We start from the raw sequence: 72,089 nt of genomic DNA on the forward strand, positions 1-72,089 counted from the left end.
GACCCAACAGGGCTTCTCTTATGTTCTTATGTGACTCAGAGTGTTGGATTGGATGGGCCATTGGCCTGATCCAACATGGCTTCTCTTATGTTCTTATGTGACACAGAGTGTTGGACTGGATGGGCCATTGGTCTGATCCAACATGGCTTCTCTTATGTTCTTATGTGACACAGAGTGTTGGATTGGATGGGCTACTGGCCTGATCCAACATGGCTTCTCTTATCTTCTTATATTAGAAAGATATTAGGAAAAATTATTAGAAAGTTTGTCAAATCTTAGAATTCAGCCAAATTCTCACAGTGGGTTTGAACCGTGGAGCCCAGAAGCAAGTTTTTTTTTTGTGGGGAGGGGGTCAAGAAAGAAAGAGCACAATAAAATTTAGGGGTTCCGGAGCGCCACTCCTGTGAGCTCCTGCCCAAAATGAGGCCTGCAGCTGGTTTCTTAGAGATTCTTTTCAAATTGATCTTCTGTGGACTTTGATGAGAAATGCTTTCCAGATGTTCTCTGCGAGCTCAGATATTTATTTGCCGCATATTCCGATTTTTGCAAGACTGTCACCTCGTTAAAAAAATTGCATTGGTCTTAGGAGCTTTCATGAATTCAGTGTGTCTCAGTCTGCACATTTTAAAAATTATAATATTTTGTTTTTAAATGATGCGTCGTATCATCTTTGAAAAGGGCAGGGGTGGAATCCTAGCCAGAAACAGGAAGTGACGTCACTTCCGGTGATGTCACTTCCGGTGATGTCATGCCACCACCGGAAACAGGAAGTGGCATCACTTCCTGTGACATCATTTCCCCCGCGTCACCTGCCGGAAACAGGAAGTGACTTCACAGCACTTCCTGTGACGTCCCCAAAAATCCCCCAAATATCACCGCCGGAAACAATTTTGTTCTCAAATCCTGTATATACTTCATCAGTATATGGGATAAGGCACTTTCTCAACTGTGCTGCATAATGCAGCCTATTTATTTTGTCCTGTTGGCTCTGTTGGCTCTATCTGCGCCACCTTCATCACTTTCGGGGTGTGGATCCCCCAGTGGGGTGGTCTCCCGACTCCCTCCGCTGACTGTTTCTGATAGCCCTGCGCCCCCTCTTTCATTTGATATGTGTCCCGTGCGGGTGCCACCCTCCCGCCGGGAGATGCCACAAAATGAGCCCCCTTGAGGCTTATGGCGGCAGGGCTCGGGGGAAGCGAGCTAGACTGCTGTTCTTTTGAGGGGTTATAGAGTGTTTCGAGCCCGTCCCTGTGGCATCGGTCCCATCGTTGTGGGACCAAGGGGGCCGGCGCAGCGGCACGCCGAAGCAGCCTGTCACTAATAACACCGGTCAAGATGCAGGACAGGAACCTGGAAGTGACCGACAGGCTGCTTCAGCGTGCCGCTGCGCCGGCCCCCTGGGCCCCACAATGATGGGACCGATGCCACAGGGACGGGCTCGAAACACTCTATAACCCCTCAAAAAAACAGCAGTCTAGCTCGCTTCCCCGAGCCCTGCCGCCATAAGCCTCAAGGGGGCTCATTTTGCGGGCATCTCCCGGCGGGAGGGTGGCACCCGCACGGGACACATATCAAATGAAAGAGGGGGCGCAGGGCTATCAGAAACAGCCGGCGGAGGGAGTCAGGAGACCACTCCACTGGGGATCTACACCCCGAAAGTGATGAAGGTGGCGCAGATAGAGCCAACAGAGCCAACAGGACAAAATAAATAGGCTGCATTATGCAGCACAGTTGAGAAAGTGCCTTATCCCATATACTGATGAAGTAAATACAGGATCTGAGAACAAAATTGCACTAGAAGACACAAACACAAAGCTCCCTTACACTGAATCAGTGCTTGGGTCCACCAAAGTCAGTATTGTCACATAAGAGAAGCCCTGTTGGATCAGGCCAGTGGCCCCTCCAGTCCAACACTCTGCGTCACATAATAACATAAGAGAAGCCCTGTTGGATCAGGCCAAGTGGCCATCCAGTCCAACACTCTGCATCACATAACAACATAAGAGAAGCCCTGTTGGATCAGGCCAGTGGCCCATCCAGTCCAACACTCTGCATCACATAACAACATAAGAGAAGCCCTGTTGGATCAGGCCAGTGCCCATCCAGTCCAACACTCTGCGTCACATAACAACATAAGAGAAGCCCTGTTGGATCAGGCCAGTGGCCCATCCAGTCCAACACTCTGCATCACATAACAACATAAGAGAAGCCCTGTTGGATCAGGCCAGTGGCCCATCCAGTCCAACACTCTGCGTCACATAAGAACATAAGAGAAGCCCTGTGGATCAGGCCAGTGGCCCATCCAGTCCAACACTCTGCGTCACATAAGAACATAAGAGAAGCCCTGTTGGATCAGGCCAGTGGCCCATCCAGTCCAACACTCTGCATCACATAACAACATAAGAGAAGCCCTGTTGGATCAGGCCAGTGGCCCATCCAGTCCAACACTCTGCGTCACATAACAACATAAGAGAAGCCCTGTTGGATCAGGCCAGTGGCCCATCCAGTCCAACACTCTGCATCACATAACAACATAAGGAGGGAGGGAGGGAAGGAAGGAAGGAAGGGAGAAAGGGAGGAAGGGAAGAAGGGAAGAAAGGAAGAAGGGAGGGAGGGAAGGAAGGAAGGGAGGGAAGGGAGGGAGGAAGGAAGGAAGGGAGGGAAGGAAGGAAGGAAGGAAGGAAGGAAGGAAGGAAGGAAGGAAGGAAGGAAGGAAGGAAGGAAGGAAGGAAGGAAGGAAGGAAGGAAGGAAGGAAGGAAGGAAGGAAGGAGGGAAGGAAGGAAGGAAGGGGGATGGAGGGAGGGAAGGAAGGAAGGGGGAGGGAGGGAGGGAGGGAGGGAAGGAAGGAAGGAAGGGGGGAGGGAGGGAAGGAAGGAAGGAAGAAAGGAAGGGAGGAGGGAGGGAAGGAAGGAAGGCAAGGGAGGGAGGAAGGAAGGAAGAAAGGAAGGGAGGGAGGAAGGGAGGGAAGGAAGGAAGGGAAGGGAGTGAGGGAAGGAAGGAAGAAAGGAAGAAAGGGAGGAGGGAGGGGGGGGGAGGGAGGGAGGGAGGGAAGGAAGGAAGGAAGGGAAGGGAGTGAGGGAAGGAAGGAAGGAAGGAAGGAAGGAAGAAAGGAAGGAAGGAAGGAAGGGAGGGAGGGAGGAGGGAGGGAAGAAAGGAAGGCCGCCCCCCGCCCCCCCCCCCCGCTTTCGGCCCCCTTACCTTATTCCAGGGCGGCGGATCCAGCGGCGGCGGGGAGTCCTCCGGCGGCGGCCTCGCGGCGAGGGAGGGAGGGAGCTGCCGGGGCTGGCCTCTGGAGGCCTCCAGGGACCAGCGCCGGGCCTCTCCGCTACCGGCGCTGGCCTCTGGAAGGCCTTCCGGGACCAGCGCCGGGTGCCCCGCGGCTTCCCCGCGGCCTCCGCTGGTCCCTGGAGGCCCTCCAGAGACTCTGGAGGGCCTCCAGGGACCAGCGGAGGCCGCGGGGAAGCCTTCGCTGGCCGGCGCTGGTCCCGGAAGGCCTTCCAGAGGCTCTGGAAGGCCTTCCGGGACCAGCGCCGGGTGCCCCGCGGCTTCCCCGCGGCCTCCGCTGGTCCCTGGAGGCCCTCCAGAGACTCTGGAGGGCCTCCAGGGACCAGCGGAGGCCGCGGGGAAGCCTTCGCTGGCCGGCGCTGGTCCCCGAAGGCCTTCCAGAGCCTCTGGAAGGCCTTCCGGGACCAGCGCCGGGTGCCCCGCGGCTTCCCCGCGGCCTCCGCTGGTCCCTGGAGGCCCTCCAGAGACTCTGGAGGGCCTCCAGGGACCAGCGGAGGCCTCGGGGAAGCCTTCGCTGGCCGGCGCTGGTCCCGGAAGGCCTTCCAGAGGCTCTGGAAGGCCTTCCGGGACCAGCGCCGGGTGCCCCGCGGCTTCCCCGCGGCCTCCGCTGGTCCCTGGAGGCCCTCCAGAGACTCTGGAGGGCCTCCAGGGACCAGCGGAGGCCGCGGGGAAGCCTTCGCTGGCCGGCGCTGGTCCCCGAAGGCCTTCCAGAGGCTCTGGAAGGCCTTCCGGGACCAGCGCCGGGTGCCCCGCGGCCTCTCCGCGGCCCTCCGCTGGTCGCTGGAGGCCCTCCAGAGTCTCTGGAGGGCTTCCAGCGACCAGCGGAGGCCACGGAGAGGCCTCCACCACTGCCGCCGGGCCCCGCGCGCGGGCGGGGAAGGCGGGGAGTGAGGGTGGGAGCGTCCCTGCGCGTGCGCAGGGGCCCTGCGCAGGCGCAGGGACGCTCCCTCCCTCACTCCCCGCCTTCCCCGCCCGCGGCCCACCGGCTCCGGGGCTGCCTAAACCGGGACCTTTAATGGTCCCGGTATAGGCAGCCCGGGATCCGGGATTGGGTGGCCAGATCCGGGAATGTCCCGGGAGACCGGGACGGTCTGGCCACCCTACCAGAGCCCCAGATACCCACGGATCAATTCCCCATGATTTTCTATGGGAATAAATCTCCATAGGGAATAACAGAGTTTCCAGCAGACGTTTCCCTCCCCTCCCCCCGCTTTCTGACGACCCTGAAGCGGGGGGAGGGCCTCCGAACCCGGGGATCCCCTGCCCCCACCTGGGGATTGGCAACCCTAGGTCAAGTGGATCGTTTTGTGTAGAGGATTGATTGGGATCCCACAAGAGAAGAGGAGTGGTATTGGCTTCAGTCAGCTTCCTCTTCTTGATACTGTTTTCATTGGCTTGACGCTCTTCACTTGAAAGCCTTGCGTTTGTTTTTCTTCTGCTTTACTGTCATCCTGGGCAATTTGGATGTGACGGAATTGTTCCTTCAGGTTAAACTTCTGGCAAACGTTTCTCTCTGCAACCGCACCAGATCTTTCATGTGATATGTGTACGTCTGAGCAGGAGTCCGGTTGTTCCCCTTCACAAAGGTCGCAAGTTCACACAAATCATATTTTCTCTACAATACGCCCGTGTTGGGGCCCTGCCTTCTGTTACATTAGGGCTGTGGTTTTGGGGCATGGGCACAGTGGCCGCTTTCCCAAGCACCCCTCTAGGGTTGCCAAGTCCATTCCCAGAAATATCTGGGGACTTTGGGGGTGGAGCCAGGAGACTTTGGGGGTGGAGCCAAGAGACACTGGGGTGGAGCTAGGGGGAGGGGGGGAAACGGCGCCAAGAAGCACGGTGAGCCGCCCCACCCTCGAGCGGGCGCCGCTGCCCGGCCACACCCACTGCAGCCGCTCCTCCGAGACGGGCCCAGGCTGAGCCCATCCCGGAGGGGCAGCGACGGCGAAGCGCAGCCGCGCAGCGGAGCCGCCTGCCCCGCCCCCAGGCAAAACCAGAGGAGGGGAGGGGAAGGCGGAGGCAGGCCAGGAGCGCGGCAAGCCGCGAGTCCGGGCCCTAGAAGGACCCAGACTCGCGGCCCGCCACGCCCCCCGTCCCGTCCCCACCCCCCCACCCCAGAAGCGGAGTGGGCGACGCTGCCGCGCCACCGCCGCCCCCCCCCGCCCCACCCCAGCTGCTCCTCCGAGATGGGCCCAGCCTGAGCCCATCTCGGAGGAGCAGCCACGGTGAGACGAGAAGAGGCGGCAGCTGCGCAGCGGCGCCGCCTGCCCCGAGATGGGGCGGACGGCGCCGCCTCCCCCCTCCCCCTGCTTCCGTTTTTTTGGGGAGCGGGGGAAGAGGGTGGAAATCCTGGGGTCCCCCGCCAGGGCGGGAGGGTTGGGAAGCCTAGACCCCTCACAAAAATTTGATCATTGGTAAGCAACAGAAAGCTCAATGAATCACTACTTCCAAATGCCTTTCTTAGGTTCCTGCAGAGCTGTGGACATCTGTATCTTTTTGGCTGCTGAATGTGTCTGTGTCCTTTATACAGTTTATATCTCTGCTACCTAATCTTAAATAGATACACACGCGGTCCGGCCTGACAAGGTCTTGTTTATGTCAGGTCCGGCCCTCATAACAAATGAGTTTGACACCTCTGAAGCCCCCCCCCCCAATATGGCAGCCCCATTGAGCAAGGAAAAGTGGCTGTGATCTCGATAATCCTGATATTGCAAAGTGGGAGAGGAAAGAGCCATTTCGCAAGTTCATGGATGAAAAGGGATTTGGGTTCGGAAAGTCTGCCTCGTAAATCATACGCCCAGCCGCTCCGCTACAGCAGATGAACCGATGGCCATGACTACTCAGTACACGGGGCAAGGCTTGGGATGAATCTGCTTCCTGACATGTTGCCTTGGGAGGAGAGGGGGAAGATATTGGATTTATATCCCACACTCATCTCCGAATCTTAGAGCCTCAGAGCGGTCACAATCTCCTTTACCTCCCCTCTCCCCCACAACAGACACCCTGTGAGATGGGTGGGGTTGAGAGAGCTCTCCTGGAAGCTGCCCTTTCAAGGACAGAGTCTCAGAGTGACCTACAATCTCCTTTCCCTTCCTCCCCCACAACAGACACCCTGTGAGGTGGGTGGGGCTGAGAGAGCTCTCCCGGAAGCTGCCCTTTCAAGGACAGAGTCTCAGAGTGACCTACAATCTCCTTTCCCTTCCTCCCCCACAACAGACACCCTGTGAGATGGGTGGGGCTGAGAGAGCTCTCCCAGAAGCTGCCCTTTCAAGGACAGAGTCTCAGAGCGGCCTACAATCTCCTTTCCCTTCCTCCCCACAACAGACACCATGTGAGGCAGGAGGGGCTGAGAGAGCTCTCCCAGAAGCTGCCCTTTCAAGGACAGAGTCTCAGAGCAGCCTACAATCTCCTTTCCCTTCCTCCCCCACAACAGGCACCCTGTGAGGTAGGTGGGGCTGAGAGAGCTCTCCCATAAACTGCCCTTTCAAGGACAGAGTCTCAGAGTGGCTCACAAACTCCTTTCCCTTCCTCCCCCACAACAGACACCCTGTGAGGCGGGTGGGGCTGAGAGAGCTCTCCCAGAAGCTGCCCTTTCAAGGACAACTCTGCAAGAGCTATGGGTGACCTAAGGCCATTCCAGCGGCTGCAAGGGGAGGAGTGGGGAATCAAACCCGGTTCTCCCAGATAAGAGTCCGCGCACTTAACCACTGCACCAAACTGGCTCTCTGAGAGGTATAAATGGGCCTTGCATTAATCTCTCACCGTATCCTGAAGCTCTCATGGGAAGAAGTGCAAAGAAAACAAAGAAGAGCTTAGTGCTGATGGGGAAGGATCTGACGTTGGTCCACTAAATGTCAAGCTGTGGGTTGGACTCAGTACCAGGAAGACGAGAAGCAACATTTCCCAAGCAGGCTGATCATACTGTGAGCCCCTGGGAACTAATGGTGCTGCAGTCTTCACAAAGAACACGTAGAAAATTGCACCTTCCCAGATAACAGTGTTTGTTTCTCTAGAGTCGAGCATCCTATATGTTGTCATGGATTGACTGCAGAACCACTGAACAAAACTTCAAGGATATTTTGCCTGTGCCTATCCCTTTGTTGCTTTGCTTTATTCGCCTCCATTTTATTCTAAAAATAACCCTGCGTGGTAGATTAATTGAAATTGCTGAGCAGTCGGGTTAGAACGGATAAAAGGAAGTACTTCTTCATCCAAAGGGTGATTCACACATGGAATTCACTGCCACAGGAGGTGGGGGCGGCTGCAAGCATAGACAGCTTCAAGAGGGAACTGGAGCAGAGGTCCATCAGCGGCTATTAGCCACAGGGTATTGTTGGAACTCTCTGTCTGGGGCAGTGATGCTCTGCATTCTTGTGCTTGGGAGGCAACAGTTCTAGTGTCCTGGCCCCACTGATGGACCTCTTGGTGGCACTTGGGTTTTTTGGCCACTGTGTGACACAGAATGTTGGACTGGATGGGCCATTGGCCTGATCCAACATGGCTTCTCTTATGTTCTTATGTGACACGGAGTGTTGGACTGGATGGGCCATTGGCCTGATCCAACATGGCTTCTCTTATGTTCTTATGTGACACAGAGTGTTGGACTGGATGGGCCATTGGCCTGATCCAACATGGCTTCTCTTATGTTCTTATGTGACACAGAGTGTTGGACTGGATGGGCCACTGGCATGATCCAACAGGGCTTCTCTTATGTTCTTATGTGACACAGAGTGTTGGACTGGATGGGCCACTGGCCTGATCCAACAGGGCTTCTCTTATGTTCTTATGTGACACAGAGTGTTGGACTGGATGGGCCACTGGCCTGATCCAACGTGGCTTCTCTTATGTTCTTATGTGACACAGAGTGTTGGACTGGATGGGCCACTGGCCTGATCCAACGTGGCTTCTCTTATGTTCTTATGTGACACAGAGTGTTGGACTGGATGGGCCATTGGCCTGATCCAACATGGCTTCTCTTATGTTTAGGGCAGTGATACTCTGTATTCTTGGTGCTTGTGGGGGGTGCACAATGGGAGGGCTTCTAGTGTCCTGGCCCCACTGGTGGACCTCCTGAGGGCACTTGGTTTTTTTTGGCCACTGTGTTCGACTGGATGGGCCATTGGGCTGATCTAACCTGGCTTCTCTTATATTAAGCCCAAGGTGATCATGTGAGCTTCCATGGCAGAATGGAGATACGCTACCCACAGTATCACACTGCCTCTCCTAATCAAATAAGCCCCATTCATTATCAGCATATGCCTATAACTTACTGAGGAACTGATGGAAATTAAGGTTTGTAAAGCAACACAGAGCTATGATTTCTGTCAGTGCTGGCAGGAAGTCATGCTATATGCCCGGACTGACAGGCACCTGTCAAAAGCTAGTCTATGTTCCTAGAGGCATCCCCTGTGGCAGGTGACTTTCCCCCACCCTAGAAAACAATATTTGTGGCTTAGGGAGGGAACAGGCGTGGGTACAGGCACCTGTGTGTGCTCAACACATGTGAATATTTTGTGACCTTCCTGTTGAAAACTTGCAAATGACTTGGGGAGAGCTGTGGCTCAGTAGTAGAGCCTTAGTTTGGTATACAGATAGGGTTGCCAGGTCCGACTCAAGAAATATCTGGAGACCTTGGGGGTGGAGCCAGGAGCAAGGGTGTGACAAGCACGACTGGGCAGTTCTGGGCAGCACATTTAAAGAGTTCTGGGCAGCACATTTAAAGAGACCCCATGCATGGCTGGCGGGTGGGAATAACCCTAGATGCTGGGGAAAGTGGGATTGAAATGTGTTATAAATAAATGCAGGTATTCCTATCTGGTGCAAAGAACATATAGAATCATAGAGTTGGAAGGGACCTCCAGGGTCATTTAGTTCAACCCCCTGCACAATGCAGAAAACCCACAAATACCTCCCCCAAAATTCACAGGATCCTCATTGCTGTCAGATGGCCATCTAGCCTCTGTTTCAAAACCTCCAAGGAAGGAGAGCCCACCACCTCCCAAGGAAGCCTGTTCCACTGAGAAATCGCTCTAACGGTCAGGAAGTTCTTCCTCATGTTGAGCCAGAAGCTCTTTTGATTTAATTTCAACCCATTGGTTCTGTTCCTACCTTCCGGGGCCACAGAAAACAATCCCACGCCATCCTCAATATGACAGCCCTTCAAGTACTTGAATACGGTGATCAGATCACCTCTCAGCCGCCTCCTCTCCAGGCTAAACATCCCCAGCTCCTTCAACCTTTCCTCATAGGACTTGGTCTCCAGACCCCTCACCATCTTCGTCGCCCTCCTCTGGACCCGTTCCAGCTTGTCTAGATCCTTCTTAAAATGTGGTGCCCAAAACTGAACACAAGATTCCAGGTGAGGTCTTCACAGAGCAGAGCAAAGCAATACCATCACATCACATGATCTGGACACTATACTTCTGTTGATACAGCCCAATATTACATTTGCCTTTTTAGCCACCACATCACACTGTTAACTCATGTTCAGCATATGATCCTAGAGCCTAGATCCTTTTCGCACATACTACTGCTAAGACAAGTCTCCCCCATCCTATAACTATGCATGGGATTTTTCCTTCAGAAATGCAGAACATTACATTTATCCCTGTTAAAATTCATTTTATTGGTTTTAGCCCAGTTTTCCAGCCTGTCAAGGTCATCCTGGATCCTGTTTCTGTCTTATTCTGTGTTTGCAACCCCTCCCAATTTAGTATCATCTGCAAATTTAATAAGCATTCCCTCTATTCCTTCATCCAAATCATTGATAAAGATGTTGAATTAAACAGGTCCCAGGACACATCCTTGAGGCACTCCACTTGTCACTCCTCTCCAAGAGGATGAGGAACCATTCACAAGCACTCTTTGGGTGCGATCTGTAAACCAGTTATAGATCCACCTAATGGTAACAGGATCCAAACCACATTTTACCCTGTAAGAGATTGTGCACCAATTTTTTCCTGCCTGCATTTACTTTTGACATACTTAAAAACACTACAAAATAGCATTTACATCTGCTTGGAATTTTGGGTGCATCCACAGATAAAACACAGTCAAAAAGCATGCAGCGGCTTATCTTTCTCTGTAATGTTTTGGTACCATATCGTCTCCCCACTCTCTTTTGTTTCCATCTCTGTCAGAACAGCAATACAACCCCAAATGAGCAAGGACATTTTTACTGTGTCTATTACACTTTAAAAAATTGTACACACTGAGGCATTACACACTGAGCAGGAACACACAGGAACACAGTTCCGGCTGGCTTGGTGCCAGGGGGTGTGGCCTAATATGTAAATGAAGTCCTGCTGAGCTCTTTCTACAAAATGTCCTATGTGAAACAATGGTGATGTCAGGGGTGTGTGGCCTAATATGCAAATGAGTTCCTGCTGGGCTTTTGCTGCAAAGAAAGCCTTGATTACACATATAACAAAAGAAGTAATAAAATATAGTAAGTTCATAGCACTCAAATGCATGCGACCTCTAATGCCAGATCTTTTCCATAGCTGCATAATATGGTATTTATATATTTGTACACCGCTGACTTATGGTGACCCTATGGGAGAGATGCTTGCCATTCCCTGCCGCTGCCTCACAATCCATGTATTCCTTGGTGGTCTCACATCCAAGAAGGGCCAGCCAGTTTGGTGTAGTGGTTAAGTGCACAGACTCTTATCTGGGAGAACTGGGTTTGATTCCCCACTCCTCCACTTACAGCTGCTGGAATGGCCTTGGGTCAGCCATAGCTCTGGCAGAGGTTGTCCTTGAAAGGGCAGCTGCTGTGAGAGCCCTCTCCAGCCCCACCCATCTCACAGGGTGTCTGTTGTGGGGGAGGAAGGTAAAAGAGATTGTAGGCTCCTCTGAGACTCTGTCCTTGAAAGGGCAGCTTCTGGGAGAGCTCTCTCAGCCCCACCCGCCTCACAGGGTGTCTCTTGTTGGGGAGGAAGATAAAGGAGATTGTAGGCTGCTCTGATATTCTGTCCTTGAAAGGGCAGCTTCTGGGAGAGCTGTCTCAGTCCCACCTGCCTCACAGGGTGTCTGTTGTGGGAGGAAGAAGGATATTTTGACTGCTCTCAGACTCACATGCAGAGTATAGGGCGGGATTTAAATCCAATATAATCTTCTTCTGAGATTGGGCTGGCCTAAACTATCCAGGTAAGGACATTGTACGATTAGGATAACATAAAATGTGCAATATCAAAAACAGAACGCATTGAAATGAAAAGCAATGTAAGTGTAATTACCAGAATAGTGATGTTCTGCTAAGGATTCCATTCTCTAAAAGTAGCATGAAGTAAAAAAAAAAACCTATGACATTGATCATAAATCATGAAAGTAATGGAAAATATTTTCCTTTCAGTGGGAAGCACAGTTATGTTATCAACTGAAACAACAACTGCATCCACCTCTGTCCCAACTTCAACATCCTCTTCAGAACCACCAACCTCTACAGTGGAGACATCCACTTCTGTCCCACCTTCTGCATCCCCTTCAAAACCAGCAACCACTACAGTGGAGACATCCACCACCAACTTACCTTCTATATCGCTTTCAGAACCAGCAACCACTGCAGTAGATACATCCACCACTACCTTACTTTCTACATACCCTTCAGAGCCAGCAACCACTGCAGTGGAAACATCCACCACTACCTTACCTTCTACATCAACTTCAGAACCAGCAACCACTGCAGTGGAGACATCCACCACTGTCCAAACTTCTACATCCCCTTCAGAGCCTGCAACCACTACGGTGGAGACATCCACCACTGTCCCACCTTCTACATCCCCTTCAGAGCCTGAAACCACTACAGTGGAGACAACCACCACTGTCCCACCTTCTACATCCCCTTCAGAGCCTGCAACCACTACAGTGGAGACAACCACCACTGTCCCACCTTCTACATCCCCTTCAGAGCCTGAAACCACTACAGTGGAGACAACCACCACTGTCCCACCTTCTACATCCCCTTCAGAGCCTGAAACCACTACAGTGGAGACAACCACCACTGACCAACCTTCTACATCCCCTTCAGAACCTGAAACCACTACAATGGAGACATCCACCACACTCCCACCTTCTACATCCCCTTCAGAGCCTGAAACCACTACAGTGGAGACAACCACCACTGTCCCACCTTCTACAGCCCCTTCAGAGCCTGAAACCACTACAGTGGAGACAACCACCACTGTCCAACCTTCTACATCCCCTTCAGAGCCTGCAACCACTACGGTGGAGGCAGTCCCACATTCTACATCCCCTTCAGAACCTGAAACCACTACAATGGAGACATCCACCACAGTCCCACCTTCTAAATCCCCTTCAGAGCCTGAAACCACTACAGTGGAGACAACCACCACTGTCCCACCTTCTACATCCTCTTCAGAACCTGCAACCACTACAGTGGAGACAAGCACCACTGTCCCACCTTCTACATCCCCTTCAGAGCCTGAAACCACTACAGTGGAGACAACCACCACGTTCCAACCTTCTACATCCCCTTCAGAACCTGAAACCACTACAATGGAGACAACCACCACTGTCCCACCTTCTACATCCCCTTCAGAGCCTGCAACCACTACAGTGGAGACAACCACCACTGTCCCACCTTCTACATCCCCTTCAGAGCTTGAAACCACTACGGTGGAGACAACCACCACTGTCCAACCTTCTACATCCCCTTCAGAGCCTGCAACCACTACGGTGGAGGGTGTCCCACATTCTACATCCACTTCAGAGCCTGAAACCACTACAGTGGAGACAACCACCACCGTCCCACCTTCTACATCCCCTTCAGAGCCTGAAACCACTACAGTGGAGACAACCACCACTGTCCCACCTTCTACATCCCCTTCAGAGCCTGAAACCACTACAGTGGAGACAACCACCACTGTCCAACCTTCTACATCCCCTTCAGAACCTGAAAACACTACACTGGAGACAACCACCACTGTCCCACCTTCTACAACCCCTTTAGAGCCTGAAACCACTACAGTGGAGACAACCACCACTGTCCCACCTTCTACATCCCCTTCAGAGCCTGAAACCACTACAGTGGAGATAAACGCCACTGTCCCACCTTCTACATCCCCTTCAGAGCCTGAAACCACTACAGTGGAGACAACCACCACTGTCCCACCTTCTACATCCCCTTCAGAGCCTGCACCCACTACGGTGGAGGGAGTCCCACATTCTACATCCCCTTCAGAGCCTGAAACCACTACAGTGGAGACAACCACCACTGTCCCACCTTCTACATCCCCTTCAGAGCCTGAAACCACTACAGTGGAGACAACCACCACTGTCCCACCTTCTACATCCCCTTCAGAGCTTGCAACCACTACAGTGGAGACAGCCACCACTGTCCCACCTTCTACATCCCCTTCAGAGCTTGCAACCACTACAGTGGAGACAACCACCACTGTCCCACCTTCTACATCCCCTTCAGAGCCTGAAACCACTACAGTGGACACAACCACCACTGTCCAACCTTCTACATCCCCTTCAGAACCTGAAACCACTACAATGGAGACAACCACCACTGTCCCACCTTCTACATCCCCTTCAGAGCCTGAAACCACTACAGTGGAGACAACCACCACTGTCCCACCTTCTACATCCCCTTCAGAGCCTGAAACCACTACAGTGGAGACAACCACCACTGTCCCACCTTCTACATCCCCATCAGAGCCTGAAACCACTACAGTGGAGATAAACACCACTGTCCCACCTTCTACATCCCCTTCAGAGCCTGAAACCACTACAGTGGAGACAACCACCACTGTCCCACCTTCTACATCCCCTTCAGAGCCTGCACCCACTACGGTGGAGGGAGTCCCACATTCTTCATCCCCTTCAGAGCCTGAAACCACTACAGTGGAGACAACCACCACTGTCCCACCTTCTACATCCCCTTCAGAGCCTGAAACCACTACAGTGGAGACAACCACCACTGTCCCACCTTCTACATCCCCTTCAGAGCTTGCAACCACTACAGTGGAGACAGCCACCACCGTCCCACCTTCTACATCCCCTTCAGAGCTTGCAACCACTACAGTGGAGACAACCACCACTGTCCCACCTTCTACATCCCCTTCAGAGCCTGAAACCACTACAGTGGAGACAACCACCACTGTCCAACCTTCTACATCCCCTTCAGAACCTGAAACCACTACAATGGAGACAACCACCACTGCCCCACCTTCTACATCCCCTTCAGAGCCTGAAACCACTACAGTGGAGACAACCACCACTGTCCCACCTTCTACATCCCCTTCAGAGTCTGAAACCACTACAGTGGAGACATCCACCACTGTCCCACCTTCTACATCCCCTTCAGAGCCTGAAACCACTACAGTGGAGACAACCACCACTGTCCCACCTTCTACATCCCCTTCAGAGCCTGCACCCACTACGGTGGAGGCAGTCCCACATTCTACATCTACTTCAGAGCCTGAAACCACTACAGTGGAGACAACCACCACTGTCCCACCTTCTACATCCCCTTCAGAGCTTGCAACCACTACAGTGGAGACAACCACCACTGTCCCACCTTCTACATCCCCTTCAGAGCCTGAAACCACTACAGTGGACACAACCACCACTGTCCAACCTTCTACATCCCCTTCAGAAGCTGAAACCACTACAATGGAGACAACCACCACTGTCCCACCTTCTACATCCCCTTCAGAGCCTGAAACCACTACAGTGGAGACAACCACCACTGTCCCACCTTCTACATCCCCTTCAGAGCCTGAAACCACTACAGTGGAGACATCCACCACTGTCCCACCTTCTACATCCCCTTCAGAGCCTGAAACCACTACTTTGGAGACAACCACCTCTGTACCACCTTCTACATCCCCTTCAGAGCCAGCAACCACTACAGTGGAGACATCCACCACTGTCCAACCTTCAATATCCCCTTCAGAGCCTGCAACCACTATGGTGGAGACAACCACTACGGTGGAGGCAGTCCCACCTTCTACATCCCCTTCAGAGCCTGAAACCACTACAGTGGAGACAACCACCACTGTCCCACCTTCTACATCCCCTTCAGAGCCTGCACCCACTACGGTGGAGGCAGTCCCACATTCTACATCCCCTTCAGAGCCTGAAACCACTACAGTGGAGACAACCACCACTCTCCCACCTTCTACATCCCCTTCAGAGCCTGAAACCACTACAGTGGAGACAACCACCACTGTCCCACCTTCTACATCCCCTTCAGAGCTTGCAACCACTACAGTGGAGACAGCCACCACTGTCCCACCTTCTACATCCCCTTCAGAGCTTGCAACCACTACAGTGGAGACAACCACCACTGTCCCACCTTCTACATCCCTTTCAGAGCCTGAAACCACTACAGTGGAGACAACCACCACTGTCCAACCTTCTACATCCCCTTCAGAGCCTGAAACCACTACAGTGGAGACAACCACCACTGTCCCACCTTCTACATCCCCTTCAGAGCCTGAAACCACTACAGTGGAGACATCCACCACTGTCCCACCTTCTACATCCCCTTCAGAGCCTGAAACCACTACAGTGGAGACAACCACCTCTGTCCCACCTTCTACATCCCCTTCAGAGCGTAAAACCACTACAGTGGAGACAACCACCACTGTCCAACCTTCTACATCCCCTTCAGAACCTGAAACCACTACAGTGGAGACAACCACCACTGTCCCACCTTCTACATCCCCTTCAGAGCCTGAAACCACTACAGTGGAGGCAACCACCACTGTCCCACCTTCTACATCCCCTTCAGAGCCAGCAACCACTACAGTGGAGACATCCAACACTATCCAACCTTCAACATCCCCTTCAGAGCCTGCAACCACTATGGTGGAGAAAACCACTACGGTGGAGGCAGTCCTACCTTCTACATCCCCTTCAGAGCCTGAAACCACTACAGTGGAGACAACCACCACGGTCCAACCTTCTACATCCCCTTCAGAACCTGAAACCACTACAATGGAGACAACCACCACTGTCCCACCTTCTACATCCCCTTCAGAGCCTGAAACCACTACAGTGGAGACAACCACCACTGTCCCACCTTCTACATCCCCTTCAGAACCAGCAACCACTACAGTGGAGACATCCACCACTGTCCCACCTTCTACACCCCATTCAGAGCCAGCAACCTCTACAGTGGAGACATCCACCACTGTCCAACCTTCAACATCCCCTTCAGAGCCTGCAACCACTATGGTGGAGACAACCACTACGGTGGAGGCAGTCCCACATTCTACATCCCCTTCAGAGCCTGCAACCACTACGGTGGAGACAACTACTACGGTGGAGGCAGTCCCACATTCTACATCCCCTTCACAGCCTGAAACCACTACAGTGGAGACAACCACCACTGTCCCATCTTCAACATTCCTTTCAGAACCAGCAACCACTACAGTGGAGACATCCACAACGGTTCAACCTTCTACATCCCCTTCAGATACTGCAACCACAACGGTGGAGACATCCACCTCTGCCCAACCTTCTACATCCCCTTCAGAGCCTGCAACCACTACAGTGGAGACAACCACCACCGTCCCACATTCTACATCCCCTTCAGAACCAGCAACCACTACAGTGGAGACATCCACAACGGTCCAACCTTCTACATCCCCTTCAGATACTGCAACCACTACGGTGGAGACATCCACCTCTGTCCAACCTTCTACATCCCCTTCAGAGCCTGCAACCACTACAGTGGAGACAACCACCACTGTCCCACCTTCTACATCCCCTTCAGAACCAGCAACCACTACAGTGGAGACAACCACCACTGTCCCACCTTCTACATCCCCTTCAGAACCAGCAACCACTACAGTGGAGACAACCACTACGGTGGAGGCAGTCCCACATTCTACATCCCCTTCAGAGCCGGAAACCACTAGAGTGGAGGCATCCACCACTGTACCACCTTCTACAATCCCTTCTGAGCCTGAAACCACTACAGTGGAGACAACCACCACTGTCCCATCTTCAACATCCCTTTCAGAACCAGCAACAACTATGGTGGAGACATCCACAACTGTCCAACCTTCTACATCCCCTTCAGAGCCTGCAACCACTATAGTGGAGACATCCACCACTGTCCAACCTTCTACATCCTCTTCAGAGCTAGTAACCACTGCAGGGGAGACATCCACCACTGTCCAACCTTCTACATCCCCTTCAGAGCCTGCAACCACAACGGTGGAGACATCCACCACTTTCCCACCTTCTACATTCCCTTCTGAGCTTGAAACCACTACAGTGGAGACATCCACCACTGTCCCACCTTCTACATCCCCTTCAGAGTCTGAAACCACTACTGTGGAGACATCCACCACTGTCCCACCTTCTACATTCCCTTCTGAGCCTGCAACAACTATAGTGGAGACATCCACCACTGTCCGACCTTCTACATCCTCTTCAGAGCCTGCAACAACTATAGTGGAGACATCCACCACTGTCCCACCTTCAACATCCCCTTCAGAGCCTGCAACAACTATAATGGAGACATCCACCACTGTCCGACCTTCTACATTCCCTTCTGAGCCTGCAACAACTATAGTGGAGACATCCACCACTGTCCCACCTTCAACATCCCCTTCAGAGCCTGCAACAACTATAGTGGAGACATCCACCACTGTCCGACCTTCTACATCCTCTTCAGAGCCTGCAACCACTACAGTGGAGACATTCACCACTGTACCACCTTCTACATCCTCTTCAGAGCATGCAACCACTACAGTGGAGACATCCACCACTGTCCCACCTTCTGCATCCCCTACAGAGCCTGAAACCACTACAGTGAAGGCATACACCGCAGTCCCACATTCTACATCCCGTTCAGAGTCTGCAACAACCAAAGTGGAGACATCCACCACTGTCCTACCTTCAACATCCCCTTCTGAGCCAGCAATCACTACAGTGGAAGTATCCAGCTCTGTCCCACCATCCACATCCTCTTCTGAGCCAGCAATCATTAAAGTAGAGACATCCACCACTGTCCAACCTTCTACATCCTCTTCAGAGCCAGCAACCACTATAGTGGAGACATCGACCACTGTCCTACCTTCAACATTCCCTTCTGAGACAGCAACCACTACAGTGGAGACATCCACCACTGTCCTACCTTCAACATCTCCTTCAGAGCCAGCAATCACTAGAGTGGAGACGTCCACCACTGTCCCACCTTCTACATCCCCTTCAGAGTCAGCAATCACTACAGTGGAGACATCCACCACTGTCCTACCTTCAACATCCCCTTCTGAGCCAGCAACCACTACAGTGAAGACGTCCACCACTGTCCTACCTTCAACATCCCCTTCTGAGACAGCAACCACTACAGTGGAGACATCCACCACTGTCCTACCTTCAACATCCCCTTCTGAGACAGCAACCACTACAGTTGAGACATCCACCACTGTCCTACCTTCAACATCCCCTTCTGAGACAGCAACCACTACAGTGGAGACATCCAACACTGTCCTACCTTCAACATCCCCTTCTGAGACAGCAACCACTACAGTGGAGACATCCACCACTGTCCTACCGTCAACATCCCCTTCTGAGACAGCAACCACTACAGTGGAGACATCCACCACTGTCCTACCTTCAACATCCCCTTCTGAGACAGCAACCACTACAGTGGAGACGTCCACCACTGTCCCACCTTCTACATCCCCTTCAGAGTCAGCAATCACTACAGTGGAGACATCCACCACTGTCCTACCTTCAACATCCCCTTCTGAGCCAGCAATCACTACTGTGGAGACATCCACCACTGTCCTACAGTCAACATCCCCTTCTGAGACAGCAACCACTACAGTGGAGACATCCACCACTGTCCTACCTTCAACATCCCCTTCAGAGCCAGCAACCGCTACAGTTGAGACATCCACCACTGTCCTACCTTCAACATTCCCTTCTGAGACAGCAACCACTACAGTGGAGACATCCACCTCTGTCCCACCTTCTACATCCCCTTCAGAGCCAGCAACCGCTACAGTTGAGACATCCACCTCTGTCCCACCTTCTACATCCCCTTCAGAGCCAGCAACCACTACAGTGGAGACATCCACCACGGTCCCCCCTTCTAGAGCCCCTTCAGAGCCAGCAACCACTACAGTGGAGACATCCACCATGGTCTCACCTTCTACAGCCCCTTCAGAGGCTGGAACCACTACAGTGGAGACATCCACCACAGTCCCACCTTCTACAGCCCCTTCAGAGGCAGGAACCACTACAGTGAAGACATCCACCACTGTCGTACCTTCTATAGCCCATTCTGAGCCAGCAACCACTACAGTGGAGACATCCACCACTGTCCTACCTTCTACAGCCCCTTCAGAGCCAGCAACCACTTCAGTGGAGACATCCACCACTGTCCTACCTTCTACAGCCCCTTCAGAGCCAGCAAAAACTACAGTGGAGTCATCCACCACTGTCCTACCTTCTACATCCCCTTCAGAGCCAGCAACCACTACAGTGGAGAAATCCACCACTGTCCTACCTTCTACAGCCCCTTCAGAGCCAGCAACCACTACAGTGGCGTCATCCACCACTGTCCTACCTTCTACAGCCCCTTCAGAGCCAGCAACCACTACAGTGGAGAAATCCACCACGGTCCTACCTTCTACAGCCCCTTCAGAACCAGGAACCACTACAGTGGAGACATCCAGCACGGTCCAACCTTCTACATCCCCTTCAGAGCCAGCAACCACTACAGTGGAGACATCCACCACGGTTCCACCTTCTACAGCCCCTTCAGAACCAGCAACCACTTCAGTGGAGACATCCACCACTGTTCTACCTTCTACAGCCCCTTCAGAACCAGCAACCACTGCAGTGGAGACATTCACCACAGTCCCACCTTCTACAGCCCCTTCAGAGCCAGCAACCACTACAGTGGAGACATCCACCACTGTCCTACCTTCAACATCCCCTTCTGAGACAGCAACCACTACAGTGGAGACATCCACCACTGTCCTAACTTCAACATCCCCTTCTGAGACAGCAACCACTACAGTGGAGACATCCACCACTGTCCTACCGTCAACATCCCCTTCTGAGACAGCAACCACTACAGTGGAGACATCCACCACTGTCCTACCTTCAACATCCCCTTCTGAGACAGCAACCACTACAGTGGAGACATCCACCACTGTCCTACCTTCAACATCCCCTTCTGAGACAGCAACCACTACAGTGGAGACATCCACCACTGTCCTATCTTCAACATTCCCTTCTGAGACAGCAACCACTACAGTGGAGACATCCACCACTGTCCTACCTTCAACATCCCCTTCTGAGACAGCAACCACTACAGTGGAGACATCCACCACTGTCCTACCGTCAACATCCCCTTCTGAGACAGCAACCACTACAGTGGAGACATCCACCACTGTCCTACCTTCAACATCCCCTTCTGAGACAGCAACCACTACAGTGGAGACATCCACCACTGTCCTACCGTCAACATCCCCTTCTGAGACAGCAACCACTACAGTGGAGACATCCACCACTGTCCTACCTTCAACATCCCCTTCTGAGACAGCAACCACTACAGTGGAGACATCCACCACTGTCCTAACTTCAACATCCCCTTCTGAGACAGCAACCACTACAGTGGAGACATCCACCACTGTCCTACCTTCAACATCCCCTTTAGAGCCAGCAACCGCTACAGTTGAGACATCCACCACTGTCCTACCTTCAACATTCCCTTCTGAGACAGCAACCACTACAGTGGAGACATCCACCTCTGTCCCACCTTCTACATCCCCTTCAGAGCCAGCAACCGCTACAGTTGAGACATCCACCTCTGTCCCACCTTCTACATCCCCTTCAGAGCCAGCAACCAGTACAGTGGAGACATCCACCACGGTCCCCCCTTCTAGAGCCCCTTCAGAGCCAGCAACCACTACAGTGGAGACACCAACCACGGTCTCACCTTCTACAGCCCCTTCAGAGGCTGGAACCACTACAGTGGAGACATCCACCACAGTCCCACCTTCTACAGCCCCTTCAGAGGCAGGAACCACTACAGTGAAGACATCCACCACTGTCGTACCTTCTATAGCCCATTCTGAGCCAGCAACCACTACAGTGGAGACATCCACCACTGTCCTACCTTCTACAGCCCCTTCAGAGCCAGCAACCACTTCAGTGGAGACATCCACCACTGTCCTACCTTCTACAGCCCCTTCAGAGCCAGCAAAAACTACAGTGGAGTCATCCACCACTGTCCTACCTTCTACATCCCCTTCAGAGCCAGCAACCACTACAGTGGAGAAATCCACCACTGTCCTACCTTCTACAGCCCCTTCAGAGCCAGCAACCACTACAGTGGCGTCATCCACCACTGTCCTACCTTCTACAGCCCCTTCAGAGCCAGCAACCACTACAGTGGAGAAATCCACCACGGTCCTACCTTCTACAGCCCCTTCAGAACCAGGAACCACTACAGTGGAGACATCCAGCACGGTCCAACCTTCTACATCCCCTTCAGAGCCAGCAACCACTACAGTGGAGACATCCACCACGGTTCCACGTTCTACAGCCCCTTCAGAACCAGCAACCACTTCAGTGGAGACATCCACCACTGTTCTACCTTCTACAGCCCCTTCAGAACCAGCAACCACTGCAGTGGAGACATCCACCACTGTCCAACCTTCTACAGTCCCTTCAGAGCCAGCAACCACTGCAGTGGAGACATCCACCACAGTCCCACCTTCTACAGCCCCTTCAGAGCCAGCAACCACTACAGTGGAGACATCCACCATGGTCTCACCTTCTACAGCCTCTTCAGAGCCAGGAACCACTATAGTGGAGACATCCACCACGGTCCCACCTTCTACAGCCCCTTCAGAGCCAGCAACTACTACAGTGGAGACATCCACCACTGCCCTACTTTCTTCAGCCCCTTCAGAGCCAGGAACCCCTACAGAGAAGACATCCACCACGGTCCCACCTTCTACAACCCCTTCAGAGCCAGCAGCCACTACAGTGGAGACATCCACCACGGTCCCCCCTTCTACAGCCCCTTCAGAGGCAGGAGCCATTACAGCAGAGACATCCAGTACAGTCCCACCTTCTACAGCTCCTTCAGAACCTGAAACCACTACAGTGGAGACATCCACCACCGTCCCAGTTTCTACAGCCCCTTCAGAGCCAGCAGCCATTACAGTGGAGACATCCACCTCTGTACCGACGTCTGCATTCCATTCAGAACCAGCAACCACTTCAGTGGAGACATCCACCACGGTCCTAACTTCAACCTCAACTTCAGAGCCGGCAACCACTACAGTGGGGACATCCACCACCGTCCCACCTTCTACAGCCCCTTCAGAGCCAGCAGCCACTACAGTGGAGACGTCCACCACGGTCCCACCTTCTACAGCCCCTTCAGAACCTGAAACCACTACAGTGGAGGCATTCACCATTGTCCCACCTTCCAGATCATCTTCAGAGTCGGCAACCAGTGCAGTGGAGACATCCACCACTTCCTCAGTTACTAGTGGAAGTTTGGATTTAACAATGACCCCATCACAGGGATCTGTGTCTCTGTCACCTGGTTTGCATGTTACCCAGTCTACAGAAGTAACATCCATAGGATCAAAGACTTCTCCATTCCTGCATACTGTTTCCACGACTCAGACTGCAGCATTTACTTCGGTTGACATTTTTAGCACACAACAGACAGAAAGCTCTACTCAACAGTCCACACCAGCTGTCTCAAGTACTGTCATAAGTAAGTTCTAGTTTTCATTATTGTTTTTTCCTATTTCTATACAGGTGCTTTCTTCCTCTTTGGCTTCCTTTTCTGCTGTCATAGGTAAACCAGGTTTGGTGCCATCTTTTTGGAAGGATTATAGTCAAAGCTCCTAGAGGCTTCATAGACCGCCCTGTTGGCCAGCTTGGAGAAGGGCTTTTTCTCTTTAAATCACTTCTCCAAGCCAACTGGCAACTTGGAGAATGCACTGGAGGCTGAGCTTTCTTTATTTCTACCTCTCCCTCTCTCCTCCCCATCTTCCTTCCTGTCAAGCATGCGGGTTCAATGATGAGTCGAAGTTGATACAAAGACTACGTTTATTGATAGACCAATACTTTGGCCGAAGCCGTTTCCTGAGAAGAATGAAACTGATACATTGATACAAAACTTTTAAGGCTTACTTCAAAAGGATTCCAAAGGTGGGGGGACGAGAGAGTGTTCACACATAAAATATCAAAACTGTCTACATTCCCAAGGCGTTATCAGACATTCATCCTTGCTATGCCCAGATGTCTCATCCTCCCTTAGGAGAATACATGGGAAGGTGCTGATTACTTTGTTCCCTTCTCACGACTTCTAAATTACCAGCCATAAAGTGGGGATGAGAGAATAACAAACTAATAACATTTGGTCCTCCATGACAATTCCCAGACCAGACCTGGCAGGACCCTAAAACAATTAATTATCAATCAGAATTAGCCATGCTTGACATACTGCCCCCCACCTCCTAAAATCAACCTCAGGGCTTCTGAGGAAACTTTCGATGAAATTTATTAACCAAATCTGGAGCCAGTATATCCTTTTGGGTTACCCACTCATTTTCACTAGAGGGAAATTGTTTCCACTTGATCAAATAATACAATGTCCCATGTCTCATTTTGGAGTCTAGAATTTCCTGCACCTCATAGTGACTCTGATTCCCAATCTGCATAGGGTGCGGAGCTGGAGATCGAGGGTGCCAGGGGGAGGCACTGGAGTCTCTTCGTAGCAGACTGCAATGAAAGATAGGATGCACTTTACTAAACATTTTGGGCAGTTCCAGTTCCACAGTCACTTTGTTTATTACCCTTTTGATTTTAAAGGGACCCAGGAACCTGTAAGCCAACTTCTTGGAAGGTTGGTTCAGAGGGAGATTTTTAGTTGACACAAATACTGAGTCTCCCACTTTGAAGTCCCACGCAGGAACATGGGACTTGTCGTACTGTTTTTTGTATGCCTCCTTTGCCACTTCCAAGTTTTCCTGAATCCCCTTCCACCTACTACTAAGTTTTCCCCACCATTGTTCGAACGAGGTGGGGTCACGGTTTTGTTCTCCCCCCCGGTAGTAATAGAACGGGCTTCCCTTCATACCCATTGACAATCTGAAATGGAGAAGCCTTTGTTGAGCTGTGCATGCTATTGTTGTAACCATATTCGGCGAAGGGTAGCAAGTCAACCCAATTTGACTGCTGGTGTCACATAACGCCTTAAATACTGTTCCAACAAGGCGTTCACACGCTCCGTCTGCCCGTCCGTCTGGGGGTGATAGGTGGAACTTAACTCCTGTTTGATCCCCACCAATTTGCAAAACTCCCGCCAAAAGTTGGCAACGAACTGTGGGCCCTGTCACTAATTACCTTATCAGGAGACGAGTGAAGTTTCACCACATGATGGGAAAATAGATAGGCTAGCTTTTTAGCCGTTGGCAATTGTGAACAGGGGATGAAGTGCACTTGCTTGGAAAAAGTGTTCACTACCACCAGGATCACTGTCTTGCCTTGTGATGGCAGCAGCTTGACTATAAAGTCCATTGACACTGTTAGAGACAATTTGTATGCCTCCCCTGGCCCCTCCAGGAGATGCAAAGAAAAAGAGCTGTCAGTCGGGAGTCTCCTTTGAAGTATACAACTTTATTGATATCAAGAAAGAGGGGAGTCGCTTTTCAACGAGCTCTCTGATTAGTTCCATACATACCCTTTTATCCTTTACTCCCGGCCGATGAGTCCCTCCTCCTTTCCCCATAGGCTGAGGTACTTAGAGGGTACAGGCTACCCGGCACGCCTACTTCACCCCCTCCTTGATATGTACCCCTCCCGTTACATACATTGCATGTGCATTTAAATTTACTTTTCCCCGAGGTGGGGTGTGTCAGTTAATATTCATTACTTGATTACGCCTGCGTACTTGCTGCTGATTAATTTCTATTGCTGATTAATCTCTATTATTAATCTTACTGTTGCCATGGCTTGTTCAGCCGTGTTATTTCTTTTCGGTTTCTGCGTTTTAACAATGGCTACTACCCCTGTGCTATGGTTACTAAATGTTTGTACCCGGTTCTGCTCCTTGCACCTTAACAATCACTAAGACATTACATTTGGTTCCTCCTGTTTCAGCTCATTTCATTATTTCACTCCTCTCAATCCCTACTCTTTTATTTTCACCTGAGCTGAAACATTCTCAAACTTTGCAACCATCAGCTGAGCTTGCCCTTTCTTGGTATGCTTCTTTATTGCTGACTGGCAAGCACTGCTACACACCGGCAAGCAGTGGAGACAACAACAACAGATGATGCTGATTACCACTATGATCATACCGATCTGCAATATGCTCTTGAGCCACCCCCAGTCTGGTAACCAGGAGGTAAGCCAGTTCCAGGGACTTTGTATTCCTTCATAGTTTTCCTTTGAAGTAGTTTGCATTTCTTGTAAGTGCATTTCTATGCTTTTGTTTAAATCATGAAACTGCACATGACATTGTGTTCCTATCACCTTACAGAATCCTCCTTGCTGTGCTAACAAATAGTCAAGGCCATCCGATGTTGTAGCTGGATTTGACTTAATTCTTCTATCTCAGTTTGCAATTCTCTGATGACCTTCCCTGTTGCATTCACCGTTCTCTCTAGTCTACAGGTCAGACCTATTATGCTTTTACGATTTTCTTGTGCCACTATTCCTGGATAGGCTCCTAATGTTAAAAGACCTGTTATTAATCCTCCCCCTATGCGGCTGCCTGCATCATCTGAGAGCTGATGGCCCACAATTACTTCATCTTTGCAATTTCTTCCTAACTGTCCGTCTCTGGGACCGAGGTGATCTTCCCTTTTTACCCGGGAATGCTTGGGCAACACCTGCACCGGGACTGTTAAGAATCCTATCCCAACACATGCCCCTCTCTTGTACCCAGGGTGATAATTAGTGGCCCATTTATCAAAGAAAAACCACAGGTTGGGATCTTTTATTTTCATCCCTGAACATATACTACCTTTACCTGAATAATCAGCCTGGAACATTGGTATGTCAGGAAAAATATCTCCCAAAGTTGTCTTGCCCCACAGGAGAGTTTTGTTCCCCCGTGTATGATTTCCTGGTTTCGGCAACCAGAAGTAGTCTGTGCAAGCACTGTAGTTACTCAGCTTGCTCATTCTTTCTCATGCCTGGTTGAAGCCTGGCACTATAGAGTTCCATACCCCACTATGAATTCAACAGAAACATAAGCCTGGGGTCAACTTGCTGTATCTCAACCACCTTAATCTGGTTTTTCCTATATTTGAGGGGGAGACAAACAATATTTCGCTTTCTGATCGTTGAGATAATGCTTGTAAGGACCCTACTACTAATGGGGGCTCACTTATTAGTCCAAGTAGCAGACTCAGCGTTGCTACTGATGTGGGACGCTCATAAATTAATCTAGAGCTTTTCCCATGTTGCTGAAACATATAATGAGCGTGGCGGATCCAGGTGTTTCCTCCAGTTCCAGGACATTGGACCTTAGAGATCAGTATTATTAACAGAAGTTTTTGTAAAATCAGATACAATCTTCGACATGATACGGTCCAGCCACCTGTCATTCTGGTAAACCTTAACCTTATATGTGTTACACAATCTCCCTTTTGCAACCTACTCCTACTCCAAAGTTCTAATAATGTATCAAACGATATGAATTATACAAAACAATCTTTTTAGAGTCCATTTAACACTTAGAAAACTTAAATTAAAAGTTATTTGTTTGTGATTTTATGCTACTGTTCAACAATTTTATTTATCAGCCATGTAATTCACTGCTGCTGGAGCCTCTTTCACCATGTGTAATACATCCAGCCACTCTCTGCTGTGCCAACTGCTGTTTACGTTGTTAGTGTCACCTGGCAAGGTTCTAACCACTGCTGAGACAACGGCCTTTCCTTTCCAGTCTTGACTAAAACCCAGTCACCCAGTCCATGTTGGTGTAGGGACAGCGTTCGCATCAGCAAGGCTTTTCTGTTGAAGAAAGAAAACAGCACGGACAGTAGCTGATCCAAATAACACATAATAACTCAGCCAGTTATTCCTGACTGAGGCAAACTTTTTAGCAGCATTTTGATAGATAGAAGTAGGTATATCAAGGTAGAGTAACTGATAGCCTTCCTCTTCAAGGCAGTACAATCCACTTTTATACACCACACACACAATATAGGTTTTATTTAAAAATTTCCTAAACATACAAATTTCCTATATCCATCTTGGCTTGAACTCCCTAATACTTCCCTTCATACAACCACTTTAACATTTAATTAATGGCTTGGAGAGCCACTGTTTTTCCTTTTACAGTCTCCTACACAAATTATACCTTAAATTCAACTAAACTTTATAATGCCACTTTTCCCAAAACCCTGTTATTGTTTCTTCTTTAGCTTTTTTTTTTTAACTGCCACATTAGTTAGCTTATTCTCTATAACCTTATCCAAAAATTAAATCTGATACCTGCACACACATAATTAACTGTTCTGTTCCCTTTGCTTCACCAATCCTTAATTCTTCTGATATTAATTTTATCAGGGGTATTGTAAAAAAAAATAGTTGGTGGATTTCATCCAGGAATTGTTATGCAGTTGCACCTATTTTTCAATAGTCAAGGTAGCTAGATGGGGAGAAAGAGATGGTGCCATCAGAAAAGTTCAGGAGCTGCTCTCCTGTGAGCTCCTGCTAAATTCAGGATCTGAATTCCCCACCTTTACTGGTTAGCATTTTCATTTTCTTTTTCCCTTCAAAATGTTTAAGAGTTTTATTAACCTAAATAAACTACCCTTTCTCTTTAATAGAGTTTACATTTGAAAACATGAAGTACAGGTTTGGCCAGACCATCCCAAATTAATTATTCCTGCCATTTGTTCCCCCTTGTTCCCTTTATATCGTTGCACCTTTTCTCCTCTACTGCTTGGAAAGAACCAGCACTTCCCTGGAGTAGAGGAACATCTTTTAGATTTGGTTAGCTTTTTGATCTGGAGGTTTTGTAAATTTTACATTATCATGTTTCTCCATTCCTTGTTCTTTAAAAGTCTCCAGATTCCAAATATAAAGTTAGTTTTACATTTTAGAAATCTGGAATTTGTCATAACTAGCATTATTCTGTTTTATTGCTTATAAACTACTATTAAAAGTATTTCTCAGCAAAAGTTATTTCTCTAGGCAGCACACAAGGTTGCCATTAAAACTTTGAGTCCGCTTAAGATAATGTTATTTCCTCTGGGGGTCCAATTCAGATATCTCACTTTTTATTCCACAACTTCTGATATAATAGTGCATTTTTTTTAATAGTGCATAATTTTAACCCTACCAATGTTCCTTTTAAGCTGCCGAGTACTGGCAGTTGTGCTCTGGGACTACTTTTACAAAAAGTGTGAGCTGAAGGCTAGAAATCCATGAGCCTGCCCATGCCAACTCATCTTAAAGGGAACATTGGCCCTCACTCTTTTAGGGTTAAAGCATTATGTTCTTTATAACCAATGACATAAACATTGCACTTTCTTCTCCCACTAATTGTGCTTCAACAACTTCCTTGTTTATTTACAGAACATTGATAAAAACCAGGTTTAAAAGCCGTAAATGCTTAAAATTAATTTATCTACAACTGTCCTTTTACTTTATAAAAACTTTTTTTAAAAAAAAAACTCTCATCTTACATTCATTCTGAATACTTAACTCTGCTTTGTTTTAAGGCAAACCTCTGTTCAGCAAGAAAAAAAATCCTTGGAGAAAGAACCTGCTTTCTCCATTTTGGCTACATATTGTATTGTTTCCTAACATTCCAAAAGGAGGGGCTAGGACTTGGAGGATGCCAGTCTCCTGGCAGGAGAAAGGCTCAAAGTTTGGTCTATAAAAGGTTTTGCCAAACAATTTACAAGGAAAACAACTGAATCTGTTTTAGCTACTCAAAATATGTACACCAAAATAAACTCGTAACTCTTATCACCACTTTAAAAGAAAGAAATCCTTCCTAACACTTTCAGCTATTTTAACCTTATGTGCCACAGTTATCCTGCTAAACTCCAACCATGAAAGCAAACTTTATTTTAACACTTTACTACCTTCCAAACACTTTTAATCTCTGACTATACAGACAGCACTCCCTTTATAATGTATTTCTTTATAATGTTCCAACAACGTTTCCAAATTAGTTTACTTATGCAACGCAGAACTTACACTTTTCACTAAGTGTAAAGATATGTCACTTCTTTACAAATACCAAATACTAACAAGAACAAAAGAAGGGAAAAGAAAGGAAAAGGAAAAAATATTCCAACAGAGTGGGGGGGGGGGGGTTTGACCAGTTCTCTCCCCTCTCTGTTTCCCAACACTCATTACTATAAATACTTTCTTTACTACAAGAGGATTATCTGACAAAGATCACCCAATAACCATGTCCAGGTTGAAGTTCCTGGAATACTTTAAGAATGCAGCTGCAATCTAGAGAAATTGCAGGATGTCTCCTGGCTACACCTGGAGACTGGTATCCAGACTTGAACATGAACATATGAAGCTGCCTTATACTGAATCAGACCCTTGGTCCATCAAAGTCAGTATTGTCTACTCAGACTGGCAGCGGCTCTCCAAGGTCTCAAGCTGAGGCTTTTCACACCTATTTGCCTGGACCCTTTTTGGAGATGCCAGGGATTGAACCTGGGACCTTCTGCTTCCAAGCAGATGCTCTACCACTGAGCCACCGTCCCTCCCCAAGAGACTTTAGCCAAGAGAGTTCCCTTTGGTGTGGCCACACTAAAAGCAACCATTTCTTGTTGTTTTTCCCTTTTAAATTTCATCATGCAGACCAGTGATCCTGGTTGAGGCATCCATGCCCCCACATAACTGGATTCCTCATTTCAAGGCCTCCTTTCATTAATATAAATGTTTAACAGCTGTCTCACTGTTTCATCAAAGCTACCAAAGGGAGGCCAGATAAGTCCCCGCAACTTATACTTTGGCCACACAAAAACAGAGAAGTTCACCATCTTCTCCTTATTCAAACAGTAAAAGACTATCCTTCTAGCTTCTTTTGCATCAGTGCTAAATGACTGTCTGTCTGTATCTGGGGGATTCCCTAAGCCTCCCCAGATCCGTTACCCTCTTTAAACTGAGAACTTCTATTTCCCATTTGCCGCGGTCTTACCTTAACTAGACGGGACGTCCCGATTCCCAAGTTTGTGCGAGCTCGTCTTTCTGGCAGGCCCCTCCTGCCTGGCAGGCCCCTCCTGCCTGGAGCGTCACCGACTGACTGCGATCTACAGTGTCACGGGTCTTGAGCTGTCTCCAATCCCAGCCAACGGAGATCCAATGGGTCGTGAAATACTCACGAGGTGCACCTTCCCAATTGGAGTTCGCTGAGTGGGCTGGCGACAGGTCACGTGATCCCGGACGAGAGCCCCCAATTGTTAGAGACAATTTGGCTGCCTCCCCTGGCCCCTCCAGGAGATGCAAAGAAAAAGAGCTGTCAGTCGGGAGTCTCCTTTGAAGTATACAACTTTATTGATATCAAGAAAGAGGGGAGTCGCTTTTCAACGAGCTCTCTGATTAGTTCCATACATACCCTTTTATCCTTTACTCCCGGCCGATGAGTCCCTCCTCCTTTCCCCATAGGCTGAGGTACTTAGAGGGTACAGGCTACCCGGCACGCCTACTTCACCCCCTCCTTGATATGTACCCCTCCCGTTACATACATTGCATGTGCATTTAAATTTACTTTTCCCCGAGGTGGGGTGTGTCAGTTAATATTCATTACTTGATTACGCCTGCGTACTTGCTGCTGATTAATTTCTATTGCTGATTAATCTCTATTATTAATCTTACTGTTGCCATGGCTTGTTCAGCCGTGTTATTTCTTTTCGGTTTCTGCGTTTTAACAATGGCTACTACCCCTGTGCTATGGTTACTAAATGTTTGTACCCGGTTCTGCTCCTTGCACCTTAACAATCACTAAGACATTACATTTGGTTCCTCCTGTTTCAGCTCATTTCATTATTTCACTCCTCTCAACACTACCGACCATGGCCGAGTGGCCATTTCTAGCGGTTTCAGCAATCCGGGTGGTCCCCCCCCCCTCTTTTTAGCCATCAAGCAGATGGGACATGAAGCGACAAATTCCGAAACGTCCTTTTTCAGAGATGGCCACCAGAATTGCCTACTAATTAGGTGGAGCGTCTTCATGTACCCAAAGTGACCGGTCAGTTTGTTCGAGTGGCAAAATTGCAGGACCTCCAACCTCATGGTTTTAGGGACATACACTTTCCCCCCCTTGTATCACAATCCGTCCTCTTTTTCCTGAACTTCCCTTGGACGGTCCTCTCCCTCTTTTTCCGTTTCCATGGCCATACGTTCCTCCCCCCCCCCCCCACCTGCTCTGGCTGCGTTTCATCTTGGATCTGGTGGTTACTACCGCAGCCACCTGGGAGGGAGAAATCAGAGTCTATGACTTCCTCTTTTTGACTATTATGCTGTGGCAGGCGGGAAAGAGCATCCGCCAAGAAATTCTTGGTTCCTGGGATATGCCTCAGCACAAAGTCAAATTTGGAGAAAAAACCCACCCACCTAATTTGTTTCTCATTCAGCTTCCTTCTCCCGGTAAGCGCCTCTAGTTTTTTATGGTCGGTCCAGATTTCGAATGGTATCTTCCAACCATGACCGCCAGGTCTTCAGAGCATAAGTTATAGCAAACGCCTCCTTGTCCCATACCGACCAATTCTTTTGCTCTTACGAGAATTTTTTAGAAATATACGCGCAAGGCCGCAGCCTCCCCTCCTTGTCCTTCCGCATGAGGATGGCTCCGACGGCTACATTGGAGGCGTCACATTGCACAATGAAGGGTCTCAACTCATTAGGGTGGCTCAGGACTGGCTCGCTAGTGAACAATCGTTTGAGTTTGTCGAACTCCTCCTGGCATTTCGATGTCCAATTTAAATGGGCCCCGGGCTTTTTTGCCTCTGGGCCCTTCCCCCTCGTTTTTAACAACTCAGTAAAGGGGAGCATAATTTGGGCGAATCCGGCTATGAAATTCCTGTAAAAATTTGCGAACCTGAGGAAAGATTGTAGCTGTCTATGTGTCCTTGGGGGAGCCCAATCCAACACCGCCTGTACTTTAGCCGGATCCATCGCCAACCCTTGAGCGGAAATGCGAAACCCTAAATAATCCAATTCGGTTTTGTGGAATTCACACTTTGACAGTTCGGCATATAACTTATGCTTCAGCAATGTACTCAGTACCTCCCTCACCAGCTTTACATGAGACTTTTCATCTTGGGAATAGATAATGATGTCATCCAGGTACACCACCACCCCCTTAAACAAAAATTTCTGTAACACATCATGATATAGTTCATGAACACCCCTGGCGCTCCTTGCAACCCAAACGACATCACCAAATACTCCAATTGTCCCATGGGGGTATTGAAAGCTGTCTTCCATTCATCCCGCTCTTTAATGCGCACTCTGAAGTACGTATCCCTCAAGTCCAGCTTGGTGAAAATTTTCCCCACCCTTCGGACACCGTGCTTAATAAGTCCTTGATGAGGGGGATGGGATAGGTATTTGATGTAGAAATCCCATTGATCCTTCGAAAGTCCATACAAAGCCTGAGCAAGCCATCCTTCTTCTTTCTAAACAAGACGGGGGCGGCCTGGGGGGCCGTCGCTGGCCTAATGAACCCCCGCTTTAAGTTTTTGTCCAAGAACTTCCTTAGCTCCACTTTCTCTATCCACCCCATGGAGTACAGTTTGGCCTTGGGCAGCGTCTGCCCCGGTATCAGTTCAATGGCGCAGTCTGTGCTCCTGTGGGGCGGGAGTTCGTCCACCCCTTGCTCACTAAACACCCCCATTAAGTCCTGGTAGGCTTTGGGGATGGCCGGGACCTCCTCCATGGTTAAACAAACTTTCTCCTTCGTGGGGGGAGGTCGCAGGCCCCTTTCCGTGTTCCAGTGATGCGCCTTGCACAGTGGAGCGACAAATTTTATTGTCTGATCACCCCACCGAATACTTGGCTCGTGCTTGGCTAACCACCCCACCCCTAGGACCACATCGTAGGTAGACGGGGCGATTACAAAAATCTCTTGGTCCCAATGATCCTCGATTCCCATGGGTACCAACTGAGTCTCTAATACACAGGGCTCCCCCCTCATGACCGACCCATCCATCTGCTCAAACTGGATGGGGAAAGGCAGGGCCGTGGTGGCCAGCTCCAATGTGTCCACTAACTTAGGGGTGATTATGTCCCAGGTACACCCAGAGTCAGTTAGGACTTTCACCTGCACAAATCTTTTGAGTCTACTGTTTAACAGTCTCACAGGCACAAAATACAGCGACCCTGTTACTCTCACCCTGAGCGGTGCTGGTTCTTCGCCAACCTGCTGGTTGGCACCCTTTAGAGCAGGTTGTCCTCGTTTCCCGACGGCTCATCCAGCCATGCCAGCTCACTCAGCTTGTCTGTGATGAGTGTGTCGTCATCTTGCTCTGCTGCGGCTGCAGCACTGCTTTTAGCCACTTCCTTACGGCGGCCGGGTGTCTTCTTAGGTGCAAGCGTGCTCGGCTTGGATGCACTCGAAGGTGCCCAGGGTGGGTTTGGGCAATTGCTGGCCAGGTGGTTGGGGTCCCCGCACCGGAAACATTTGCAGGGCCCCGCAGACTTTCCACCACCGCCTCCCCCTTGGGGTTCCTTCACCTCTGGTTTTCCTCCCAGTTTCGGGTCTCGGCTCGACTTGCTGCTCTGGTGTTGGCGCTGCATAGCCACCCGCTTCATGTTGGTCTTGACCTCTCCCGCCAATTGGATCCAGCTCACCAGCGTAGTGGGTCTGGCCTGCGTGAGAGCTCGGTCTAAGATGCCTGCATTCAACCCTCTGGTAAAATGCTCGATTTTCATAAGTTCACTCCAACCCCTTACCTTCGTGGCATTGGTCTGGAACTCCGCAGCATACTCCCGAATCGATTTGGAGCCTTGTTGCATGTCCTGTAAGGCGGCCAATGCCTTGGTCTCTTGGCTTTCCACTGATGATCCATGTCTTGTGAGCCGCCCTGAGCCTGCCTTTGGCGGGGGAGGGCTGTTGGTTAAAGAATCTATCTTAACCCAGGTTGACAGCTCTGTAATGACAGCTGGTGATCTAGCCGGCATGCTAAGTCACAGTGACCTTATCAACAGGCTGGTTTGAGCCGGCTGAAGACAAGTGAAGGAACCTGCTGAGTCAGCATGAGAGTGGACTGCCAGGATTGGCTGACTGAACTATAAGTAGACTGTGTCTGCAATGCACAGGTCTCTCTTTGAGAGTGGACGTGCTGGCGAAGCGTTTTGTTCCTGTGATCAATATATTGGACTGCACTAGTGAGCACGTATTGTATATAATGTAAATACACTACTTTGGCACTAGCTGCAGGTGTCTGGCTGATTTCTTTCCTGGAGCTCAGTGTCGGGCTCATCACACCGCTCCCTCTGCTAGCGTCCGCACCGACAAGGGCGGGATACAAAAATAAATTTATTGTTATTATTATGAAAGGCATTTCTTCCACCCACCATCCGCAGTGGCCATTCTCCAGGGGAATTGATCTCCGTCACGTGGAGATCAGTTATAATCCCAGGTGACCTCCAGCTACCCCCTGGAGGATTGGAACCCTACCCAATGGTGCTGACTGAACCAAAGCCATGCATTTAACTAAGATTTGTTTCCATGCTGAGCCGTTCACAAGATCAGCTGACCTGTGAAACTCTACTGGGAGAGAGAGAACCTGCATTGACCAATGTGATTGTGACAATCAGGGCTCATTTTGTAGCAGGAGCGCCTTTGCATATTAGGCCACATCTCCCTGATGTAGCCAATCCTGCTGCAGCTCACAGTAGGCCCTGTACTAAGAGCTCTGTAAGCTCTTGGAGGATTGGCTACATCAGGAGCGTGTGGCCTAATATGCGAAGAAGCTCCACTCTAACAAATTTCAGAATAATGCTCCTAGTCTCTCTAGGTGTAAATCCATCACCCGTTTCTTGGTTTCCGCTGCCCTGAGCTTGCTTCGGTGGGGAGGGCGGGATACAAATGGAAACAAACAAAGAAATAATAAATAACAATGCCATGCAGTGAATAACTCCTCTTGGACAAACTTAACACAAGTCATATTTATGTAGCTCATCAGGTCACTGAATCCACCCAGCCTGCATCAAATACGCCAACTGATCGGTCCCATGGGAACACCACGGTTCAACAGAGCACAACTCTGCCTCCTACCTCAAGTGAGTATATCTGTTTTCCCCCATTCTCCTGCCTGCTTGTTCATCCCTTCTGGAGATTCAAAACAGGAGAGACAACGATATGCCTGTTCAGGGGTGGAATTCTAGCAGGAGCCCCTTTGCATATTAGGCCACACCCCCTGATGTAGCCAATCCTCCGAGAGCTTACAAAGCTCTTTTTTGTAAGCTCTCGGAGGATTGGCTACATCAGGGGTGTGTGGCCTAATCTGCAAAGGAGCTCCTGCTAGAATTCCACCCCTGATATTAGGCCACACACCCTGATGTAGCCAATCATCCCAGAGCTTACAAGGCTCTTTTTTGTAAGCTCTCGGAGGATTGGCTAAAACAGGGGGTATGGCCTAATCTGCAAAGGAGCTCCTGCTAGAATTCCACCCCTGTGCCAGTTACAAATCTGGCCATAACGGGGCCACCCAGCATTCCTCTTTCTAGAGCAGGGGTGTTGAACTAATTTGTTTTGCGGGGCAGATCTGACATAAATGAGACCTTGTTGGGCTGGGCCATGTCGGGCCAGGCCATTTGTGGACCTATTTAAGATTAGGTAGCAGAAATACTAATTTTATAAAGAATTTTTTTAAACCCCAAATTAACACAATTAAAAAAAAAACCCAAACCCCCTTAAAACAGGGGTGTCAAACATGTGTCTTGGGGGCCACATCAGGCCCCCATACAACTGGCTGTCATCTGCTTCCTTCTCCTTCTATTTTGCTTCCTTCTGCACAACAGCTTGCTTTGCCAGGCTTACTCAATCACACAGGAGCTGCTGATCAAAACCTCTATTTCCTCCACTGGCTGAGGTGCCTCCCTTGGGGGAGGAAGCAGGAGAGGGATAACTTGCTTTGCCAGACAAATTGCATTTGTCTATGTCCTTTATAAAGTTTATATTTTTAGAGCCAATTTGGTGTACTGGTTAAGTGTGTGGACTCTTATCTGTGAGAACCGGGTTTGATTCCCCACTCCTCCACTTGCACCTGCAAGCATGGCCTTGGGTCAGCCATAGCTCTGGCAGAGGTTGTCCTTGAAAGGGCAGCTGCTGTGAGAGCCCTCTCAGCCCCACCCACCTCACAGGGTGTCTGTAGTGGGGGAGGAAGGTAAAGGAGATTGTGAGCCGCTCTGAGACTCTTCGGAGGGGAGGGCAGGATATAAATCCAATATCTTCATCTTCTTCATATCTCTGCTACCTAATCTTAAATAGGTACACACATGGCCCGGCCCAATATGGCCCGGCCCGACAAGGTCTCAATTATGTCAGATCTGGCCCTCATAACAAATGAATTTGACACCCTTGCCTTAAAACATGCTTAAAACGTTAGGACTCATTGGTCTTAAGGTGCTGTCTTTGTATTTCTTCCATGGAATCCAGGGAACTGAGCAAAGGAAGCTCTGTCTCTTTCCTTGCTTCCCCAGCGGACTGGGGGAGGAGCCTCAGCCAACAGAACGACTTGGCTCTGTAGCTCTACTGTGCAACTGAGAGAGCCTGGCAAAGCAAGCTATTCCTCTCCCCGTTCTCCCCAAGGGAGGAGCCTCAGCCAATGGAGAAAATTGAGGTTTTGCTCTGTAGCTCCTGTGCAATTGAGCAAGCCTGGCAAAGCAAGCTGTTATCCCTTTACATGTGTTGGCCAGAATTTCCTTTGGAGTTCAATTGTGCTCGCCACACCCTTGCTCCTGGCTCCACCCCCAAACTCTCCTGGCTCCACCCCCAAAGTCCCCAGATATTTCTTGAGTTGGGCTGGGCAACCCTGTATTTCCACATTCTTGAAACCATCTATATAATCTGTCCCATTTATCTGTAGCTGTTTGCTTTGATTTCCCATTCAACATGTCCATCAAAATGTCTAATTCTGCTACATTTAAAATTTCCCTCTAATAATTCCACCATATTTGGTATTTTTTTTCTGTCTCCTAACCTATGATTCTTGCAACTATTACCACATGTATCACTAGATGGGTATTTTCTTTATCCACATCCTTCTGTATATTTCTGGTTTAAAATATTTAAATATTTTAAACCAGAAATATACAGAAGGATGTGGATAAAGAAAGTTGATGATGAAAATATTTTTGGTTTAAAAGGTGTCATCAACTTTCAACATTCCTTGAAGCATTTCATGAACGTTCATCCGGTATATTTTTGCCTTTTTACATAGCCATCAAAGACGATAAAATGTGCCCGGGTGTTCCTTGCACTTTAAAGAAATGTTTGGAAATATATTACGTGATGTACCATCTGTGGGACGTTTTGAATAAATTTTCTTTAAAATTTATCGATTTTGTGATCTTACAGTTTACTTTCCATAATTACATCCATTGGTCTAAATCAGGGGTGTCGAACTCATTTGTTACGAGGGCCAGATCTGACATAAGTGGGACTTTGTGGGGCCGGGCCAGGTGTATCGAAAAATGCCATGCCAGGTAGTAGACATATAAACTTTATAAAGGAGACATTTTTTTTGATCCTTAAAATAAAACATGCTTAACTTAGTTGCAATAACTGACACCTCTTACTCTGAGGAGCCTCGGTTAATAGACGGAAGAGAGGCTTGGTTCAGTAGCTCTGCTGTGTGATTGAGGGAGCCCGACGAAGCAAACTCTTCCTCCTCCCCCTTCCTCCCCAAGGGAGGAGCCTCCGCCAATGGAGAAAATAGAAGCTTTGCTCTGTAGCTCCTGTGCGATTGAGCAAGCCTGGCAAAGCAAGCTGCGATGCAGACGGAAGCAAGAGAGGAAGAAGGAAGCAGACGACAGCAAGCTGCTCGGGGGTGTGATAGGAGCCCTCCGAGGGCCTGATCCGGCCTCCAGGCCACATGTTTGACACCTCTGGTCTAAATCAATACTGTGTCCCAACCAACCAACCGGTTCTGGATGGGAGGGGGGAGTGAAGCCTCATCGGGCGCTCTCTGAAGAACGCGGTACTGCCCGTTGAAGTAGCGGGTAAGGAGAAGAGTGACGTCACTCCTCTGAGCACGCCAGGGGGGCGGAAGGTGGCCTGCCTGCTGCCTCCCCCCCTCCCCAGCGCGCTCAGAGGAGCAACTCCAGTCTTCTACTTACCCACTACTTCAACAGGCAGTACTGCGTTCTCTCTTAAGAGAGCGCCCGATGAGGCTTCACTGGTATAAGACAAGGGAGGGGAGGGGAAAGGAGGGGGCGTGGATGGGTGGGGAGGAAAGGGGAGGAAAAGGGGAGGGGCACAGCACGTGGCAAGTCTGCCTGGGGTGCCATGAACCCTAGGGCTGGCCCTGATGCCACGTGGTCTTTGAAAGTCTGTGTGCTCTATGAAAATCAGCAACAAGAAGCACCCATGCCCTGTGATGTTATCTCCTTTAAAAAGGTAAAGCACCAGTCATTTTCGACTCTGGGGTGACGTTGCTTTCACATTTTCACTGCAGACTTTTTACGGGGTGGTTTGCCATTGCCTTCCCCAGTCATCTACACTTTCCCCCCAGCAAGCTGGGTAATTTGACTGACCTCAGAAGAATGGAAGGCTGAGTCAGCCTCAAGCCGGCTACCTGAACCAGCTTCCACTGGGATCGAACTCAGGTCATGAGCAGAAGGCTCCGACTGCAGTACTGCAGCTTTACCACTCTCCGCCACGGGGCTCTCCTTTAGCCCAGCATCTAATTTCTGGTCTTTTTTCATTGTCGTATGAAAATGTGCATCTTTTCTATGCATCAGGTCAGCTCACTGAATCGGTCATCCACCCTGTGACTGGGAGACCTGTAGATCAACCTGCTGGCGTGGAGAACACCACAACTCCACAGTCAACGACACCAATAGCTACAACAAGACGTAAGTCTCTCTCTCTTTTTTGGGGTTTTAGTGTGTCTGCACTTGGTGGCCTCTGATGATTGACCCCTACTGGGGGCCAAGAGGATATTCAGGGACGTGGCTAAATAAAAGCTACCCCCACCTCCCGACTGCTGGTATTCCAAGGAGGTCTCCCAACCAAGTACTAGCCAGAGTTGACCTTGCTTATCTTCTGAGATCTGATTAGATCAGGCTTGCCTGGGCTAGTTTGGTGTAATTTGAGAGCCAGTATGGTGTAGTGGTTAAGCGCGTGGACTCTTATCTGGGAGAACCGGATTTGATCCCGCACTTGCACTAGCTGGAATGGCCTTGGGTCATCCATAGCTTTCTCAGGAGTTGTCCTTGAAAGGGCAGCTGCTGTAAAAGCTCTCTCAGCCCCAGCTACTTCACAGGGTGCCTGTTGTGGGGGAGGGGAAGGTAAGGGAGATTGTGGCTGCTCTGAGACTCTGAGATTCAGAGTATAGGGCTGGATATAATTCTTCTTCTTCTTCTTCTTCTTCTTCTTCTTCTTCTTCTTCTTCTTCTTCTTCTTCTTCTTCTTCTTCTTCTTCTTCTTCTTCTTCCTAAGTCAGGGCACTACAACAAGTAATTCTTGAAGAGGGCACAGCATACCTCCCCAGTTAGAAGCCACATTTGGGGATTTGGAGGTGGGAGGAATTGTTTACAAGGACAATGTACTGGACTGGGATTAGTTCTGTATCTTGGCTTGCTACCCTTGTTAGTCCTCTCTAGGCACAGTTAGGTAGTGTTGTCCTATAAGGCTCTGTTGTCCTATAATGGTTTTTAATCCAATGAGGCATTGGTGAGGCAGCTGCCAGGGCCCAAGGCTTCTGGCAAGACCTCCACTGCTGAATTGCAGACACATCCCCCACCCACTTGCTTGCAAACTCTCCGCCATCCAAGCTCCCAGCCCTACCACACTTCCCAAAGAGTAGCCAGAGAAAAGGTGTGTGGGTGGTGCAGATATCTATGAACCTGGGCAGCGAAAGAGTATGTTAGCAGGTGGAGGAAGGATGGGCAGGCACACGGATTGTACGGTGTAAAAGGATCTGGCAAACCTGTCAGAGACAACAGGCGTCTGGAGCCAGGAGGACACAATGAGTGGCGTGAGGAAAGGCTCCGGCCACAACTGATTTTACTTTTTTCTCCACATGGGGTTGCAGTGTGATAGATTTTTGTTTGGGTTCACCCAACCTTCTGTCATCTATCGATAGCTTTTACATTGATTCGCGCACGGAAAGTGACCACTTGCCCCTAATTCTATCTTTAAGATTGGATCTGGAGGTTAATATGGTATCATCTTCCCAATCTGTGAAGGCCTCTGAGAATGTTCTAAAAAAAATCAAGTGGTCCCCAGCCCTAGAAAGGGAGTTTTCTTCCCTCTTTGGCTCTGAAGCACTGTGCAGATTAAGGGATTCAATCATAAATCCCAATTCAGATGATCCAATCCTTTCAGGATTCTCATTATTAATTGATTACTGTAGTGCTAAAGCTAAACCTGTGATCTTGTCTAGGTCTAGTTTCTCTAGCTGGTTCGATACAGATTGTTTAGCTTGGAAACAAGAACTGAGAGCACAATTTAAAGAGGCCTGTCACTCCAAAGACCCAACAAAAATTAAAGTCTACATTACTTGTAAGACAGCCTATCTGGAGCTTATTACATCCAAAAAGTTTTCTTTCAGAATAAATGGGACCAACTTTACCACTCGATAAAATCTAATGATAATAAGGCTTTCTGGAGAATCATTTCGGGTAATCTAAAAATTCTGTTACTGACCCAAGTATTTCTGCGCAAACATGGGTTGATTACTTCTCTAACATTTTTGCTGCTCCATGTGTATCCCCTCCTATCTTAGCAAATCCCACAGTTACTGATATGCCAGTCTGGCATCCAGTAACTCTAGAGGAAATTAGTGATTTATTGAAGGATTTAAAAGCGGGGAAAGCACCAGGCCCTGATGGTCTCCCGCTGAGGTATTCACAAAGTTTGCCGATTGGTGGCTCTTGCCCCTTGCAAAATTGTTTTCTTTCATTGATCTGCAAGGCTCCATCCCAGACTCTTGGCTTGATTCTTTAATTATCCCAATATACAAAAAGGGGGGGGGGGGGGGGTTGGAGTTACCAGAAAATTTCCGCCCCATTAGTTTATTATCTATAGTGGGCAAATTGTATGCCAAACATTTCGAACTCCGATTAACTGACTGGATGCGCCTAGACAACATCATAGGTCCTGAACGGATTGGCTTCTCCAAAGGCAAATCTGCTATGGACCATTGCTGCACTCTGGCCTTCCTTGCTGAAAAATATATGCATACCAGGACAAAGAAATTATATGCTGCCTTCATCGATTTGAAGGGCGCTTTAGATTCAATAGATAGAGCCCAACTATGGATTAAGCTAGGTCACCTGGGAATGGACCCTTGTCTGCTGTTTCTCTTGAGGAAACTTCATTTTAATACTTTTTGCCAAGTGAAATTTTCTTCTAGGGGTGACTTGACTAGCAAAATCCCAGTGTTAAAGGGGGTTAAACAAGGTTGCATGCTGGCCCCCGTATCTTTTAAATTTATTTTTAACTGACCTGGCACAATTTTTGAACCCTATTAATGGACATCCGCCTAAACTAGCAGGCCGAGCGGTCCCCTTATTACTTTATGCAGATGATACTACCATCCTCTCTTGCACAAGTGTGGGCCTGCAAAGATATTTGAATGCCTTTTATGACTACTGTAATTGTAATTCACGCTCTATCAATTATGCCAAATCTAAAGTAGTTGTCTTTTCAAATTGCTGGCGCCCACAGAGATGGTTTATTGGCAACTCAACAACTGAGCAAACAAATTTTTTTAAATATTTGGGGATCACTTTTAATCACAAGTTAAGCTGGGTTTCACATCGTAACAACACCATCAACTTGGCTAAATGTTCAGCTGTTCAAATTAAACAGTTTTGCTTTGCAAGGGGCAACCAATTAGTTCCAGCAGCAATTAAGGTCTTCAAAGCCAAAACGCTAGCCCAAATTCTCTATGGTATCCCTATATGGATCTCAGCTTTTACCAGGAAAGTGGAGGGCATTCAAGCCTCATTCTTTAGACAAATTCTTGGTATGCCAAAATGTGTGTCCTACTTTCCTCTTTGCTCTGAAGTGGGTCACTCTTTGGTGGAGACAAAAGCCTGGATTGCAGTGTTTAAATTCTGGCTCAAAATTCACTTTAGAACAGATCCTAACAGCCTTCTCGATTGTATGAAAAGAGACCCATATATTTCATCCTGGACAGCAGTGCTTATGTCCAAACTTAACCAGTTGTGGATAGAGGTTGATGATTTTTTTACTTCTGATGAGTCATATATCTTCAGATGTATTAAATTGAGACCGTGGGAGTTGGAGGAAACGAAACTACGGCCAACAGACCCTTATATTTGCTCCCCAGCTTCCTTAGGTCTTTATGCTTTCTGTGGCAAAATGCCCCATTATCGATCAGACTTAACCATTCCAAGTCATCGCAGGGCATTTATGTTGGCTAGACTAAATGCGTTTCCCTCCAAAGTTTTACAAGGGAGATATCATCGAGTCCCTTTAGGCGACAGACTCTGTTCCTGTGGAGCGAATATTACCGACTCAATTCAGCATATATTGCTTGATTGTTCCTTTTATCATAATCTCCGTAAAGATTTATTTTGCAAACTTTCTTTCTCTCCAGATTTGTCTATTCTGCCACCCTGTTATTATTTATTGAATGATACTGAGGGGGAGGTTAGCGAGGCTGTGGCAAAATTTTTGGCTGACATCCTTCAATTTAAATCTGACCATGCATGAATGCATCTGTAAGCTCGGTTTCATTTTGATTTTACCTCCAATGTTTAAATTTTTATATTCTGTGTGTTTTTATTTGCAACTGTTATGCCATTAAAGGTTTGGTATTGTGAGGAAAGGCACCTGTTCAAATTCCCATGAACATTCAAGTCCCCAAAAATACAAGCTAGTGACCAATTGACTAAGAAATATATAGAAACCAGTCCAAATGACCAAAACATGTACATTCAAGTCCCAAAGTAGTGTGGTGACAAGCCAATCCATTAAGTACTTGTTTCTTTCCAGTCTTCATCAGACCTGGGACCACCAACAAAAGAAAATATTATACAAAAATATCAGAAGGACATTCAGACACCACCAACCCTCTTCCAGTGAAAAAATATCATACTTACATATTGATTCAATTATATAGATTCTTTACATAATTTTTTAAAAAGGGGGACACAGAGCATCTCCAGCAGCAATTTCACATCGACTACAGCTCAGTATGAGGCTTCTTGCGCACCCTAATGGTGCAACTAACATGTTTAAAAAGGCAAACATCTCATTTACAGCTGCCATTACACAACCCTTTTAAAGGTAAAGTAACATATTTCTAATGCAACATGCTAAAAGACACAAACACCACAAACTATATCACAGCAGATACAACATACAAAATATTCCATACAAAGAATGTCAAATCCCATAATTTATACAAAAATATGTTATCACACGGGCAAGTTATGCACAGCACTCATAATATTATAACGAAGACCATTCATAAAAAACATGTCAAAGCATTGGTCATATTCAGCCCATATGGAGAAATGCAATTCAACTGGTGTATCCAGTATTCCTCTTTTTGCAGCAGGATCTTGTGCATGTCTTCATTTCTATGTTTGTTCATATTTGTATGAGGTGAAAAAACAAAAATCTTCACAGTCATGATTCTTTTGCATAAAATGGCTGACCATCGGAGCTTCAATCACATGGTTCCTAAGTCTGTTAGGATGGCTAGAAAAAGGGCCGCTAATCTAGATAGAACACAGTTGCTAAAACAGAATCCCAGGATGAGAAAAACTAGATTACAATGGGGACTAGAATTTAGCAGACTGTCTAGCAGTCAGTTTGGTGTAGTGGTTAAGTGTGTGGACTCTTATCTGGGAGAACCGGGTTTGATTCCCCACTGCTCCACTTGCAGCTGCTGGAATGGCCTTGGGTCAGCCAGAGCTCTCTTATCTGGGAGAACCGGGTTTGATTCCCCACTCCTCCACTTGCACCTGCTGGAATGGCCTTGGGTCAGCCAGAGCTCTCTTATCTGGGAGAACCGGGTTTGATTCCCCACTCCTCCACTTGCACCTGCTGGAATGGCCTTGGGTCAGCCAGAGCTGTCTTATCTGGGAGAACTGGGTTTGATTCCCCACTCCTCCACTTGCAGCTGCTGGAATGGCCTTGGGTCAGCCAGAGCTCTCTTATCTGGGAGAACCGGGTTTGATTCCCCACTCCTCCACTTGAACTTGCTGGAATGGCCTTGGGTCAGCCAGAGCTCTCTTATCTGGGAGAGCTGGGTTTGATTCCCCACTCCTCCACTTGCACCTGCTAGCATGGCCTTGGGTCAACCATAGCTCTGGCAGAGGTTGTCCTTGAAAGGGCAGCTGCTGTGAGAGCCCTCTCCAGCCCCACCCACCTCACAGGGTGTCTGTTGTGGGGGAGGAAGGGAAAGGAGATTGTGAGCCGCTCTGAGACTCTTCGGAGTGGAGGGCGGGATATAAATCCAATATCTTCATCTACCTCACAGGTTGTCTGTTGTGGGGGGAGGAAGGGAAAGGAGATTGTGAGCCGCTCTGAGACTCTTCGGAGTGGAGGGCGGGATATAAATCCAATATCTTCATCTACCTCACAGGGTGTCTGTTGTGGGGGAGGAAGGTAAAGGAGATTGTGAGCCGCTCTGAGACTCTTCGGAGTGGAGGGCGGGATATAAATCCAATATCTTCATCTTCTTCTAGCAGAATTTGTAATGTGGTAAGGAAGCATTGGCACATTGTAAGTGATATTGGAGGCTGTAAAATGCCACCACAAATAGGATTGCGTCGCACTTATTCCATTAGGAATAAATTGGTAAGATCTAGAGAATACCAATTGGTCAAGCATACTCTTCAAGGGCACTTTGCTTGTAAAAGGTGTGCAATTTGTTATTTATCTATTAATGTCAAAGAGTATTATTTTGCTGAAGAGACTAGACCATTTGTTCTAAATCATTACTCTACATGTGCTACCCGCTGTGTTGTGTATTTGATCATATGTGGGTGTGGCCTAAGGTATGTTGGCAGCACCACTCGAGCCCTTAGAGTACGTGTCCTGGAACACAGGAGCAGACTTAGGAACCATGTGATTGAAGCTCCTATGGTGCTTCACTTGATAGGTGATTTTTCAAAATACATGTGAGTATGGAGAACTGTTAGTGCTGTTTGTAAGTAATTGACCAGCAACTTGGTGTCTAGTTTCTGAGCACTGGTTCCAGGTTTGAATTACTATTTGTGGGTATGGACGCTTAAGAGAACTGCTACCTTGGATACTGACATGCATTTTGAATGTATTGAGTTGTGGTTCCAGAAAGAGTAATTTTTGTCAGAAGAAGAGTTGCCATCGAAACATGACTTTACCGGAATCGTGTCACAATACTACTAATTCTGGAGTTATGAACTTTGGCACCGCCCTGAGCCTGCCCCGGCGGGGAGGGCGGGGTATAAATAAAATTTTATTATTATATTATTATACCTTGGCAAAATATGGACTTTTGGGTCTGTGTTAGTCAGTGGATCAGGCTTTTTTAGTATGAGTTGATGTATACAAATTGATTTTGTACATCATTTTTGTTATCTAATGTATGTTCATAAAGGAGTATCAGCAACTGCTTGACTCTATGGTATAAATGCTTACTTAGAAGTGCATTTAAGCAGCCTTATTCTTGTGATATTTGTGGTTCGTTAGCACGGTTACCTCCCACCTGGGGATTGGCAACCCTCCCTCTCTCTCTGTCTCACACACACACACTTACTGGGTTTGGTTCCTCCACAATGACATCTGAAAAGAACAGGGGTTACAAGCCGCTCTCTTTTATACACACTCCTACTTGCTCTGAAAATTAAAGCAAAACGAACGGAGGAACTGCGCTGCTGACTCTTCCCCATGAAGCACTTCCTGTTTCCTGCTCAACTTTAAAGGCACACATTTTAAAAACAGACCTGATTGCATGTTTCTTAACCTGCCGGAGCTCTAGAAGTACAAGGTGGCTGTGAGGGCGGGGTTTCCCCCCACTGGCCAGGTGGCTGGGGGCGGGGGGAAGCCTGTAAAACCAGGGGATGCCCTGCTGGTGTCAAGTCTGCTATGGGTTACTCAATATCTGTATTAAGGTTGGTTCTGAAGTGAAGGAGTCTGGGTACTTTACAGTGTACACCGGGGGCTGCTAGCTCACTCTCCTGCCCCCTCTCTAGAAATGCCTTTGTTGTGTAACCTGCTTTGAAATGCTAACCTGTGAACAAGATAGTGGCGCCTTCCCAGCCTTGTTCTCTGTGGGGAGTATGGGGTGTCAAGACTTCGGTCTGGGAACGAAAGAAGTAGCATCCTAGTGTGAAGATGTGTTGCATAGATTGCCCCCCGTAGGAATCCTTTAGATTCATACTTTAAATACTGGATTAGTGCATATGTGTTTCAGTCCTTCAATCTCTGCCATGGTCCACAGTTCTGATTACAATAAACTTGCTACTTTATCAAGAGACTCGTTATTGAATTCAGCCGACTTGACATTTTGAAGGACTCCCTATCTTGGAGTTCAACCTTTCCGGCAACTGAAAAGGCGATGTCCGAACAGTCTCCGGAGAATGGAGGATTCCCAACCAGAGTGGAGGGGGCCGAGACACCCTGGCACATCCATACTGCCAGAAGGACCGCGGCCTCCCCTCCACAGTTTCAGCTGGTGGCGACCCCACGGCAATACCAGCCAAGAACCTCCACTACGCTGATGGATCAAGCCCCGGTCCGTCGGGAGGCGATCATGACCCGCCACACCAAGCGGGTCCAACTGGCCGAGGCCGCCGCCGTCCACCCGGGCGAGGCGAGCGAAGGCGCCAGCGCCGCGGGGGCGCAGGACCTCGAGAGTGGAAGCGAAGGGGCCGAGTGCGGAGCGGAGGACGGAGGGGCGAGCCCCAAGGACCAGACCGATGAGGAGTACGAGACGTTTCGCGCGATGGTCCGCAGGGAGATCGACGGGGCGGTGAGAGACCTAAAGGACCAGATGCAGACCCTGACCGCGCAGCTGGGCAGAGCGCTGGGGGTGACCGGGGCTCGCCAGCAACAGCCAGCCCCGGCGGGTCCGCGGGGACCCCCGGCTCGACAGGGCCCCGCCGCTCCTCCACCCAGAGCAGCCCCGCAAGCCCCAGCGGCGCCCCCCCCTGCCCCGGTCAGACAAAGAGACCTGGGGGGGGGCCGGGAGCTGGACGCCACGTTCGACGGGGACCCGGAGGAAGTGAACTACTTCGCGATCCAAGCAAACAGCTACATGCACTACTGGGGGGACTCATTCCCCGATGAGATGAGCCGCGTGGACTACCTCGGGTCGAAGCTACAGGGCGCAGCGAAGAAGTGGTATGTGAGCCTATGCGAAACCAACAGCCCGGTCCTCCACTTCGTAAACACTTTCGTGCAGGCCCTGCTGACCCAGTACGAGGACCCCCTGCAAGAAACCCGAGCGCTGGCGGCGCTGCGGAACATGAAGCAAGGGGCCCGATCCATCCGGGAGTACGCGGCCGACTTCCAGGCCAACGCCGCCCGGGCTCGGAACTGGAACGAGGTGATGAAGATCGAGCACTTCACCAATGGGCTGAACCCGAGCATCCTGGATAGAGCGCTCACGCAAGCCCGCCCCGGTACCCTGGTGGGGTGGATTCAGCTGGCGGGGGAGGTGGAGACCAACCTGAAACGAGTGGCGATGCTGCGCCAAGCACTGGCCGCCGGCAGGGGAACGCCGAAAGCAAGCCCCGGGAAGGCTGAGCCACCTAAAGTCAAGAAGCAGGCGGCGGCTGCCCCGGGGGGGCCCCGACGTTGTTTTCGGTGTGGGGACCCCAACCATCTAGCCTCCGGCTGCCCCCAATCAGCCACCGGGGCCGCCCCACCGCAGGGAGCCACCCGCCCGGGCACCCCCGGCCCCAAGAAAACCACCGGCCGCTCTAAGGACGCGGCGAAGAGCAGCGCGCTCCTGGTGCAAGACGACCTACAAGAGGAGGAGGTGCGTCTGTCAGAGGAGCTGGCCGAGCTGGCGTGGGAAGAGGAGCCGGCGGGAAACGACGCCGACCTGCTTTGAACGGTGCCAACCAGCAGGTCGACCGAGAGGAGGCACCGCTCACGGTGAGACCCACGGGAAGGTTGTACTTTATAGTGGTCAAATTGTTGAACCCAAAGCTAAAAAGGTTCCTACAGATCCGGGCCCTCATAGACTCGGGCTGTAATAGAGAGCTGATTTCCCCCAAGGTGGTGGAGGCTCTGGGATTGAAACGCTTACAACTGCCCCACCCCATGCACTTTGAACAGATGGATGAGTCACTAATGGGGGGGGGGAACCCTGCACGCAAGAGACTGAGCCGTGCTCCCTGGGGATTGAGGATCACTGGGACTCAGAGACGTTTGTGATCGCGCCCGCCTGCGGCTACCCCGTGGTCCTGGGAGTGGGGTGGTTGGAAAAGCACGAGCCCCTCATCCGCTGGAGAGCCCAGACCATCAGATTTCCCGACCCAAGTTGCAACCAGCACCTTTGGCAGGCAGCATGGGGGCCACGAGCTCCAGCCGCTCGGGAGAGGGCGTGCGTCCTGGTGGAAGAGGTGCACCATGTCCCGGACGCCTACCGCGACCTGATGGAGGTATTTAGTGAGCGGGAGGCCAACCAGCTACCCCCCCCACAGGAGCACAGACTGTGCGATAGAACTAATCCCCGGGGAAAGCCTTCCCAGGGCCAAGCTCTACCAAATGGGGTGGGCTGAGAAGAAGGAGCTGCGAAAATTCCTAGACTTGAACTTGAAAAGGGGGTTCATCAGACCCGCGACGGCCCCCCACGCGGCCCCCGTGTTGTTTAGAAAGAAAAAGGACCACAGTCTTAGGCTTTGCACGGATTTTCGTGGGATTAACGCGATTTCCATGTCAAACGCCTACCCCATCCCCCTCATCAAAGATTTGCTAAGCACGGTGGCGGGGGGGAAGATTTTCACAAAGCTTGACCTGCGGGACGCGTACTTCCGAGTGCGCATCAAGGAGGGGGATGAGTGGAAAACGGCGTTCAACACCCCGATGGGGCAATTTGAATATTTAGTCATGCCGTTTGGATTGTAAGGGGCACCGGGGGTGTTCATGAATTTCATAAATGATGTATTGCGGGAATTTCTGTACAAGGGGGTGGTGGTGTACCTTGATGACATCATTATTTATTCGCAAGACGAACAATCCCATGTGAAACTAGTGAGGGAAGTGCTGGCCACCCTGCTGAAGCACCAGCTCTACGCCAAGCTGTCTAAATGCGAGTTCCACCGCACGGAACTAGACTATTTGGGCTTCTGGGTGTCTGGGGACGGGCTGGCCATGGATCCAGCCAAAGTTCAGGCAGTTCTAGAGTGGGCCCCCCCGAGGACACGTAGACAGCTCCAAAGTTTCCTCGGATTCTCCAATTTCTATAGGACATTCATTGAGGGGTTCGCCCAGATCGCTCTGCCCCTAACAGACCTCCTGAAGACGAAGGGGAAGGGGGAGGAGGCAAAGCGACCAGGGGCCAGGCTGAATTGGACACCGACTTGTCAGGCGGCTTTCGACCGGCTTAAACAACTGTTCACAAGTGAGCCGGTCTTAAGCCACCCAGATGAGCGGAAGGGGTTTGTGGTCCAATGCGATGCCTCCGACGTCGCCGTAGGAGCCATTCTCATGCAGAGGGATGAGGAGGGGAAGCTGAGACCCTGCGCTTACATTTCGCGAAAGTTCTCGGAGGAGCAGAGGAACTGGTCAGTGTGGGACAAAGAGGCTTTCGCTGTCATGTTTGCACTGAAAACTTGGAGGTCCTGGTTGGAGGGAGCCAGGGTGCCCTTTGAGATATGGACGGACCACAAAAATCTAGAGGCACTAACAGGGAAAAGAAAATTGAGTGAAAAGCAAATCAGGTGGGCGGGCTTCTTCTCCAGATTCGACTTCACCCTGAAACACATCCCGGGGACCCGCAATTTCCTAGCAGACGCCCTGTCCAGGCTCCCACAGCATGAGAGCCAGAGAGAGGAAGTGGTAGATTCCCTGATCCCCCCCACACAAGTGGCGGCTATGGTCACTACCCGCTCGCAGAGGAAAAAGGAATTGAGCGGGCTAAGCAAAGAACGAATCACCCTAGAGGCCGAACGGGAGGGAGGTGGGCGGCTGGAGGGGTTGCAGAAAAGAAAAGACGCTCTTTGGTACAAGGGGGAGAAACTGTACATCCCGGAAATATTAAGGAAAGAAATTCTCCAACTATGTCACTGCTCCAAATTAGCTGGGCACTTCGGCTATGTAAAAACCTTGCACTTGGTGCACCGGCAGTTCTGGTGGCCGTCCCTAAAGAAGGATGTGTCGGACTTTGTAGCTGGTTGCCCGGTGTGTGTGATGGCAAAAAGGAGGGGGGGGAAACCCCCGGGACTCCTACAGCCTCTGGAAACCGCAAAACGGCCATGGGCCATGGTGTCCATGGACTTCATAGTCGAGCTACCCCCCTCCCGGGGGAAAACAGTCATACTGGTGGTGGTGGACACGTTTTCAAAACAAGCCCACTTCATCCCCTGCAGCCAATTACCCACGGCCAAGAAACTAGCGACTTTATTTTTCGACCACGTGGCCAAACATCACTCCATCCCTGACAAGGTCATAAGTGACAGGGGGCCTCAGTTCGTTGCCACCTTCTGGCGGGAGTTTTGTAAGTTACTAGGGATGGAACAGGGGCTAAGTTCTGCCTATCACCCCCAGACGGACGGACAGACTGAGAGAGTGAACGGGGTGCTAGAGCAGTACCTACGGTGCTTTGTGAGCCTACGCCAGTCGGACTGGGTGGACCTCCTCCCCTTCGCTGAATACGCTTACAACAACAGCGCTCACAGTTCCACAAAAGCATCTCCCTTTGCAACAGTGTTCGGGTATGAGGGAAAGCCGATTCCCATGCTGCCAGGGGGGGAGGGATTGACGGGCTCAAGTTTCGAGCAATGGTGGCAAGGTCCCAGCCAATGTTGGCCAGCCATTAAAGAAAACCTGAAGCTGGCCAAGGAGGCGTATAAGAAACAGTACGATAAAAGCCATGTGCCAGTCTGGGACTTGAAGGTGGGGGACTCCGTGTACCTGTCAACAAAAAACCTGCCTCTGGCACAACCGTCTAGGAAATTGGCTTTTAAGTTCTTAGGGCCATTCAAAATCAAGCGGGTAATCAACCCGGTGACAGTAGAGTTAGACCTCCCCCCTGCTCTTGGTAAAGTCCACCCTGTTTTTCATTGCAGCCTACTGCGCAGATCTCCGGGGCCGTCCAAATGGCATTCACAAGATTCACCAACCCTCCCCTCGAAGGGGGAGTGCCGGAGCCTCTCGGGGCCCGAGTTCCGGAGCCATAAATGTGACTCGCCCTCCTTGCAAGGCCGCCCGGCAGGAGGGGGATCCTAGGGGGGGCAGTATGTCAAGTCTGCTATGGGTTACTCAATATCTGTATTAAGGTTGGTTCTGAAGTGAAGGAGTCTGGGTACTTTACAGTGTACACCGGGGGTTGCTAGCTCACTCTCCTGCCCCCTCTCTAGAAATGCCTTTGTTGTGTAACCTGCTTTGAAATGCTAACCTGTGAACAAGATAGTGGCGCCTTCCCAGCCTTGTTCTCTGTGGGGAGTATGGGGTGTCAAGACTTCGGTCTGGGAACGAAAGAAGTAGCATCCTAGTGTGAAGATGTGTTGCATAGATTGCCCCCCGTAGGAATCCTTTAGATTCATACTTTAAATACTGGATTAGTGCATATGTGTTTCAGTCCTTCAATCTCTGCCATGGTCCACAGTTCTGATTACAATAAACTTGCTACTTTATCAAGAGACTCGTTATTGAATTCAGCCGACTTGACAGCTGGGACCTGGGGATTGGGAAGCCTAAACTGAACCCTGTTTGCCAAGGTTGCATACCAATCCTTATCTATACTTACATAAACACTGAATCTCCAAGCCCCAGACCTGAGTTACAACTTAGAATAATAGGCCTCTCGATCTGAACTTTTGGGCCAGGCCAGAGACCCAAATTACAGCTTAGAATAACAAACCTTTTAGCCTGAACTTCACGCATCCCGAGGTCAATGCCAGCAATTTACAGCTTAGAATGCCAAACCTCTTTGCCTGAACTTTAGGCATCCAGAGGTCAAGACTTATATCAGTGATTTAGGGGACCCCAAATCATTACACTGATGTTCCCCCAAAATCAGAAAAAAACCCTTCGGTGGTAAAGGTGGAGATCAGCAAGATAAAGGGGGAAGCCAGCACGTAGGCATAGGCGTGAGAAGAGAAAAGAACCGCTGACTATGACCACTAAGTATCACTCGCGTACCTTAAAAACATAAAAAGGCAATTTATTCTATACAGACATCCAATTCCTGTCTTTTTCTTGTATGGTTTGTGGCCAGAACCAAAAAGTATTAAAGCAATCCACCCTGAGCTTGCTTCGGTGGGGAGGGCGGGATACAAATGGGAACAAACAAACAAATGATAAATAATAATGCCATGCAGTGAATAACTCCTCTCGGACAAACTTAACACAAGTCATATTTGTGTAGCTCATCAGGTCACTGAATCCACCCAGCCTGCATCAAATACGCCAACTGATCGGTCCCATGGGAACACCACGGTTCAACAGAGCACGACTCTGCCTCCTACCTCAAGTGAGTATATCTGCTTTCCCCCATCCTCCCGCCTGCCTGTTCATCCCTTCTGGAGACTCAACAGAGGAGAGACAACGATATGCCTGTTCAGGGGTGGAATTCTAGCAGGAGCCCCTTTGCATATTAGGCCACACACCCCTGACGTAGCCAATCCTCCGAGAGCTTACAAAGCTCTTTTTTGTAAGCTCTCGGAGGATTGGCTACATCAGGGGTGTGTGGCCTAATCTGCAAAGGAGCTCCTGCTAGAATTCCACCCCTGTGCCTGTTACAAATCTGGCCATAGTGGAGCCACTGAGCACCCCTCTTTCTAGACAGTCAGTCCTCTGTGCTAGGGTTGCTAGTTCCCAGGTCCCAATTTTCATGGGTTCTTCCTGCTGCCAGCCAGGGGAAAACACCCCCCCAACAGCGACGTCACTGTGGGATGTCCCCGATGCAATGATGTTACCGAAGGAGGCCAAATTGAAATCCACGAGGGAGAGGGCCTTCTTGGTTACAGCTCCCCACTGGTGGAATCAGTCACCAGAAGAGATGTGGGCCTTGCGGAACCTTGACCAGTTCCGCCGGGCCTGCAAGACCATCCTCTTCCCGCTGGCTTTTTAATGTGGGACTACTGTACCATCGCCATGAGCAATTGTGTTATATTAAGATCGTAGCACCAAACTAAATTGTGGTTTTAAACTGTGATTGTAAATTGTTAGTTTAACTGTTGATTTTAATGTAATATTTAATTTATATCTAATATATTTAAATTGAGGATTATTGTATTATAATGTTGTATTTTATGTATTTATTGCATTGTAATGTTGTATTATATAATGTTGAAATGTGGTATTTTATGGTATGTGTGCCGCCCTGAGCCTGCTTTGGCGAGGAGGGCGGGATATAAATTAAAAATTATTGTTGTTGTTATTATTATTATTATTATTATTATCATCATGTTGTGGATGTCACACGGTGACATGGTAGAGCATCTGCTTGGGAAGCAGAAGGTCCCAGGTTCAATCCCCGGCATCTCCAAAAAAGGGTCCAGGCAAATAGGTGTGGAAAACCTCAGCTTGAGACCCTGGAGAGCCGCTGCCAGTCTGAGAAGACAATACTGACTTTGATGGACCCAGGGTCTGATTCAGTATAAGGCAGCTTCATATGTTCATATGAGGGGAGAACTCTATGGTTCGAAGCATACTGAACCAAAGCCATGTATTTAGCTAAGATTTGATAGTGTGCTGAACCATTCACAACCAGCTGACCCATGAAACTCTACCGGGAGAGAGAGAACTTGCATTGACCAACATGATTGTGACAATCTACTCTAACAAATTTCAGAATAATGCCCCTAGTCTCTCTAGGAGTAAATCCATCACCCTTTCACTCGGTGGGCGGGCAGAGAAAAGAGGAGAGGTGACGGGGCACAGCGGTGCAGCACCTGCCAAGTCTGTCTGGGGCATCGTGTACCTTAGGGCCTGCCCTGATGCCACATGGACTTTGAAAGTCTGTGTGCTCTTTGAAAATCAGCAACAAGAAACATCTGTGCCTTGTGATGTTATTTCCTTTAGCCCAGCATCTAATTTCTGGCCATTTTTCATTATCACATGAAGAGCACTAAATGTGCGTCTTTTCTATGCGGCAGGTCAGCCCACTGAATCGGTCATCCACCCTGCGACTGGGAGACCTGTAGATCAACCTGCTGGCGTGGAGAACACCACAACTCCACCGCCAACAACACCAGCAGTCACTACAAGAAGTAAGTCTCTCTCTTTTGGGGGGTATTTTTTACATATTTGTGTGTGAGGGTTAGTGTGTCTGCACTTGGTGGTCTCTGGTGACTGACCCCTATTGGGGGCAAAGAGGATATTTAGGGAGGTGGCTAAATAAAACCTACCCCTGCCTCCCGACTGCTGGTATTCCAAGGAGGTCTCCCAACCAAGTACTAGCCAGAGTTGACCTTGCTTATCTTCTGAGATCTGATTAGATCAGGCTTGCCTGGGCTAGTTTGGTGTAATTTGAGAGCCAGTATGGTGTAGTGGTTAAGCGCGTGGACTCTTTTCTGGGAGAACCGGTATAGCAGCGCCCACCTCACGGCCTCACTGGATCTCTATATTTTCGTCTCTTCGGGGTATTTTTACTTGTTTCTTTGATGGGACCCCAGCAGCTTTGTTTATTCTTCCCACAAAATATATAGGCTCACGAGAACTTTAACTTAAACCACAAATTTATTGTAACAAAAAGTCTTAACTGGGGATATGGGAGATATTTACACAGGCTTATTCTTTGTTCAGTTGTTTCAAGCTTACAGTCACTTTTACTTTCTTGGATCTTTCACAGTTACACAGTTCACCGTTCCCTTTAACTCACTCTCCACCTCTAGCCAAGGTCTGGCCTCTTGGGATTGATGTGTCTAGTCTCACCCCTCGACTGGAGTCTCTCCTCTCAGCCCTTCTTGGTGTCTCAGACCCACATCCACTCCCTCAGCCTCCTCACTAGAACTTTAGAGTAGTTTCCCGGTGTCTGTGACCATTCTGGTCTTAACTGACTCACACACACACAGCCCTCTTGGCTGGTTTTGTCCAGCTGGCAGTCTCTGGAAGACTTCCCCGTCTCCGTCTCCAGCTTCTTCACAGGATCAACTCTTAGCCCTTCTGGCCAGCACTAACTGACCCACTCAGTCTCTGTCAGGTCCCCACTGACAGACTTCTCTGACAGGCCTCCACTCTGTCAGACTCCAACTGACTGAACTCCTGCCTCAGCAGTTTCTCTCCCTAAACTAACTTTTTTTCCCTCCCTGAGAGCTCAGAGCACTTTGCCCCCACCCTCAGGTCACCTGACGCAGCCCTGTGCGTCTTCAGCTTATGCTTAACCCATTGCTTTCCGTCACAACCGGATTTGATCCCCCACTTGCACTTGCTGGAATGGCCTTGGGTCATCCATAGCTTTCACAGGAGTTGTCCTTGAAAGAGCAGCTGCTGTAAAAGCTCTCTCAGCCCCAGCTACCTCACAGGGTGACTGTTGTGGGGGAGCGGAAGGTAAGGGAGATAGCATCCACTCTGAGATTCAGAGCATAGGGTGGGATATAAAGGAGAGCGGCCTACAATCACCTTTCCCTTCCTCCCCCAAACAGACACCCTGTGATGTGGGTGGGGCTGAGAGAGCTTTCACAGAAGCTGCCCTTTCAAGGACAGAGTCTCAGAGTGGCCTACAATCTCCTCCCCCCACAACAGACACCCTGTGAGTTGGATGGGGCTGAGAGAGTTCTCCCAGAAGCTGCCCTTTCAAGGACAACCTCTGCCAGAGCTATGGCTGACCAGAGGCCATTCCAGCAGCTGCAAGTGGAGGAGTGGGGAATCAAACCCGGTTCTCCCAGATAAGAGTCCATGCACTTAACCACTACACCAAACTGGTGCTCCTAATCCACCTCACAGGGTTGTTGTGTAATTGAAATGGAGAAACCCGTATATTCCCTGAGCTCCTTGGTAGCCAGACAGGATGAAAATGGGATCAACACAGAATGACAGTGAAGAATACAAGCTGCGATGTTGCAATGCTGTGAGTTAGCAGAGGTATCCCCAGTGCGGAGCCCGCCCCCCAAAGCAGCCATTCCCCCCAGGGGAAGTGATCTCTTGTATCTGGAGATGAGTTGTGATACCAAGCCCTGCCTGGAGGTTAAATACAATTGAGAGAAGTCACTCCAGAGATACATAAATAAACACAGTCAGAAGTTTATAGTGACAATTAACTAATCTGTTGACAAAATTACAACATAATATACCAAAATAAAGAGTACAAGTCCTTTGGTAAAGTTCAATCTGAAGATTGTATCTGAAACAGGTAGGTTTGCCAATCCCCACGTGGGGGCAGGGGATCCCCCGGTTTGGAGACCCTCCCCCCGCTTCAGGGTCCTCAGAAAGCAGGGGGAGGGGAGGGAACTGGGAACTCCCCAGTCTGCTGGGAACTCTGTTATTCCCTATGGAGATATATTCCCATAGAAAATAATGGAGAATTGATCCTTAGGTATCTGGGGCTCTGGGGGGGCTGTTTTTTGAGGTAGAGGCACCAAATCTTCAGTACAGCATTTAGTGCCTCTCCCCAAAATATCCCCCAAGTTTCAAAAAGATCTTAAATTGGACTTGGCAACCCTAGAAACAGGTGTAGTAGAAATCAGCAACCTGTCCGTATCCCTTATGAGTGTGTTGTTCTGCAGGTGAGGATTGAATGCTTCAGCATCTACTGAACTGATCTCTTCCATCTGGAGATCAATTGTATTACCAGGCCCTGCCTGGAGGCGTCTCTAACTACCTCCTAACCTCAAGGCCTTCATCCCGGTGGGACTGGGGGACTTGACAAGGTCACCAGGTGGGGATGGGGGGTTAGGGGTGCCAGATTTAGATTGGCAAACTCCGGGAGATTGGCAAACTTCCAGGGAGGACTGGAACTTCAGTGGCAGGGCCGGTGTATGGACGTAGGCAGCTGTCTAGGGCGCCACGTGACCTAGGGGCACCACAAGGTGCCCCCTTTCTTCACACGCCGTGCCCACTGCCTTCCTGTCCTTACCAAGGCTTCCTAAGGCTCGGGAAGCCGCAGTAAAGCTGGCAGGAGGCATGGCACCTAGATGGAAACCTCACCAAGGTTTCCCAAGGCTGAGGAAGCCTTGACGACGTGGGGGGGGGCGCCCACTGCCGTTGCAACCTTGCCCAGGCTGGGCGCAGGGAGCGGGGGTCTGCCTGGGGTGGCAGAACCCCCAGCTCAGCGGGGTAGAATGCCACAGAGTCCTCCCTGCAAAGCAGCCATTTTCTCCTGGGGAACTGATTGCTCTAGTCTGGAGATGAGCTATAATTCTGGGGAATCCTCAGGGCTGGAGGTTGGCATTCCTAGGACTTGGCCATTCCTCAGCTGGTGACCAATCCTTTCAGGATGAGGGCAGTTCAGGCTGCTGTATAAGGAGATGCAATAAGCGTTTTGTGCCAGCAGTGCGCTACTTTTGATGGCGTTACCTCCCATCCAGTGGCATTCGATACTCTGCACCAGAGAACCATAAGGTGAATCCTTTGATGCATGGGAAAAAGTCTTCAGACTATCCAGACACTTTTAAAATATAATATTTAGCAGGGCTTGTTTTGTAGCAGGAACTCCTTGGCATATTAGGCCACACCCTCAAGATGTAACCAATCCTCCAAGAGTTTACAGGGCTGTCAGTACAGGGCCTACTGTAAGCTCCAGGCCTACTGAACGGCTCCATAGCCATTCACAATTTTGAAGGGGGTTGCTTTGGTTGAGCTATGGAGGCTATTGTTGGTAGTTAACGTAACACCGTAAATATTGTACTAGAAGGGCGTTTACATGTTCCGTCTGCCCGTCCGTCTGTGGGTGGTAGGCAGAGCTCAGTCCCTGCTCCATGCCTGTTAGTTTGCAAAACTCCCGCCAGAAGTTGGCAACGAACTGCGAGCCGCGGTCGCTAATGACCTTATCGGGGAAGGAGTGGACCTTAACAATGTGCTGGAAAAACAAACAGGCAAGCTTTTTTGCTGTAGGTAATTTCTTACAGGGAATGAAATGGGCTTGCTTTGAGAAAGTGTCCGCTACCACCAATATTACAGTTCTGCCCTGCAAAGCGGGCAGTTCCACTATAAAGTCCATAGAGACCACCGACCAAGGGCACTCTGCTGTTGGGGTGAGTTGAAGAAGACCGGGGGGCTTCCCCCCCTCGTTTCTTTGCCATTATGCACACCGGGCAAGTGGTCACAAATTCGGAAATGTCTTTTTTCATGTGTGGCCACCAACATTGTCTGTTGACTAAACGCAACGTCTTCACATACCCAAAGTGACCGGACAGTGTATTACAATGACAGTGTTGTAAAACCTCTTGCCTCAGAGTTTTCGGAACATATAGTTTCCCATCATGATACCAAAACCCTCCTGTCCCTTTGATTAGCCCCTCGGGTCTTTCCTCTCCTTCGCGCTCTGTTTCTTCAATCAGTCTATTGCCCCCCCCACACACACACACAGCTCTGGCGCTTTACGTTTCTTCCCCGACCGGGTGGTCACAGCGCCTGCTACAGTGCTAGGAGGGATAATGGAGTCCACTACCTCTTCTTTCTGACTTTCGTGCTGGGGCAGTCTAGACAGTGCGTTGGCCAAGAAATTTTTTTACCCTGGTATGTGTCTTAGAGTGAAATAAAATTTTGCAAAGAACCCTGCCCACTGGATTTGTTTTTCGGTTAGTTTCCTGCGACCAGTGAGCGCCTCTAAGTTCTTGTGGTGGGTCCAAATTTCAAACGGCATCCTCGCTCCCTCTTGCCAGGACCGCCATGTTTTTAATGCAAAAGTTACTGCAAACGCCTCCTTGTCCCATACCGACCAATTGTGCTGTTCTTGTGAGAACTTCTTAGAGATATAGGTGCATGGTCGTAACCTCCTACATCAATATGGCTCCCACAGCTACATCGGAGGCATCACATTGAACCATGAAGGGCTTAAGCTTGTTGGGGTGGGTTAGCACCGGGGGCCCCCCCCCTCGTTTCTTTGCCATTATGCACACCGGGCAAGTGGTCACAAATTCTGGGGGTGCTGGGGCAGTTTAGACAGCGATATAGAGATATAGGCGCATGGTCGCAACCTCCCCTCCGAGTCCCTCTGCATCAATATGGCCCCTACAGCTACATCAGAGGCATCACATTGAACCATGAAGGGCTTAAGCTTGTTGGGGTGGGTTAGCACTAGTTCACTTGTGAACAACCGCTTAAGTTTTTCAAACACCTTTTAGCAAATGGGGGTCCACGCCAGTTTCGCCCCCGGTTTTTTCACTCCGGGTCCCTTTCCCTTAGTTTTCAGTAAGTCTGTCAGAGGCAGCATCACTTGGGCGAACCCCTGAATAAAGTTTCTGTACAAATTTGCGAACCCGAGGAAAGATTGTAGCTGTCTGCGTGCCGTCGGGGGTGCCCAATCTAGTACTGCCTGTATTTTGGCGGGGTCCATGGCTAGTCCCTTCCCGGACCCTCGGAATCCCAAATAGTCGAGTTCTGTCTGATGGAACTCACACTTAGACAGCTTGGCATACAGTTTGTGCTCATACAAGGTGGCAAGCACCTTCCTTACTAACTGTACGTGGGAGGCCATGTCTTTTGAATAAATAATGATGTCATCCAGGTAAACCACTACCCCCTTGTACAGGTATTCTCTTAGGACCTCATTGATAAAGTTCATGAACACTCCCGGTGCCCCCTGTAATCCAAAAGGCACCACAAGGTACACAAATTGTCCCATTGGAGTGTTAAACGCAGTCTTCCACTCGTCTCCCTCTTTGATCCACACTTTAAAGTAGGTGTCCCTCAGGTCCAGTTTTGTGAAAATGGACCCTTCAGACACAGTACTTAGTAGAACTTTGATTAAAAAATGTGTGAGGCAGGATGATGAGCTAGATCAGGGTTTCCCAAACTTTTCTTTCCTGTGGCCTGGTTATTTTTACACTTCTCCTTGGTGGCCCACTAAAATTTGGGAGTGGAGCCAAGAGACTTTGGAGGTGGAGCCAGGAGCCAGGAATTATGTCATTTCCTATGGTGTCAAGGGCCAAGTGATGTCATTTCCGGGGCACACTGAACCAAAACTCCACCTTTTTCTGTGATGTCACTTCCAGGGCACTCCCCCAAACCTGCCTCTTCTTCTGAAGTAACTTCATTTTCAGAAAAATCTCTCTGAAACTCATGATGAGCCAAAATGGGGGTGGGACGTGGGTGGTCCTTTCTTTCCACTCCCACACCTGCATGCACCTATCTGTTTGTGTGCTCTTCTCCATCTTGCAAGCACCCCTAATGCCCATGTTCAATTGCCTGAACCACCTACACACCCCTTTCTCAACAGCACTGGCAAGTGTATGCAGTTGGGAGTGCTGTTGCCATTGCCATCAGGAATGACAGCACTGTGTATCACCCACACTGGGCCCTGGCAGCTGCTCTACCTCAAAATATGCGGAAATATTTAGTAGATCCTTCCTTCAGCTGCTACTACTGGAACCCTGACTCAAGCTATAACCAAGTTTGCTTGGTTTCAAGAAAATCTTTCGACAGCTATTTTTCATACTTTTCTTTGGCTGAAACACTGGGAAATTGCTGTGAAATGTAGCAGAGAATTGTACTGCAATTAATGAATTAATTTTATATGAAGTTCATATAAGCTTTTCTTAGTTATCCCAAAAAGGATATTTATGAGGGGCCTGCAGCTTTTTACTGGCTGTGTTTCCCATGCCTTTAAAAGCAACCTGTTTTGCAGATATTTAGTGCACTTCTTTCATCCTTTTTAATATCTACAGGAGGAGTTTAATTTTGGTGTCAGACAGCTGTTAAAAGCAGGACCAGTAAAATGGTGCCAAGTTCATAGCACTATCACTTCCAGTGCTGTTGAGATATACTGCAGTAATCTCCAATAATCTCTTTCTGCCCCACACCTCTCACTCTCACTCACTCACACAGAAATCTCATAGAAAGGCCTGCAGGCTACAACTGGGGGTGCCAACTTTTCATTGGCAGAGCTCCTGTGTCTGCAACAACAGTATGATGACCAGAAAAGTTTCATCCAGTAAAAATGGAAGGAAAGAAAAAGAAAGAATGAAATGGAAGGAGAGGAAAAGAAGACATGGAAAGAAAGAACATGAGAACATAAGAGGAGCTGTGTTGGATCAGGCCAGTGGACTATCCAGCCCAAAATTCTCTCATACAACGCCCCAAAAGCACCAAAATGTCCACCAGTGGGGCCAGGGCACTAGAAGCCCTCCCAGTGTTGCTTCCCCCCCTCCCAGCACCAAGAATACAAGCAGAGCATCTCTTGCAGGGAAAGAAAGAAAGAAAGAAAGAAAGAAAGAAAGAAAGAAAGAAAGAAAGAAAGAAAGAAAGAAAGAAAGAAAGAAAGAAAGAAAGAAAGAAAGAAAGAAAGAAAGAAAGAAAGAAAGAAAGAAAGAGGGGGGAAAGCCTTTCTCACCATCAGATGACCCCAGCCAGCAAAAATTCTGCCCAGGGGTTGTTTGGTTAAAAAAATAGGTGCTGGAATGCCTACTCCCCGCCCCTCCTGGCTGAAACACACACACACACACACCCTTCTTTGCTGCCCATGCCTCCCGGGGAAATCTCCCCAAAAGAGCATACTGCAAGACGCATGAAAGCTTATACTTTGAAGAACACTTCATGGGTCTAAAGTGCCAGTCAACTCATGGAGTGAAATGGATAAATTAACAAGAACTTTAAGAGACTATGATTTGGAGGTTTTTAAGATGGAGTGGAAAAAGTTTAGAAGATATGCAGAAAAAGAGTGGAAAGTAAAAGGACATTGGACAATTTTTGATAATGATTAAGTCTTAGAAGAAAGAAGAATATTAATTTTTGGTTTTCGTAATTAAGTGTATCTTTAAATGTTAGTAGTTTTTGATAATGATTAAGATTAAATTTTAGCAGAAGATAGAGTATAAATATTGGTTCTTGATTAGAATAGAGTACCTTTAAATATTATTATTTTGAATCATTATCATCAGCGGAACCAAGTAATGGGGGGAGGGTAATTAGAAAGTAATATAGTGGATGGTGGTGAAAAATGATTAAGGATGTAGAAATAGAAATTGTTACCTTATGTTACCAATGCTTATAAAGACTGGGGGGAGGGAGGGAAAAGGGTAATGTATGGGGAAGGCATTAAGTGATTATTAATATTTTATTAGTATTAGATATAACTGCCATATGTTACCAATAAAAATTGTTTTAAAGAAAAAAAGATAAAGTGCGAGTGAACTCCAGCTTTTCGCTTAAACACTGGGGGGGGGGGGGGGGGGAGAAGGAAGGAGGGGCAGCCCAGCTCGTCTCTGCACAACACAGAGACGGAGGAAGGAAGGAAGCCAAATGGAGCGCAGACTTTGCAGCCTGTGTCAGTCTTCAAGGCTAGCTTTTTTCTGCACGACAGAGAGACGGAGGAAGGAAGCAAGCAGAGCAGAGTTCATGCTTTGCTGGGGGTGAGGCTAACTATGCTGGGGGTGGGGCTAGCTTTGGCTTTTCTTGTGACCCGGTAGTGAGGCTTCTGTGGCCTGGTATTGGGTCACGACCCTGCAAATGGGAAACACTGGGCTAGATGGACCTTCAGCGGTCTGATCCAGCAGGGCTCTTCTGATGTTCTTATGAAGGCCTCGGCCTCTGTGCCCTGTTGTTGACCCTCCAGAGGAACTGGTTGGCCACTGTGTGAGGCAGGATGGTGGGCTAGGTGGACCTTCACTGGTCTGATCCAGCAGGGCTCTTCTGATGTTCTTATTTCTATCCTCAAACTGGCATTCTCATCTCTTCCAGAAGTCACTACCGCCTCTACCACCCCTCGGACTCCAACTGTTGGGTATTTCACCGTGAACTACACTATCACCAACCTGCCTTATACCAGGGACTTGGGAGTGCATGGATCCCGGAAGTTCAACTCCACCGAAAGAGTCATGCAATATTATGTAAGCATCACATCCAACTCCTTCTCATAGGACAGTACTGAAGCTTTCAGGGAAGTGTGTGGCCTACTGTCAAAGATAAGAGGACGATGGCTCAGTGGTAGAGCATCTGCTTGGTACGCAGAAGGTCCCAGGTTCAATCCCCGGCATCTCCAACTCAAAAGGGTCCAGGCCAGGGCTGGGGAACAGTGGCTCTCCAGATATTTTTTGCCTACAGCTCCTATCAACCCCAGCCATTGGCCATGCTGGCTGGGGCTGATGGGGGTTGTAGGCAAAAAACATCTGGAGAGTCACTGTTCCCCAGCCGTGGTCCAGACAGTAGATGATGGAGATGGAGGGACAGTGGTTCAGTGGTAGAGCATCTGTTTGGTAAGCAGAAAGTCCCAGGTTCAATCCCCGGCATCTCAAACTAAAAAGGGTCCTGGTAAATAGGTGTTAAAAACCCCAGCTGGAGACCCTGGAGAGCCGCTGCTAGTCTGAGTAGATAATACTGAATTTGATGGAAGAGGGTCTGATTCGGTATAAGGCAGCTTTATATGTTCAAAGGAGGTTTACATTTGTTCGTGTAATTTATGTAGCCGTTTATATGCTGCATTCAGATAGTCATTTTGGTGACCAGCTGGAGAGCCAGATTGGTGTAGTGGGTAAATGTGTGGACACTTATCTGGGAGAACCAGGTTTGATTCCCCACTCCTCCACTTGCACCTGCTGGAATGGCCTTGGGTCAGCCACAGCTCTGGCAGAAGTTGTCCACGAAAGGGCAGCTGTTGTGAGAGCCCTCTCAGCCACACCCACCTCACAGTGTGTCTGTTGTGGGGGAAGAAGATATAGGAGATTGTAGGCCGCTCTGAGACTCTGAGATTTGGAGTGTAGGGTGGGATATAAATCCAATATCTTCTTCTTCTTCTTCAATTTGAGGCAACCTAGGCATGTCCCCCAGGCAGATTAAAAAGTAAAGGCCAGAGAGGCACAGCCGCCGCCCGTTCCGCTCTCACCCTCCTCCTCGGGGTGGAATTCTAGCAGGAGCTCTTTTGCCTATTAGGCCACACCGCCTGATGTAGCCAATCCTTCAGGAGTTTGCAAGGCTCTTTTGTGTAAGCTCTTGGGGGATTGGCTACATCAGGGGTGTGTGGCCTAATATGCAAAGGAGCGCCTGCCAGAATTCCACCCCTGCTCATCAGTAGGGAAGTAGCAGCAAAATCTTCTGCTCAGGATTCCAGGTCCGACTCAGAAAATATTGGCGGTGGAGCCAGAAGACTTTGAGTGCAAGAATGTGATGAGCATGATTGAACTCCAAAGGGAGTTCTGGCCATCGCATTTAAAGTGACCGCATACCTTCTAAATGCCTTCCCGCCATTTTGAAAAATTAAGGATCGGGACTCATAGGATTGGGCCCCCTGGTCCAATCTGTTTGAAACCTGGAGGGTCTTTTGAGGAGAGGCATGGGATGCGAAGTTGCAGATTCGATGCTTCTGTCTCACAGAAGCCCCAGATACCCATGAATCGATTCTCCACTATACCCAATGGGAATCGGTCTCCATAGGGAATAATGGAGTACCCACAGGGCCTGCCCAATGCCCTGGGGCGTCCTAGGCAGACTTGCTGCATGGCGCCCCCCCCCAAAGCACCCTCCCCGGCTCCCCCCCTGCAGCTCCACCCCCCCTCCCCCTGCACGGTGTCCTCCCTGGCCCTCCCCCCGGCGCTCCGCTCGCTCCCTTCCCCCTGGGACTTGCCGGCTAAAAGTAAGCTTTGCCGGCTTTGCAGCCCGCGCCTGCATGTTTTGTTAAGAGACAAAACACGAAGGCGCAAGCTGGGAAGCTGGCTAAGCTGACTTTTAGCCGGCGAGCAGGGGGAAGGGAGCGACCCAGCGGAGCCCAGAGGGGGCTCGCAGCGGCAGGGAGGGGGGAGGGAGGCAAGCCTGGGGCACCGGAGGGGGGGGGCGAGAGCCCTAGGCAACCGCATAGTGCGAGGGCCGGCCCTGAGTACCCAGCAGGCATTTCCCTCCCCACCCCCACTTTCTGATGATCTTCGAGTGGGGGAGGGCTTCCAAACTGGGGAAACTGGTGGATATGAAGCTGCCATCTACTGAATCAGACCCTCGGTCCATCAAAGTCAGTCTTGTCTACTCAGACTGGCAGTGGCTCTCCAGGGTCTCAAGCGGAGGTTTTTTGCACCTACTTGTCTGGACCCTTTTGAGTTGGAGATGCCAGGAATTGAACCTGGGACCTTCTGCTTACCAAGGAGATGCTCAACCACTGAGCCACCATCCCTCCATCTCCATCACCTACTGCCTGGGCCCTTTTTAGTGGGAGATGCTGGGGACTGAACCTGGGACCTTCTGCTTCCCAAGCAGATGCTCAACCACTGAGCCACCATCCCTTCCTCTGACCTCTTCTACCAGCAATGTCTGCACATGGGTTGACATTGCTGAGTGTGGTTTAAGGCGGAGGTTACTCCGAGATGTTTTAAAGACATTTTATATGTTTCTGCAAACCTTGGCCTTTTTCTGTCCTGCTGAAATCGGAACGTTTGGGCTGTTGGATGTATAGATAATTGTCTAATAGTTTCCACCTTCAACTGCGGCCCAAGAGGAGCAAGAGGCCTTCCATCTTGATTGGTGAACAGACCCTCCCTCCCCGCCCCAACATCGGTGTCAAATTCACTCACACTCTCTTTCCTTTCCCAGATGGAGCTCATTGTCAAGAAAACCAGCATTGCGTCCGCATTCTTGGGGTCCGAAGTGGTGGATTTTCGGTAAGAGGCTCTGCAGAAGGTAGAAACTTTTAAAATGCAATTCCTGCCCCAAACTCAGCACACGACTCAGTAACTGAATGCTTGATCCCTGAATTCTTATCTGAAAGGAACCAATTAAGTCTTGCTTTCTTTGTAGCGTTGCCAAGTCCAATTCAAGAAATATCTGGGGACTTTGGGGGTGGAGCCAGGAGCACGGGTGTGACAAGCACAACTGAACTCCAAAGGGAGTTCTGGACATCACATTTAAAGGGACCACGCTCTTTTAAAATGCCTTCCCTCCATTGGAAATAATGAAGGATAGGGGCACCTTCTTTTGAGGCTCATAGAATTGGACCCCCTGGTCCAATCTTTCTGAAACCTGGAGGGTATTTTGGGGAGAAGCATTGGATGCTGTGCTGAAAATTTGATGCCTCTACCTCAAAAAACAGGCCCCCTCCACAGAGCCCCAGATACCCAAGATTAATTTTCCATTACATCCTATGGGAATCAGTCTCCATAGAGAGTAATGGAGTGCCCAGCAGACATTTCCCTCCCCTCCCCTGCTTTCTGATGACCCTGAAGTGGGGGGAGGGCCTCCACACCGGGGGATCCCCTGCCCTCGCCTGGGGATTGGCAACCCTATTTGTTTGCATTAATATAATGAGGTGTCCTATTGACTAATGGAGTAATAATTCTAAAACGAGCCTCCCTATAATATGGGCAGCTGAAAAATATATGCTCTACAGATCCAACCTCACTTAGAGGGCATGAGCATAGCCTTTCAGAATACGGTCACAAGGTCAGTTATAATTCCAAGAGAACATCATGCCCCACCAACAGGTTATGATAAAGCCTGGAGTTCCACAAAATAGGAATGAAAATACAACAAAAATACTGTGGAAAAATAATGAAATAATCCTGAAAATACGTACTTAATTCCACTATTGATTTAAGCCAGGCTTTAGGAGCTATGCCTGTTCTGTCAATACTAGTAAAGAGAGATGCGAGTGGAGTAGCCCACCAATCTGGAACTAACTTTAGGATTTCAGAGGGAATAACATCTGGTCCTGCAGCTTTACCTGATTTCAATTGCAAAATTAGTTCTATAACTTCATCAGAAGTCACAGAGGGCAACTCCGGGAGATCTACCTGAGAAAATTCAGAAGGTCTAGAAGTGTATAGATTACTTTGGGAGAACATAGAGAAGAAATATTGGTACCAGACATTGGAGGAAATAGCAGACATAGAAGGGGCATCAGCTCTATGGGCACCTGATACAATAGACCAGAATTTTTTAGAGTTCTTTAAGATTGTGGCCTGGCATAGCTCCTCCCATTGAAGTTTAGCATAGACATTTTTTTTGTTTATAATAAGCTGGGACAGCTGATTTTGAAGAGCAACGTACTCTGATGGTAAAGACAAAGCCCTGGAATCGCGGTAACATCTGTAGGTGTTGCGCAACAGAGTTTTAATGGCTAACAAGGTATCCAATCAAAATTCCTATGGAAAATCCTGGGATTCCCAAAGTGCGTACCATATGCATTTTTATGTTTAGAAACAGGGACAAATCTTGTGGAAGCACAAGCATGGCTAATGTCACTTAAATATTGGTTACGGCTACATTTCCATTCTGATTCGGAGAGCCTTTTATATCAACTGCGCACAAAATCTAATATGTCAAATTAGCTAATATTTATTGAGAGGAAAATTAAGTCTATGGGCATTGATTTAGGTTCACTTCTTATGCTATCACTAAAAGATGCATTCTTGAAACTTAAGCTCAGAATCTTAGATATCGAAATGCAAACGTTATATAGCCTGGCCAACAAGTCTTGCTCCCCGCTGAATTTCGAACTTCCTCTCTCAGTAGGGAAATTAGCGTCATATTTCTCCTCTCTGCAAGCTCCACAGCAACGGCGTGCATTCTCGTTAACGAGATGTAATGCATTACCATCTGCTATCTTATTTGGTAGATTTAACAGGATTGAGTACTCTAATAGTCATTGTCTTTGTAATCCCAAGTGTATTGAAACTATTTCCCATGTATTATTGAACTGTCCCCTTTATGATGATATTCGTCGTATACCCGTATATCTGAAAGATATTTTTATTTATTTATTTATATTTCGATTTATATCCCGCCCTTCCCACCGAAGTGGCTCAGGGAGGTTTTTTTAGCAGATATGTTGGGCTGTGCTGATTTAGGCAAAGTCCACAAACTTTTAAATGACACTTGCTCTGAGTTAACTTTAACGGTTGCTAGATTTCTTCAAAAGGCCATGGATATCCGACAGAGAATGGTTCTGGAATGACCATATTCTATTTGTTTTAATTATTTAATTTCGCTAAACTTGAAATCATATATAATTTACTTATATTATGTATATTAGCTTCCCTATGTACTCTATTATCTAGGATTTTATATTATTTATATTGCTATTTTTACTGCTAAATCTGTTCTATGCCAATTAAGGCTTGCTGTTGCTGTTGTTATTGTTACTTAACAATTCTACTAATTATTCAGTTGTGATTCACCAGTATTACAATGCAACTCATTACGTGCTACAAAAGTTCATAAATCTCAAATTCAATGTGCAAGGATAGAAATAAAGTTCATAAAGAATTCTCAGTTCCTATGTGTCAATTTCTTGACTTTAAAGCACTCAAAGACGTTCGCCCAACTCCGCGGGAAGAATAAAGTGCTAGTGCGGTCCAAATTTCGAATGCAGACAATTTAAATTTTAGAAATCATTTCTTCAGTCTTGCAGATGTTATATTGAAACTTTCATCAGTTGTAGAAGTTCTGAAAATAGTGGGTCATGATAAGTCTCTGACAGTAAAGCTGCCTGTAGTACTGTTTCAGATTCCTTTGTCTAAGAGACACCTCCCACATTCCAACATCCAACAAAACACTTCTTACAGAACTAGCTCTAGTACATAATGTTTAAAATGTTCATATTTACTGAAGCACCAGTCATATTGAAAAGTGAACATGTTTTATAGGAAAGACAGAACATGGCACAAAATGAAGACTTGCCATCAGTTTGTACAAGGGACAAGTAAAAATAAAATGGTGATTTCTTTTAATTTCAGCAGGACTGTTTGGAAAATCAGACAGCCTCTCTAAAGATGTGCCCCTCTGTCCCTCTCTGTAGTAAAAGCCCATTGTCCTATTCCGTCAAAGTATGGATGGTGTGGAACAGATAGGGATCTGTTGTCGAAGGTTTTCACAGCTGGAATTCATTAGTTGTTGTAGATTTTCTGGGCTGTATGGCCATGGTCTTGGCATTGTAAAATCTGACATTTTGCCAGCAGCTGTGACTGGCATCCTCAGGTGTATAACACAGAAAGCTAGAGTTCTCTCTGTGTGTCAAAGAGAGAAGAAGATGGTAGGCAGGTAATTTATATCTACTCTGGAGGGTGGAGTATATCTACTTAGGAAGGTGGGGTATATCTACTCTGGAGGGTGGGGTATATCCACTCAGGAAGGTGGGGTATAATGACTCAGCCCTACCCCACTTTCCTGAGTTGATATAAATTACCTGCCTACCATCTTCTTCTCACTTTGACACGGAGAGAACTCTAGCCTTTTGTGTTATACCTCTGAAGATGCCAGTCGCAGCTGTTGGCGAAAGGTTCAGGTTCTACAAGTGCCAAGATCATGGCCTTACAGCTTGGCAAAACTACAACAACTAATGATAGGCATCTCCTACTGCATTTTACGCACTGTTCAAGAGAGCTCTCCATGGATCTGGAGATGTTCTGTGCCCTGCCGTGGCCTCAGTAAAGTGAGCACCCTCCTCTTTCCCAGAGCACTAATGCACATTTGTGTTTTCTTAGGCCTGCACAGACCGGAGATGGTGTGCATGTGAACTCCCTCTTCAGCTACCGGACAGATCATCTCCCCGCCCCTTTCGACCGTGCAAAGGTCCACAGAGAGATGAGCGACAAGATGGACGGGGGCCGCAAAATGGGACGCTACATTATCCAGGAAAACAGTCTCCAAGTGAATGGTAAGGCTATTGACCACATCCAAATCCTTCTCCAGATTCTGGAGTTCCTAATGACTCAATCTTTTTTCTGTCTTAGAACAGGGGTGTCAAACATACACACACACATAAAAATACAAAAATACCTCCCCAAAAGTGCCATCAAGTCACAGCCAACTCATGGCAACCCCATAGGACAGGGGTGTCAAACATTTATTTATTTATTTATTTTCGCATTTATATCCCGTCCTCCCCGCCAAAGCAGACTCAGGGCAGCTAACAACATTAAATATCCACAATAAAACTATAAAACCATAAAACACTAAAAGCAATTACAGTAAGATCAATTAAAATTAACAATTGCACTTTCTATATTAAACAATTTGTAAACAATTTTGGTGCCATGTTCCATACCATGATGTTAAACAACTTTGTACTTTAGTTGAAGGCCATTCAAAAAAGTGTTGTTTTACAAGCCTTGCAAAATTGGGCAAAGTCCCGCAAGGCTCTAACATCAGGGAGTTGGTTCCACCAGTGGGGGGCCGCAGTAGAAAAGGCTCGTTCTCTGGTAGCCTTCAATCTCGCCTCCCTCGGCCCGGGGATTTCTAATAGATTTTGTGATCCAGATCTCAGTACTCTCTGGGGAATATATGAGGAGAGACGGTCCCTAAGGTAAACAGGACCTCGGCCATATAAGGCTTTAAAGGCAATAACCAGCACCTTGTAGCGAATCCGGAATGCTATTGGCAGCCAGTGCAGTCCCCGCAGCCCCGGCTGCACATGATCCCGGATTGATCCCGGATAGAGAGACCCAGTAACAGCCTGGCTGCAGCATTCTGCACCAGCTGCAGCTTCCGGATTTGAGACATGGGCAGCCCCATGTAGAGGGCATTACAGTAGTCTAGTCTCGAGGTGACCATAGCATGAATCACTGTTACTAAGTTGCTGTGCTCTAGGAAGGGTGCCAGCTATTGTGCCCGCCTAAGATGGAAAAAGGCGGATATCGCAGTGGCTGCTATCTGTGCCTCCATAGTCAATGCGGGCTCCAGTAGCACCCCCAAGCTCTTGACTTTAGGCGCCGATATCAGTGGCGCTCCATCAAAGGCTGGTAAAGGAATTTCCCTTGCCAGGCCACCACGACTCAGACGAAGGACTTCTGTCTTCACTGGGTTCAGCTTCAGACAACTCAGCCTGAGCCACCCCACCACGGCTTGTAGCGCCGGGGTCAATTTTTCTGGGGCAGAAGCAGGCCGGCCATCCATCAGTAGATAAAGCTGGGTGTCATCCCAGCCCGAATCTCCTGACAATCTGGGCAAGGGGGCGCATATAGATATTAAACAAAAAATCTGTTGTTTTAATTTTTAGGTTACCCTGAGTCACCAGGCGTTATAGGTAAGTACATTGAAGCACTGCACAACATTTTAAGTATTCTGGAAAGTTTCATTCAAATCAATTAAGGGGTTGGAGCACCTTCCCTGTGAGAAAAGGCCGAAGAGCCTGGGACTTTTCAGTTGAGAAAAGAGACAACTAAGGGGTGGGGGGGGGGGACATGAGAGAGGTTTGTAAAATGGTGCACGGGCCAGAGAGAGTTGACAAAGAGAAGTTTTCTCCCTCTCCCAAAATACCAAAACTGGAGAACATCCAATGAAACTATTGGGCAGCGTGTTCAGATGGACAAAAGGAAATACTGCTTTATGCAAGGAGTGATTAAAATGTGGAATTCACTGCCATGGCCACAGGAATAAACAGCTTTAAATTTGGATTAGGTAGATTCATGGAGGCTAAGCCTAAGAGAGCCAGTTTGGTGTAGCTGGTTACGT

Source organism: Heteronotia binoei, chromosome 2, assembly GCF_032191835.1.
Source record: "Heteronotia binoei isolate CCM8104 ecotype False Entrance Well chromosome 2, APGP_CSIRO_Hbin_v1, whole genome shotgun sequence".
Classification (NCBI taxonomy): domain Eukaryota; kingdom Metazoa; phylum Chordata; class Lepidosauria; order Squamata; family Gekkonidae; genus Heteronotia; species Heteronotia binoei.